At 43.7% G+C, this 72,089-nt stretch overlaps 1 protein-coding gene across 1 annotated transcript; it reads right to left on the reverse strand.

Moving 5' to 3' along the window:
• Positions 1-4,262: 4,262 nt before the first annotated feature.
• LOC308131193 (phospholipid-transporting ATPase IH-like) lies at positions 4,263-34,834 on the reverse strand. The gene is given in 31 exon segments (XM_080497821.1): positions 4,263-4,401; positions 7,505-7,619; positions 8,232-8,397; positions 8,507-8,610; positions 9,356-9,421; positions 10,891-11,026; positions 11,114-11,241; positions 12,532-12,591; positions 13,035-13,180; positions 14,392-14,494; positions 14,575-14,752; positions 15,038-15,271; positions 15,753-15,934; positions 17,792-17,895; positions 17,989-18,062; positions 19,355-19,426; positions 20,189-20,355; positions 20,991-21,164; positions 21,258-21,455; positions 21,551-21,701; positions 21,797-21,878; positions 21,973-22,037; positions 22,523-22,573; positions 22,681-22,784; positions 26,400-26,528; positions 29,694-29,792; positions 29,798-29,800; positions 30,549-30,629; positions 32,001-32,090; positions 32,343-32,465; positions 33,587-34,834. Coding segments are annotated over 30 exon segments (3,510 nt in total). The 5' UTR covers positions 33,749-34,834; the 3' UTR covers positions 4,263-4,401; positions 7,505-7,541.
• Positions 34,835-72,089: the final 37,255 nt, after the last annotated feature.

Genomic DNA, 72,089 nt, shown 5'->3' on the forward strand with positions numbered 1-72,089 from the left:
TCAGCTGGTTTCGCTCGCCTCAGAGCAAAGATGACACTTATCAAACAGAACCAGACAAAGTGAATGGCTGCAACTTCAAAAAAAATTGAGATCAGACCAACTGAACTTGATTGAATTTAATCCTTCGGCCGTTATTCTCAAGTGAAGAAAGGTTACTGAGAATCCACGAAGCTTGTTCTGAGTTTTAACTCAAGACTCCTCCATCTTTTGACGGTCACTCCTCAACTCAGAGAACAAGCCGGAATTCCCAGTAATTCCACAAGTTCCCAGAGAACAAGCGGAATACATCATTATTATTGGTCGGTCTTTGTATTCCACCTGCTTCTTTCCCCGTTTCCAATTCTCCTGTTGTAGCAGTGGTTTCGTTGTTTGTGCTGTCACTTCACAACAAACACGTTTGAACCTGATGGTCAGTCGGAGCCTTTCTCTACACCAACATTTTTTCCCCCATACCTTTCCTTTGGTCCCACACCTACATTACCAATACATGGGGGGTTTTTTTCTCTTGGGAAATCAGTGACTCAAAGATGGCATTTGCTGTGAGGATGTATGTTTCAGAGTTACATTTCCACAACCTGGTGAAATGACGGGTAGTTTTCTTGCAATAAGGCAAGAAAATGGTCAACTCCACCACTGAGTGGCCCTCCAGTCGGTTAAACTGTGACATTTTGCATGTAGGAAAATTAAGGCTCTGACTGCAGTTTGAAAAAATAAAAAAGTGCCTACATTTTTAGCTCTGAAAACTAGCAACCACTTGTGAAAATGCGGAATAAAGGAAAAAAAGCTCAGAGCAGTCTGTAATCTGTCTTTTTATTTCCCTCTTCTCCTCACCTCTTGTCCTTCTTTCCCCCAAACTTTCTATGCAATTTCGTTGTACCTGTTACAATGACAATAAAGTCAATTCTGAAACTCTAGTCTCTTTGAGCAAAGGTGCATTTGGATTAATTTGGCATCTGATATAAATAAAGATCCGTCTTATCAAATAAGTTGGTGGTTGGCGAGCTCACTGCTCCAGGTGTAGGCTGCATCAGCAGTTAATACAAGAACAAAAGCAATGAAATACATGTTGACTGTCAAGGTCTTACAAGACGAGTGTTTTCTCTCTTTCTTTATTACAAGCAGAATGACAATACAGTGCTTTGCCCTCGTTCGCTACAGACAGGCTGGCAGAAAAGTCAATATAGAGGTGAACTTTTAAAATCTTTATCCAAAAAAGAAACCAAAGAAATTTCTCAAAACCTGTTTAGTAATACAAACAGTGCCATACTAAAGGTATGAAGTGAAGCGTGCTGCCCAGAGCACAGAAGTCGAGGTTTCAGACCTTTGCCGGGCTCAGGAGTGACAGGATGAGCACCTGCAGTTGTGCTGATGGACTTAGAAAAAGCAATTTGACATTCGGATCAGCTTTAGAAGGCTGGTGTGATAAACCCATTAAACCCACAGAGGCCGATGCCCACAGACGGTTCATTCCTAGTCAAGTTATTTGGTCACTTCTTTTTATTTCCTCTCTCTCTCTCTCTCTCTCTCTCTCTCTCTCTCTCACCCTCCACAATCTTATTAGAAAAATAACTCGGGGGGGGAAGAGTAAACTAGAAACCTCCCCTCTCTCTTTCTCTCTCTGGGTAAAACTGATCTGTTGTAAAACAAAGTGCAGTGTGTGTAGAACTATACTGGTAAATCTCTAATGAATCATATAATGTAGATTTTGCTCTCATTTTGGTTACAAACTTGAACACATTCTAACAGTTAAAATATAGTTTTCTCTCTGATACAAAAGTAGCAAAAGAAATATTCACAATGGACAACACGGAAAGTAACAAAAAAAAAAAAAAAAGAAAAGTTGTGGGAAATGTGAGCTGTGGAGGACTCGGCTACTGAATAGGTGCGCTTGAGGAGTGAGCCATCACATAGTGAAGGTTAAATAGACCTTACAGCATCATTGTGGTGAGATCGGTACATGCCGTGTAAGGGAAAAAAAAAAAAGAAAGGAAGGAAGACGACAAATCCAGACACAATATGGTGACAGCACAGTGAGGTGGAGCACTGCGTTACGAGCACCGAGGTCTTTCCTTTAAAACAACTGAGGTCAGGATGTTGAGGGCCCACGTTCACTTGTGGTGGTTTTTGGGCTTTTGAGTGGTAAACTAAAAATAAAGAAGAGATCCAGACCTCCCACCAAACAGACAAAATCATCTGTGCCCCTGATTTAAAAAAAATAATAAAAAAAATAAAAAAAATCGAATACCTGGTATTTAATCTATACATGTTGGCAGATGATCGTGTTTTATGAAAATAAACTGTATCAACCTACAAAAATGTGTCAGAATCTCACATTCAAGACTCCCAGAGTCAGTCACTTGCTATGGAACCCGACAGATATGCTTTGGAAAAACGACTTCGGACGTCAGAGATGCAGAGGAGACGTTCATCCACTATGAGCTACAATCCCTCAGCTGGAGGACATGATGGACAAATCAGTTCAACATTCTCCTGGATTTGATTGTGACATCGCCGATTCAAGTCTCCCGCCTACTTACGACCAACGATAGCTATCCGACTACAACGCCCCCGTCTCAATACAATATATAGCTTTTGTTTTTGTTTTTTAAACCTTAAGTTACATCCATACATCAACAGTGACTGACATCAATAGTTTTCAGTACAAAACAGAAAGAAAAAAAACCTCATGGATTAATGCAATACAAAGACAAACCCCTTACAATGTGACAACATCAGCATTCTTACAGTAACGCTTGCATAACAGAGCATGGCAGCAAACACACCAACACAATGCCACATGGAGGAATGCAAGTCATAGAAAAAAAACTAAACAAAACATAAATAAAACAAAAAACAAAAAACCTCATCAGCTCCAAGCTGCGGCTGCTGTTACCCCGCACGCCCACACGGTGGCGACGGCAGTGGGTGCAGCTCTTTCAGGAGAAAGTAAAAGTGCCATGCTAGTTTTTTTTTTTTTCCCTTTCCTTTTTTGTGATGAATGACGTCCGGGACAAAGGAAGATAAGGAAGGAACAACTGAGGGAATAACAGAGCAGCATGCAGAAAGAGATCTGACATGCTACACCCAGAGATAAGACGGGAAACAAAGGACGACACGATCGTGAGGGTAAAAGAAAGTAGAAAGAGGAATAATAGACACGCTGTATCAGACATAGATGCCCTTAGAACCTCCTTGTACTCTCACAGATGTGTTTGGCCTGACCTACACGTGTAATCAACCGACGATGAGTTCGTATGAATTAAGGCAGGGCGGCTAAAAATACTGCACATCCCTCTTTAGATTTTCCCCTTCAACTGATAGGTGTGTGTGTGTGTAAGGCTTTGTAATACACCACTTCTGCTAGTTTTCTTTTGTTTTTTTTTTAAACACCTTTCTCCTTTGGCTGTTAGCCTGCTGCTGCTGCTGTGTGGTTACCTGTAAGGCAAAGGTGTGTCACATACAAACATACAGTAACAGGCAGATTCATGCATACTCTCGCCCACATGCACACGCACACGCACACGCCCACGCACACGCACACGCACACCTAAAGGGCTGAGCTGGACAGCTACCCCTTACTTGACCGGACCATGAACTGTACAGAAATGTTCTTTTTTTTGTGGGTTTTTTTTGGGACAAACATTTACAAATAAGCAAAAAAACAAAAAAAAACAAACAAACCCCAAAACAAAGGGATACAAGAGTGGAAGAACAGGCAAACGTGTGTGAGACTGAAAATGGCAAGGAGGAATAGAAAAGTGGACTGCAGACACGAGACGGTTCCACAGTGTGAGAAACATGTTCGCAGACTTTTTTCAAGTAAGAGTTTGAGCGGGACGACACAGAAACGAGGGCTACAAACTGAAACAAACCAAAGTCAAGGATGAGAATGAGACGTCGGGGGGAGGGGGGGGGGGAAGCTAAAGGGTTCTCAACTCAGGCGGTAGCCCTGAAAATGCACATGGTGACAACGCGGGCCGTCCAGCCGTGCTTCTCGCGTGTTCTGTGGTTCCTTCCAGGCTTCCTTCATCCTTCGCCAGCTCTTGGTTGCACATCCTGGGATCTTAGCGTTTCCGTTCCACAAGTTCCACATACACACGACTGCCGAGTCTGCTCGTGTTTGTGTGTTCACACGGAGGTCTCCGGCCCCGGGGCGTAGTAGGCGAATCCCGCTCCCGAGAGACGGAGCACGTAGGGACTGAGCGAGCACAAGTCCGTCCCTCCTCCTTCGGCCAGGTGGGCCAGGAGTTTGTGGGGAAGAGGATCAGACCTGTGCAGTGACAGCGTCTCGGCGCCGCCGAGATGGAGGTGAGACGAGTCAGCGCTCAGGCCTCTGCAGGACTGACAGAGGGACAGCGGGGACAACTCGGCCACGCCACCCGGCAGCAGCTTACCGTCGTCCTGCGGAGAAACGAGAGACTGTGAGGGATGACGGAGCAAAAGGAATTAGGCGGGCATGCAGGAAAAACACAGCAGCCGGCGAGGAAAAGATGTGAGAAGGTTTGGCACATTAAGGACAAGAGGGAAGGTTGTTTTCTGAGGGTTGGTTTACACATTAAAACAAAGAATACATCAAGATTTTTGGATCAGAGTATGAACAGGCTCAAAAAACAACAACTTTTAAAAAGGAAGAAACCCTCTGAAAATTCCCTTTTTCATTCACGGTCATGCTGTTAAGACAGAACATGCTCAAATAGACAAATCACACATGCAATTCCTACTTCCAACACTAGATGCCATCAGTGCACATGGAAACATTCAGACATGGGGCAGTTCATCGAACCACCTGGACAACCAGGATCAGCATTTATCCGGAGAAAGAACCAGTTTTGGATTCGGTCAGTTGCTGGTGACTTGGTCAGACGTGGACAACTGATGTCCCCAATTCACGTTTACACAAACCAACAGATTAAGGCTCATGGATGAGGGAGGAGGAAATGACCGTTTTGAACTCCCATGTCACTTTTACACACTGTCACTAAATCCCAGGACAAAGTAAAATAACGATTTCATCTAGAAACATTCAGTTGCTCCTCTTAATGAGATCAATAACCATAATAAGGAAGAAATGATTGCAGTCCTCACAATGATCACGTTGCCCACCACTGACCTAAAAATCATACATCAGTCTGTAATAGAGACATTTAGTATATTTTGCAACTGGTTTTCCAGACGAAAAACCCTGAAGACTGAAGCCGTCTGCCCAACTTTTAAATAACTGCATTAACTTTAAAGGACCCATATTACGGTATACTAAATCGACTTTTCTGTGCTTTAAGCATCATAAAAGTGCTATTTAGGGTTCATATACATCCCCAAAGTGGTTTTTCCATTGATTCCCTCAAGCTTGAGTTCACAACGATCTTTCTCTGTTCTAACTGGTGGGGGAGCTCAACACGTTGATTCAATTTGATGATGCGGCACCACCTTGCTGACTCAGCACAGAGCTGGAGAAGCCCCGCCTCCAGGAAGATTGACATGCGGAGAAACCAAAACAAGACACGCCCACGAATGTACCAAGGAGCGCTACCTCAGTCTCTGCTCGCTTCACATTGAACGCTGCTGTTCTTGTTACTGTCGATAACTGTTTTCACCATCATGTCCACTTGGAGAAAATGTGTTTTTAGGGTGCAAGTATGTGTCCACACTATTTGTCTTGCTGAAAGAAGAACAGCAGCGAATGTGGCTGAACTTTTTTTTCTTTTCTGCAAAGAATGTGTTTGTTTGCGAGCGACACTTCACCAAAGAAGCTTCCAGAACTACGGTACTTTGAAACTGGACTTACTCAGAAGCTCATATTGAAACCTGCTGCTATTCCCACAATAAAAGATGCTAACGAGGCGCCGAGATCTGCAAGTACGTTACTACAACTACGAGCGTGAGCTGCTGGCTACGTCACAGAGGGGGTGGGAGGAGGCAGAGGAGCTGAGAACCACCCGTTTCATGAGAGGTGACGTCAGCTCAATCCAAGAAATAGCTATAATTTGACAGGTTTTGAGTGTTGTATACTGTATCACCCAAATTATTATCCCACATGAGCATAGGATGGACTGTGAAACATGAAATATAGCGAAATATGGGTCCTTTAAGTCTCTTTAACCCAGAAAAAAAAGTCACAGCGAGCTTCTGCAACTTGTTGGAACCCACATGATGAGTGGCGATGGAGTCAACGTCGCCCGAGTCCCATAAAACCTGGATGACATTTTTCTTGTTTGGCTGCTCCCCAGATCAAGTTAATTCCCGCCCCACATGCGGTGAGAAGCACAGCACGCTTTGAAACCGGCACTGCAGAGTTAATTGGGGATTGTGATTCGTGAAAGTAGGTTTGACAGGGGAAATTTCTCGCCAAACACACTCCCATAACCCCCCCACTTCAACCGGCAGCACAGCGGGGGGGGGGCATGCAATTCAGAGCAGCAGAAAGCACGGTGGCAGCAGCGTTAACAACTCGACACCCCCACTGTCTACGCCCTCTGTGTGCCATTACCATGGCGACCGTGGGACTCTAGGGTTTGCCAAGCAGGGCGCTGTGGCCGCGAGGCGCCATGGAGTCATAGGTCTTAGCAGTGTCGCCTTCACAGGTCCTGTCAAGGTGCAGCAGGTCCCTCTCATTGCCCCCCACTCCACCAGTGGGGCCGGGGGCCACATGGCCCTCCAGGGTCCCCCCTGTCCTTACCTTCTGCGGAGGACATTAAAGGAGACGAGGTGATAATGGAAACTCAACAACCCCAGCCTGCGTCTTGCACATCATTTGTGTCAACACCTATTTAAAGCCTAACTGCTGCTCACTGCTGGCGCGGAACTCTTCACTCCTCCATTTCTTCTGGCTGTTGTTTAAACAAACGCATGTGTTGCTGCTTCGTCTACGCTTCCCTTCATCCATTCAGCAGCTCAGAGCAACTGTTCTCTCTATTTGATATTCTTAAGATGCTGCTAATTTTTTTTTTTTGGTCTCATTTGAAAGAAGGTATTCATTGTGAACCTCTTTGACTAAATGTACATCAACATGGTGCACGTAAGCTCACCACACTACGCCTATCTCTGCGCATCACAGCTGAGGCAGGAACGTAGTTACTTGATTGCTTTGTTTTTGTTTGTTAAGACATGTTTTGAAGCACATATGAACAGTGAACTTGTGAAATAAAACAGCTCATTTGTGCTACTTAATTTAATTTTGCGCAGTGTTTTGGATGCAACTGTTTGCTGATGACAACCAATTGTGGCTGGAGCCAACATACAAATATATACAACCAATTCTGAGCGGAAGGGGACATAACAACAACGTGACAGACATAAAGGCATGGTACCCTGCATGCACAATGGAATACGAATATACTGCACAACACAATGTAAGATCAAGGATACGACAAAACAAATAGAACCGGGTTCACAGACCAGAGCTTGTAATCGTTAGCTTGTGGTTAGCGTCACACCGGGTAAGATTGCCAGGCAGGGAAACATGCCGCCATGCTCAGAATAATGAGGGTTGGAACGAGAGGGTCACCTCCTCTTCCTGCTCCTCCCTTGTCTCTCTAGGCCAATCAGAAACTCATTCTGCTTGAGGACTGAGAAAGCATGAAGATGGTGGACGGCTCCACAGTAAGGCACGGGCGGGTGGACTGCAGATACCACCAGAATGTGTGTGAGTGCAGAGTAAGGGGGGGGAGAGGGAGAGGGAGAGAGAGAGAGAGAGAGAGAGAGAGAGAGGGAGAGAGGGAGAGAGGGAGAGAGAGAGAGAGAGAGAGAGAAAACGGGAGGTCGACAGAAGTGAGGATAAATTGGAACAGCGTGAATGAAGGGGGGGGGGATGATGCAGGATGGCGTGAATTTTCATTACGGTGATCCGTTTGTGTGCAGTGAGAAAGGAGAGAAGAGAAAAAAAAAGCACAGGTGGAAGAAATCTGTCAGACCTTTCTTTAAAAGTTTTTTTTTTTACCATTCATGGAGAAGCTTGCTGCACAGGAAGTCATAGTAAATCTTGCTGCTGCTCGGAGCTATTACGCCTCCATCGGCGATTAACAGAGTGAAATAGATTAGCAGCTTATGATATCAAAATATAAAGTATGTGCGAGGACTTCAGAGAATTCCTCTTATTAAATAAAGTCACTTTGGTTTGTGAGCTGCATTGTACTGTCATTTCAATTCACATCATTAGTCATTGGTTAATGAAGTTTAGCAGAGCACTCTGTTAACTATGTGGGACAGGAGACGTCTCCTGATAAAATGACTACCTGTGAACGTTCGGTGGCGGTGGGACAAACGGCCCTGCACAGGACCTTCTTGATGACATCTGGCAGCAGGCTGACTGTAATAAGGAGGATGATGCTGAGCCAGGCTGGACCGCTGGACAGCATCTGCATAAACACGTAGTACATCCTCTGGTAGTTGAGGAAGGGCCTGATGAGCAGAGAGAGAGAGAGAGAGAGAGGGAGAGAGAGAAAATGGATCGACTTCACCAAAATTTGACGCACAAGATGCTACAGCAGCTGGCTGGTGAAGAACATACCAAATGATGCCACCCCAGAGCAGAGAGAAAATAACATAGAATAGAAGCGACCCCCAGATGACAAAGTGATTGATCCAGGTCCAGTGGTGTGTGTCCAAGGCCAGCTGAAACAAAGCACACACACACACACACACACACACACACAAAGTAAACTCTAAACCAGTCCATGAAGTCGATGGCTTTGCCTTCAGGCTTTACGACTATGCAAACTGAGCAGGGCAGTGAAGTCAATCATTTATGCAACCCAATAGTTAACCTGTGCGTAGCCAGCTTGTTTACATATAAGACACACACACACACACACACACACACACACACACACACACACACACACACACACACACACACACACACACACACACACACACACACACACACACACACACACACACACACACACACACACACACACACACACACACACACACACACACACACACACACACACACACACACAGACAGATTATGCCACACAAAAGCCATGAGTGGGCTTTTTGTGTGCCTGACTTAATTTCTAAAGACATTTGCCCTGGCAGGGCGGCAGAGTAGCGCAGTGGTTAACACTCATAGTGAGAATTCACCTTCAATCGTGCCCTTTTTCTTAAATATCACCGTTAGTGCTACCTCTTCCGCCATGCTCGCTACACCAACTCTGCTCTTCTTCTTCTTATTTGGTCAGTAAGCAGGGATGGATTTATTGGTCGCTGGATGCTCATTGCAACCCAATGGACGCAAAGGCAGTGAAGTTTACATCGTATGGAGTGTATGTGTTTGTATCTGCATTTGTAGGGATCGTTTTGTTGTACCGAGGATGGATGGATGGATGGATGGATGGATGGGCGCACGCACCTTGAGTGTAACGGTGAACACCAACACAGTGAAGACGAGCGTCCCAAACGTCCAGTTCCCAAACATCTAAAAAAAAAGAAAAAAAAGAAGATAAGATAAGAAAGAAAAAGATCAGTGGCAACATCAATCAGACACACGCACACGCACCCACACACACACACACCCCGATTCCACTTCCTCCATAGATCAATCAACACCTTAAGGTTTGAAAGTGCGTCTGTGAGCACAGTAAAAGAGACCCGCCACCCACACCCTGCTGTCTGTTTAAGAGAAAAGCATTCTCATCTTTCACTCAGCCAATAAACTAGATGTTTTTATTTCTCCCAGTCTCGCGGCTGTCATATTATTCTACATGCTGGAATCCTAGAGAGTTAAGTAAACATCAGGAGTGAGCAGATGGGATGAGAGAATGGAAGAGGGAGGAGGTTAGGGGAATAGAGATCAAGGAAAAGAGCAAACTATGAAAGACTACAGCTGGTTTTTGATACACCTGTCGTTACTGAAATCCTCTCATCCGTTTCTCTTCTCTTTTTCAAACTTTCCTTCCCCAGCCTGCTGGAGCAGTGCAATTAACCCCTCCCCCCCCCCAAACCTCAAGCACAAATACATGGAGGAACACATATATACAAACACAAATGCACAAACACGGCAGACACAGAAAGAAACAGATGTTGGCTCTCAGTCTCTAGCACATATTAGTAATATTTTATTCACTAGCACAAGGAAACACGGGGATAATGTGGGGAAGCGTCGAGGAGTTCTACCATGTCAGTGGAGTTGTTAAAATCAGTGCAGGATTCAGGGCTTTACAGAGATTAGGGAAATAATGGAGCACTGGAAAACTACACATTCAAATGAAAGTGCATGGATGATGTGACGTGAGAGGGGGGTGAAACCGGATGAAACGGTCAAAACGAAAGCGTAAACGATACGACAGAAACTAAAAGAGTGTGAAAGACAGAGAGAGCTGACAGGGAGGGAGACAGGCTTACCATCTGCGTGTTGGTGGTCATAAGCTGAAGAAGAAGAGGTAGAATAAGAGGGAGGAGGAAGAGGAGGAGGAGGAGGAGAGGAAGGTGAAGAAGAAGAAGAGAGGAGCAAAATAAAGAAAGAGGAAGCAGAGAGAAGGAAGGGGAAGAAAAAGAGAAAAGAATCAGGACAAAGGGTAAAATGAATTTCAGGATGTTTCAACTTAAAAAACAGGACCAAAGGCAATCAAAAGCAGTTGACATGATACAACTTAACGATACAGAGAAAGATGCTATTGCGTTGTCGGTATGAATGGAGATCCAATGTTGCTGACCTATGAGGGGACCCAGGACGAAAAAAAAGATGTCACCGTCACATATCCAGAATAACAAAAGCATGACCAGCGAGTCAAGCCACTGCACTTAACTCCTTTCTAGTGAGAATCCAATGGAGATGAGTGAGCGTTCACACGGACGCCGCTGACTTCAGATCGCTCAAATCTAATAGGTAAACCCACAAAGCAGCAAAGCTTCGACTCATGAAACGATGCGCAGGCGGAGGCTCACCTGGCCGTTGCTGGTGAAGGTGGTGTTGTCAAACAGAAAGTAGGCACCAAAGAAGAAGATAACAGCATCAAACACACCCAGGCACGTCCAGTACAGGAAGACAGGCCATCGGAGGAGGGAGTTCTTTGCAATGTCCCTGGAAGAACATTTGGCCACAGCGGTCACAGACACACACTCTACAAATGTACCATTTGGGGCTCAGTCGATTTTGTTGCGGTCTCACCTGTACAAAGAGGGATCTCTCTTCAGCGTATCCATGGTGACGTGCTGCTCGACCAGGCTGTAGAGGAGGATGGGGAGCGATGTGAAGCTGATGTTGTACAGCGTCAAATACGCCGTGTCGTACAGCGGCTGCAAAGGACAAACGCAACAAGCTGAGGCCATATCAAAATGTACAGCTGACGTATTGGTGTCATGGACAGGTTGCTATTAAAACCACAAAGGAATTCTTCAATCAACCTGCTAAGGTGATTTATTTACTTTATTTGTCACACAATGGGGAAATTAGCATTGTTGCAGCAGCAAGTGGTCACGTCGGCTGGAGATTCTAGAAAATGTCTTCTTAAGATTTCCTTCAACTTGTGCATATCTAATCCTGATGTTGACCTGCTACAAACTAGGGCTGAACAAAAAAATTATTGAATCAATTTATTGAATTTTTTAGCTTAAAAAAGATTTTTATTTTGCAAATTCGAGCTCAGAGAGCTCATTTAGCTGCTTGTATCCGGGATCGCTCTCCGCCCGGCTTCACGCAAACTTCACGACTATGGGCGCGTGATGGGACTGAGACTAAACAAGTTAAACAAGTAAACAAAGCTCATGTTTAATTTTCAGCTGTTTCTTTATACCAGCAATCCGGTACGTCGGTAAATCCTTGAGAAAGCATGTCTGGTTAAACTCAATCCACTTCAGGCGGGCTGTCTCTCACTGCATGTAGAGAGCATTCCCTTATTTAAAAGGAATAAATACATAAAATGCAGAGCTGAGCAAATTGAAAATATAAATATAAAAATATAAAAAAAGGGTGTATCTGATTTGGTAAAATCTTCTCTTTGTATAAATGTGGGTTTCATTATTTTGAAAAAGAAGTAGGTAATTGGGAATTTCGTTCTGCAGTGCATCTCTGATGTAAATTGCCAGAATGACAATAAACGTTTTCTATTCTATTCTATTCTATTCTAAAAGTAAAACTGCTGGAAAATTAGAAAAATTATATATATAAAGTCACTGTTGAACACACTGTTTTAATATTTATTTTTACAGAACTAACAACGTTCAGGCTTGTCTGAAAGGTTTTAATTTCATCACATCACATATTTAAAGTTTGTGTCAAACAACATTAAATTGGCTGCACAATTAATATAAACATAACATAAATGTTTGAAGATATTTATCAATCTAAAATCAAGAACAATATATATTATCCATTTATCTTTTGTTGTATACTAGATAGTGGAAATGCATTACTCATAATCTTAATCCATTAATCCTAAATAACTCCCAAATCAACATAAACACATATGGGAAATTTCAAGAAATATATTAAATACGTAACAAAAAATTCCCTCATTTGTCACTGACCCACTTAAACAAAACCGTGTGCTTGATAAGTGCAGTTCGGACACAGTTAAATTTACTGACCTGCTGTGAAAACCCGCAGAAGAACTGATACAGGAACTGAGGAAAGATGAAGCATACATTCTGGAGGGATTCGAGATGAGAGAGAGAGAGAGAGAGAGAGAGAGAGAGAGAGAGAGAGAGAGGACAACAAGAATAAGAGAAAGTGATAAGCTTGTGACATTTACAAGCGAAGAGATTTGAGAAATCTAAAAATGTTACTATCTACACATTTCTGTTTTTGCAGAGATTGGGTGCTATAAGCTCAGTGAGTGGGCCGCAGCGAGTCGGCCTGCCAAAAGGAAAAAATGAATCAGTTGGCAGGGCACTGCTCGCTATGGAAGCCGCCCACACTGATCATCACGGCCATGAATCCTGGAGAATGTTGCACCAGGGAATCATGAATCCAGTAATCTGTCAGGAGGAGCTGAGAAATCGGGTGCTTTGTAACTCGGCTTCACTGGGAATTACGATAAAGTGATTAAAACGTGTGAGCTTCTGAAATATAGAAGGCATTGATCCAGTACCTTGTAGAAGAAGTACTGAACAAGCTCAGCAATTCGAATGTAGTAATAATGGCCGTGAACGAGAAGCATCTTCTTCAAGTGTTTAAACTTTGGGATGGCATAGTCACTGTTCCTTGCTGCCTGTCGGCCCTCTTTACCCATGATGCCTGAGTGACGAAAAGGTGACAAACAAACACAAGCATGTATTCAAACATGGTGATCATATTTGGCATTTTCAAATCAAGTTACAAGTCAGCATCAAATGTAAAACAGTATTTAAGATGTGGGTGGAACAAAATAACTTAACTGTTATTTACCCCACAGTATTTCTTTATAATGAAACCTTTGGTTCATCAGCAACTACAAAACAAACTACATACTACTTTAAATGAAAGCTTGGATTTCTGCCATAAAATGTGCTATTTAATGGCTTCATACGAAAGACAACTTTTATTGACGTCGATCAGCGTGTTTATCTCGGTTGCCATTGGAAATGGCAGTAGAGTTGTGATCTACCATTCTACACCTCCATTCCTCCTGATGTTGAAGCATTCGGTTGGACACGATTCAAAGATAAAGTGAAAGGAGCAGAAATTCCCAACGTAATTCCAAAATGTCGAGAAATGAGCCCCAAGCTCATTCCTTTACGATAAAAGACGGGGTATATGATTCAGCAGGGCAGCTTTTCAAGCCGCTGAGATTTACGTCCTCTCTTTTTGGACCTTTTTTCACATGTTTAGTGAGAAAACACCGCTATCTAAAGTGCTCCACATCATTTGGTCTCAAAACATCCATAAATGCAAATAAGTCAGGAATGGAGGCGACAATGGTGAGAAAAATATAACGTGAGGCAACAAGATAATCAGCAGTTCCCTCACGTTAATAACGTGAGGGAACATGTTGCTATCTTGTCAAATGAGCTCACTCCCTCGCGAGAGAGTTATTATGGTTTTTCCTCTCTGGCCACTCAGTGGCTCCATGTTAATCAGTCAAAAGGTCATAAAAAGTGTGGTTGTCTAATATCCAGGGCTCATTAGTTAATGTGGGATTTTGTTTGGACACCCGCAGCATGAGGATCTCAGAAACGGTCAAATATCAGGAGCTCACAGTGAAGGTGGTGGTCGTATGGTTGGTGCGAGAAGAAAGCCACCGGTGCTGGACTCGGCTGTTATCAAGCCATTCATCGTTCTGCACAATGCGTGGAGTTTTTGCGTGCTCTCCCTGTGCAGGTTTCCTGAAGGTCTGAATGAGCGTGACGGTCTGTTCCGCGGTGGCGTGGACAGGTTTAAACCTGACTTTTTGCCCACTGATAACTGGGAATGGCTGCAACGGCCCCAAGCTGGATACAATGGTTTAAGAAAATGGGGAAATAACTCACCAATGCCCACATGTGCTTCCAAGATCATGCTGACATCATTAGCGCCGTCGCCAATAGCGAGGGTTATGGGGTGCTCCTTGGAAGCTTTGATGAGCTTCACAATCTGTAGAGGCAACGCCCGATGTCAATCAATGTGGCAAGTGTCATTGAGGAAGCCGTCTACTACGGCTGCGGACGAGTTACCTGTGCCTTCTGCAGCGGCGCCATGCGGCAGCAGAGCACGGCGCTACAGTTGCGACAGATCTCCAGAAAGATCTCTCGGTAGTTGCCATGGCCGGAGCGCTCCTGATGGGACTTTAACACTGCAGAGAGAGTGGCACCGTCGATTATCAGGCCAAAGTCGAGGCAGTCCACTGACAACCTGGAAGAAGAGACCGCAGAACGAGCAGAGAGGAATCAATGCATCACGCAGAACCACTCCATGTTTAATTTCCCCTAAAATCACAATGGAGACGAATGAGGGTGGACACACAAAAGCAGTGGGCAGATTCACAGTTCACGTTTAGTCGGGAAAAGGCCAATCTAATTTGGAAAAACCTCCCGGCTAATAAGGAACCAATAGAATACATTACGTGCAACGTGGCTCCAGCCCATTTAACCACATTGCGCTGGGAACTATGGAGACATGTGAAGCAATAACTCATACCCTGAAATTGAGCGCTGTCTGAGGACCGTCCGGTTCAGCTCGAACAGCACGTCGTGCAGACTCTGCTCCTCTGTTCTCTTCTTGGTCAGCTCCAGGATCTGCGTGCTGCGCCGGAACAGCTTGCTGGCGTAGCAGGTGGCCGCCGCCGTCTCCATCTTGTCCCCAGTCAGGACCCAGACCTTCATGCCTGCCTTGTGCAGGGACTCGATGGTGTCCGCAGCTTTCTCCTGGAGCCTGCAACATCAATAAGTCCGTAAGTGTTTCAGCCTCCGCTGGGCTGGGCGAAGGCATTCATCAGGGCTTCAATCCATCCATTTCCAGCTGGTGATAACTTATCAATGCATGACCACCCCTGTCCCTGCCCATCAGCAGCTTATCTATTAGGAAATGAAACTGTCACAACGTTAATCAATTAGTTTGGCTCAATATTGAAGTCTTTCTTGTCAGAGTAGGAAATAAAAAGCCATTTGTGATGGCCCAGAGAAGGAAAGATTAGAAAGGAAACACTCCAGCATTGCAGTATTCGTAGTAAGTCACCTATGCAAGGTCTGACTGAATGTTTCTTGCCCTCCTGAGTCATGACAGTTCTCTTAAGACTGCTTAATGATTCATTAATCTTCCCTTCTCTCCCCCTGCTGCTGCATTGTTTTCACAGCGTTCCCTCTCTCCCTCTCCCTCTCCCCCTCTCTCTCTCTCTCTCTCTCCATCGACCGACCTGTCCTCCACTGCCGTAGCGCCCAAAAGGACAAACTCCCTCTCGATGATGTCATAGGCCTGTGCCAGCCGCTGCTCCCTGTCCTGCAGGGCCAGCTTAGCTTCAGTCAGGTAGTGACACGCCTCCACGTATTCACACTCCGACAGCCTCCGATAGGCGACGCACAGTGTCCGCAGCCCCTCCTGGAGACCGAGAACAGACGAGCAGGGATCATTAAATTTGCCACTGCACAACGCGATCTGATGTCACACGTGCCGAAGTGAAAGCGTGTGACTGCAAAGAGAGCTTGAAACCCTCGAATGGTTGGTTTGACGTTGAGGAATTGAACGTATTGATTTTGGAAGTCAAAATGTAATTGACAAACTCTGTGAAGATCAGTTGGTCATTATGAAAGAAACATTTACCTGGAGACAACAAACGGAATTTATAAGAACACTAAATGATCAAATTAGGTGCCATATTGCATTCATCGCAGCTTGTGTCTATTTCAACCAATGTACAGGGGAGCTTTAGCTCCCGGTGCGTCTCTTTAAAGAACTAAAATGGTTTCTATGGCCTTTTGTTGTCTCCGTTTCCACCGTGACCTGAAGTCGCGGGAGTATAATGCCAATCAGAACGATGACTTAACGACAAGCAATGAACTGTTTGTGATCTGGCTTTACCGCCTTATAAACAAGTTTATTGAGACAGCACTGGAAAGGAGAGGAGCATCTGTAGTAAGGTGAATTTGAAAAAAAAAGGTGATATGTTCAGCAATTTAAATGTGTTTGAATCTTTCAAGGCTCAAACCATCTTAGACCCACAAACGCTGAAGATAAGAGTTAAAGTCTCTTCTGGACCGTACACGAATTGTTGAAAGCGAAGAAAGAAATGCGGTTAAACTGTTTCAATGCTTAAACATTGATTGAAATTCATTATTTAAAAAAAACAAAAAAACAAATCACAATATAGATAATTCGCCTTTGCTTTCATTTTATTTTTAATTGTGTTTTACCTTTCTAAGTTGTACTTTTCAAGAAAATGTGGCTTTAGAAGAAGAAGTCGCGCACTTTAATACATTTCTGCTGGAAGGTGATGCAGAAAGTTTCTCACACTGATATATCATCGTGGCCACGGTGGGATTAACCAAAGATATTCACGCTGCTTCGGTCTCAGCGGAACAGTTTTGCCTCGTTAACTTCTCCATGCTCCAACTGGATTCACTAAACAGTTGCTAACTTTGACTGTTTCCTTTCTTGCCAACAGGCCTGGCAGAGCTGGTTCAGTGGAGTATAAACCAGTTAAATGGAGGGCAATGAAACTAAAACAAAGCGTTATAAAGCACCATAGAGCTGAGAGGAGTGGAAGCGTTGCAAGTTCATTTTCCGTTTTTCTTGTTATACACACACAACTATTTGGATTCCTATTTAAGAATTATTAGCGTAATAAATAAAGTTTTTTAATCGTGAAACCACTAATAAACTATTTATTTAGAATCTTGCACGTTAACATTCATAGAAATTGTACTTAAAAACATTAGAAAAGTGAAAAATAAAAGTCAACCCACCAGTATTAATTTTATTTTATTACATTAAGAGAAAATAATTATAATTCCAAAAGATAGGGTATCTTTGATTGCAGTAGTGTGAGAACTAATATCAATACAGTGATAACTTAAAATTGTGTACATCTCTGATGAATGAAATCAGAAATGATTAAGAAGAATAACACTTTTGTATAACTTCTGTTATGTTTTGTTTTTCAGTTTTAAAAAAAAGCCTTGGCTTCAGCTTACACCCATTCTGGCTACAGAGATTGAAAAAAACCAAAACAAACATTTGTGTTGAAAACATTTCAGGGCTATAAACTGACAAAATATTGAGTTTTACACTGTATCCTGTAACCAAAATAAACCATTCATGTATTCACTTGGCACTGAAACTTGTTTCACAAATTCATATTTAGCATTTAAAAAGAAAAGATTCCAAATTAAGATATTAATTAGATACTAAATTTACAGCCTAACATCCCCCATCCTGCTTTAGCTTCAGTTTACTTACCACTGCGTTCAGCTCCACCCGGGCTTTCACTTGTTCCACCTTCCCAGACACCACCCGTGGGAAGATGGACGAGTCGGCGCCCTTACAGAACAGCAGGTATTCTCCTGGAATCAACCGACGCGGACGACACCAAACACGGTTCAATGTGACGAAGGGGTTTTCAGCAGCATTAACTCCGAATAGGCGTTTTTTCTTACCTGAGCTTGACTTGACGATGACGCTCATTCTTCTCCTCACAGAGTCAAAGTTCAGTACGTGCAGCAGCTCAAACCTGAAAGAGATCCGTCTTTATCACTCATCTGCAGTCCAACAATGTTGAATGCTGCTTGATTCTTTGCTTCATTTCGTCCTACAATGATTACTTGTCATTATTCGCCTGCATTGTGTGATTCTTACAAGATAAGTTTCAACAACGTCTAACTGAATCTTTCTCTAAATACTTCTTATTTAGTTCGGGCAGGCACAGGTCACACTGGACCTTTTTCTAAGTTAATCTCCTGTAGGTTTAGACCACTAGGAGATCAAGAGTTTTCTAATCGATCCTCTAACACTAACTGGTACAAACAAACATCCGCCACCCGAGTATGGATCTGTGGGCGATTTCTCTCTAGAAAAAAGGAGCTTGATGTATTTTTGTCTTCGACATTTTCTTTGAATGACATGGCTATGGCTAATTGAAGCAATGTATAGAGAACTGAATTGAATGTGGCAATAAAGATAAACAAGTGACGTGTTAGAATAACCACGACAAAATGATTAATGATCAGAAGTGGCTTCACTATGATTTCCACGAGGTGGAAACTGCAAATTAAATTATGAAAACTATATGAATAAAAGTGGAATCAGGCAGAATTTCTGAATGCCGTGTTAACATTTCAATCCTTTTTTTTTTTTTTTACATTTCAGTATAAAACAAGAATGCTGCTGCAATGACCACAGCTGATCCAAAAAGTGCAGGTATGTTATCTTGTGACACATGATTTTGCAATTGGGGGAAAAAAATAAGTCAAAATCAGGCGCATTATTGAACGGTAGTTTAGGCGAAGGAACGTGAAATACAAATACATTACGAGGAGTAAAAACAGCACGCTACAAAATACTGGGAAACCTTTTACTTCCCCACTGCTTGCTAAGCCCCGGCTGCAGGGTGCCCCCCCTCTGCCCCCCCCCTCTGCGGCTCCCCCACCACCTTAAAATAGCTCACTATTGACAGGCCACTGCAGAGAGTAATGGAGAGGGATGGCGGTTACACAAACACTCCCCACAGATCAAAACATTAAACACTTTCCTCCGAAACCACTCTCTAATGGAATCTCACTGCCTTCGATTCTTATACATCCGTTGAAGCAGTTGGATCCCATCGAGCGGTTTCCAAAAACAACTCCCGGCTTGAGTTTTCTTTTTCTTTTTTTAAAAAAATGTAGATTCTACTGAACATGAAACACAAGCTGAGTGCCGTTGCCCCTTAAGTGAATGTGATGTACGACCCAACATCCATCAAGTAAATTCCTCCCATTGTGTGTGTGTGTGTGTGTAACCGCAACACACACTCCGTATACTAACCTTTCGATCTCATCATCCTTGTTGAGGATCTCCATGTAGTTGTCCTTCAGCCTCAGATAAGTGTAACCCAACCTGGCAACCAGAGTGACGGCGGAGTTATTTAATAAAGCTGGACAAAAAACACACAGTTACTCACATTTGCCACACTTGTTGGCTGAAAACTGTCCTGACGCATTTAGTGCAACCTGAACTCGCACGCGGACGACGAGTAAGCGATACAAGAGTGACGGTGCATGTTGGATGTTGAGCTTACAGTCAGATGGAAAATAGTACGGCTTAAAAAAAAATTGTGAGCTCAGTATCAAATGTGGGGAGGAGGTAGGAAGCAACAATAAATAAGATTGAACACAATCCCAAAAGGTCAGTTTGACAATTAGATCAGTCAATTTGCTAATTTATTGGACATTAAAATACTGCACAGGAGTTATACACCGAGGAAGGATTATGCAGCACTTAAATATCCCAGCAGCAGGTCATTTCCTGCTCTCTTGCCCCAACATTTATGCGTGAGTGTTCTTCCAGGAGTGTAAGTTAACCCGAGGAGCTCACAACTCACGCTGTCTAAATGGAGGAGAGAAAATGTTCAGCCAGGAGCAAATTTGTTGCTGAACGCCTCAGCAGTCTGAGCCAAAGGGAAGACCGCTGCATGGCATTCACCATACCACAGGAAGCTGTGTGAATAAATGAATAAACTGGAAAAACAAATGTAGAAAGAGTATTTCTTTTGTATTTGGTCAAACTATCTTATGATGCTTAAAGCAAAACATAAGGTGTGAACACGAGTGCGCGATTGCTTTCTTCTCCCTGCTGTGCAGCGATTGGCTCAAAACCCACCTTTTCATCCCCTCCACCAGAGCCACTTCATCCGGGGAGGAGGAGATGTAGAAGGAGGTGGGCTTGCCCTGGTGGATGCCCCTCTTGATGCCATCCACCGTCTCCTCCTCCTTCACCTGGACCGTGTGACACAGGCAGAGCGCTCGGAAAAATAGATCTTCGTGTTCCTGCAGACAGACAAATACACCCGTTTCACAACTCGCCAAATAAGTAGTCGGCAGGTTCCTGCAGTTCTCCGGACACAGCAGATTCACTTTTAATTATTGTTGTGATACTTTTGTTTGACATTTCTCAAAAAAAAAACAGACGTACAGCAGGATTTCTGTTCAGCAAATGGAAGCTCTGGCAAGGAGCACACCTCTCTCTCTCTCTCTCTCTCCCGCTCTCTTTCTCTCTCTCTCGCTCTCGTCATCTGTGGCAGCCACTGCCCTCCATGCTAACTATACAATTTCTATTCTATTAAATCTAAACTAATCTTTGTTCCTCTGTCATGAATGCAGAGCTCATCACTTTTACAAGTACCAGAGGACTTTTTCCCCCCCTTGTAAGACAAAAACATTTAGGCTTTACAAAGGAAATGTCGAAGTTTTCTGAAGTAGATACGGGCTTTATCTTAACCGTGTCCGGCATCAGCTGTAAAGGAGTAAAACAAACATCCAAGCATGCATGCTTATTGATGCCCATTTAAGATTGTTAGCTAATTTATTGCCAAAACATGCTGCACGTTTCTCGTCTTTGGACATGTGCAAGTCAAGTCCAGTTTCAAGTCACACGGGATTGTGGTGAAATGTGAAACACTCACTCTCCTGTATCCTCCGGGCGAGGAGTCAATCATGTCTATACTGGAGGCGGCGCTGAGGATCTGGCCGTTGCAGATTGCATGCGGGATGTAGACGTTGCCGTCCACACAGCACTCAATAAACTCCATGTTGTTCTCCGTCAGCGTGCCGGTCTTATCGGTAAACACATACTCCACCTGGGAGCGAGGAACAGGAAGGGTAGAGTGAGGGCACGGCCCCACGGTGCGCACGCCCAGATTATCCCTGGGGATGTGTGCGTGTCGGCGTACCTGTCCCAGTTCTTCATTCAGGTCCGACGTGTTCACCTGAGCGCCCTCTCCCAGCTCCTCGTCGAACATCTCCTCGTCCCAGGTGATGAAATAGGAGCCCAGAAATTTCTGCATCTCCACCGTCACGTACATCGACACGGGGATGATGTAATTGAATAAGACCATGAAGGCCAGGAAGTCTGTGAAGGCTCTGATTACCTGCAGTACGGAGGAAGACGAAACAACGGCTATGAAATCCCGTTAGAGGGTGGGTGTTGATAGTTTGGCTCTACTGCAGAGAAGGACGGACGAACCATGTGGCGCTGGCGCTCGTTCTCAGTGCGGTGGTTGTACCAGGGCTCATCTCGGTCTGGAGACCACTGCCAGGCGTACTTCAGCACCGTGTTGATCACTGCTTTGCTGATCAGGATGCACAAGTACACGATCAGAAAAGCGTTCATGGACCTGCAGAGAGAGTTCAGAGTGGTCAGCCCATCGGGATATAAAGCGCTCGACTGGGAATCGTGTGCAGCGGGAGGAGCAGGGGACAGGATTCCTACTTTTCCACAGCGGAGCGCTTCTGAGATTTAGACTGGTAGTTCAGCGCCATCTTGGTCTCCATGCCAGTATAGACCGCAACAGCTGAAGGGAGAGAAAACATTGTGTTGCAATTTTAAAAAAAATCTAAAAATGACATAAGCCTTTAATAAACACAACTACTTTTAAATTTGACTACCATAAATATGTTGCGTGTTCTTCAGTGTTGCTCCTCTAAGGAGCAGGTTCTCGGCACCAAGCGGTCTGCAAAACCAAAACACTGTGTTTAAAGACACATCATCAAATATGTTTCTTTATCTGAGGGAGGAAACTGGCTAAGACAACATGTGAAGGGAAAACTTAACAAAGGTTGTCGACTGTAGTTTGGCCTCTGATCTTAAACCAGGTTAACCCATCCAGTGATGCTCCTTTCCATTTTATCCACCTCCATCTTTTGTTTCATTTAGTCACGTTCCACCCACATCCATCTATATTTGTTCCATGCATTAACCGTCTTCCTCCAGCCAAACCAAATTCAATTCATTCATCCTCCTGCTACATCATTAATTTCATCCAATATCTCTTCTCTAATAATCCTTCATTCAGCCATTCATCGTCCCCATACATCTCTTTTGATACAGCCTATTTGATTCACAAAATCATCTCATTAAATGTATGAACCCATTTGTGGTCTTCGCTCCTCCACATGTATTTAAAGGAGGACCTGCGGGACATGAGAATATACACACCTGACTACAGGCTCCTCTTTATCCTTGTAAATATTGATGCGTCCTACGAATCTGGAAGAAGTCACAGCAAAATCAAATCAAGACGCACACGGAAACGAGATTAGAGGCCGAAAAGGTCTGGGTATGAGCATGCATCAGTGAGCGTGTGTCACACTCACTTGTAGAGGTCGGGCTGCGGTTGTTCACATTCAATAGTGGCGTGTAGCGAATCCACCTCCCGCTCTGTTCTAAAGGCCATGGTATCTGGTACAGCATAATAGGTCTGATATAAAGGTGGAGAAAGTGGGAAGAAAAAGAAGACGACAACAGTGGGAAATGTCATCCACAGCCACTAATGAGAGCAGGGTTCATTTGATGCTTTAGCCTCAGCAGGTGTCCTCAATGACCGGGAGACGTTAGGGGGGGGGGGGGGCTGCTGTGGAGCGCTACCCGGGCCAGCGCCGACAGCATGCTGTGACGGCGAGCACATCAGGGGGTCGACCTGAGAGCGTGTGCGGGGTGGGAGCGCTGAGTGGTCCGTGCCACACTAAAGGGCAATCAGTGTGTGTGTGTGTGTGTGTGTGTTGGTGGAGGTGCAGCCATGCGTGCCGCTGTGTGAATGACATCAGTGAACATCACACGAAAAGTGAAAATGCGAAAGGAAGGCGTGACGATGTGTCACCTTCACTATCATTTATCTGTGCGCACGTGTTCATTTACAGGCGCAGGGATGCAGCTCATGACTATTTCTGCCGGTGAATTTATCAACAGGCTGGTTTTCTTGATTATTTGATGTAAACCAGGGGTGTCAAACTCATTTGAGCTCAGGGGCCACATGGAGGAAAATCTATTCCCAAGCGGGCTGGACCAGTAAAATCATGGTATATAACTTAAAAACAACAACTTCAGATGGCTTTCTTTGTTTTAATGCTGTCCAAAATAGTGCAAACACATCATCACTATAAATCATAAAACACTGTTGACAAACTTCTGAGGACAAAGATCACACAATGCCTCAGTGATTCACAGAACCAGAACAGGATCACAGAACTACATCAGGGTGTCATTTCTCAGGCAGCAAGTAGATAAAAATAATAAAATCCTGTTGCCCAAACAAGTGCAAGAACCACAAATCAAGAATAGGTTAAATATACAAATAAAATAAAATTAATTAAATTAAAAACAATAGCACATCAACAGAAAAACATAAACACAAAGCTGGAGCCTGAGGACAGTGTGTCCAAAATAGTGCAAACAACAATACTATTAATCATAAATCCCTTCAAGTTTTTTTGAAAATTCTGACGACAAAGAACACACAAACAGTGATTCACAGAACTGTGTCATAGATCACAGAACTATATGAAGGTGTCTCATGCAGCACTTTGAGTGGGGTTGCATTGTTTATTTGACTCCCGTTACCTGGCATCTATTAGCTTTTACCAACGCATCAATATCAGGCGTCACATTCTGAGTGACAGCCAACTTCAGGACGTGATTCAAGTGGCTGTGCGTGAGCCTGGAGCGCAGCTTTGTTTCATTAACGCTCACTACAGAGAAAACCTGCTCACAAAGATACGTGGTTCCAAACATGGACCACAGCTTTGCAGCGAGGGCGGTCAAGTTGGGGGAACCTGGCAAGAGGGTCTGATAAAATGTGTCCAAGCTGCGGCAAATTTAACCTTCAAATCCGAATCACACTGCAAGTCAATTATTTCAAGTTGGATGTTGACGGGCGGATCAGAGGGATTCACGGTGAATGGCGAGCAAAACACTTTGAAGTCTTTCTCAAGTTCACCAAAAATCTGAAAAATGTTGCTCAAACTCCCGTAACAGTCCCGTTATTTTATCTTTGAAGCGCTTCAAGTCTGAGACACATTGGTGGCCGCATGTTTCAGACAGGAAGTGAGCTGCACCACCATCGGTGAGTTGCGTCTCCCACAATGACAGCTTCAACTTGAAAGCTCGTATGCTGTCATAATACTGTGTGACAACTTTGTTGCGCCCTTGCAGCTGTTTGTTCAAGGTATTCATGTGCTCGGTCACATCCACCAGAAATGCAAGGTCCTGCATCCGTTCTCCGGAATGAAATTCTAACACCAGTTTGCTCTTTTCTTCCATGAACTCTTCAATTTCTTCTCGTAAGTCATAGAAACGCCTCAGCACAGCACCTCGGCTTAACCACCTTACCTCTGTGTGGTATGGCGAGCCGTAGATGTGGTCTTTCTCTCTGAGAGGGCTGTCAAACTGACGGTGATTCAGGCTTCTGGATCGGATGAAATTCACCGTTTGGAAGACCTCCTTCATGACGTTTAATGACTTACAACACAAAGCCTCCTGGTGCAAAATACAGTGAAAAGTCCAAAAATCACTTCCTCCATTTGCAGATTGTACTTTCTCTCTGAACTTTGTCACAACACCTGATTATTTCCCGATCATTGATGGTGCACCATCCGTAGGCAGGCTGACGGCGCGGGACCAGTCCACTCCGACCCGGTCCAGGGCGCCGACGAGTGCGCTGAAAATACCAGCGGCTGTCGTTGTATCTGACATTGGCACCATCTCCACAGACTCTTCGGTGAGGATCAATGTATCATCAACTCCGCGCATGAAAATGGCCAGTTGTGCAACATCTGTAATGTCCGTGCTTTCATCGATTGCAACTGAAAAGGCAATAAAGGCGTTTACTTTGTTCTTTAACTGGCTGTCCAAATCCACGGAAAGATCGGAAATCCTGTCTGCAATGGTGTTTCTTGTCAGGCTGATATTTGCAAAAGTCTGTCGCTTTTCAGGGCACACGCTCTCCGCTGCCTTCACCGTGCACGTTTTAATGAATTCACCCTCACTCAATGGTTTTGAAGCAACTGCAATTTCGTTAGCAATGATGTAGCTAGCTTCCACCACTGACGTCTCGGCTGTGTGTAAAAACACACTGCTGCTTCTTCAGACCCGACAACAGTTCATCCACCTTCTCTTTTCTCCGCCGTCCTTGGAAGTTGTCATATTTGTCGTCATAGTGGTGACGAAGGTTATATTCTTTCATGCAGTGAACACACCAAACATACTGCTTTCCCATTCACTGCTGTGAAAAAAATAGGAGGATGAATTCTTGGAACGCTGCACTCTGTGTCCACTTTTCTCTTTTTTGACAGTGACATATTGGGACAAGGAGGGTGACGAAGCATATAATGCTAAAAGTAGAAGCCGTAATAATTAGGGCGGGCCAAACACAAAGTAGCTCATCCTGATTGGGTTAGGGCTAGGTTTAATAAACCGGGGTTTGTTTGCTGAACGCAATTGCTAATGCGCCACCTAGTCGACGCAATTAGAACAGCAGTTTATTGAAAAATTGCAGCTCATTTTTATACTTTACATAAACAGCCAGATCCGGCCCGCGGGCCGTACGTTTGACACCCCTGATGTAAACATCACAGTTTCCAAAATGTTTTGCCTGACTAAAGAAAAAAAAGGTCTCTTTGCATTTATATTTGAAGACACTCTATGTCCTTAATGTTGAGAGTCTAACCTGTTCTAGGCGCAGCTATAATCACATACGTGATAAAAATGCTTTCTAAAAGACCGAATTGTTTACCAGTGTTTGAAAATGTTGCCCTGATTCATTGTTTCCAACATGAATTGATTTCTTTAATAATAGGAATGCACGGGAAAACAAATCTCCTCAGTAATACTATTACACTATTGCATCACGGCAGCTCTTTGTGAGTAAATATGTATTGTCTGACTTCCCAAATGTTTTATATGTATGTATTATCTTATTAGCCTAAAGGGAATAAAATCTAGATGGATCCATGTTCCAGACTTTTGAAGACCCGGGTTCTTTTCTTATCTTGAAAGGTAATAAGAGCCGTGTGAAATTACTTTTTCCCCCTGTGATTACCTTATGACTAGACTCCCCGTCGAGGCTGGCGGTGGTGACATAGCAGGTCCCATCATGGCGGCTGGAGGAGAGCAGGATGAGGTCGCAGGGGAAAGTCTCGTCCTCCCGCACTACAACCACGTCCCCGACCTGCCGGGAGGTGACAGACACAATCCCACCGTGAGCTTTCACAGCAACAACAAATTCCTTGCATTTATTTATCTTTCACTCACATAAACACACGTAAAAGACAGGCAGACAGACCTGTGGGTAATTGTCTGCTCACACTTTACTATTCTTTTTTTCTCTTTTTGAAGGATTGAGAAGTTGCATAACGGATTATACGAGCAGAGCAGCTTAAACTCTGATAAATCCCATCTCCACGGTGACCATACAGATGACACACGCGCTCTGATTTTGCATGATTAATGTATTCATCATTATTCCTGCTCCCAATTCACACTCTAATCCTCGTGCGTTTGATCTATGGTCGGGAGAAACCCTGGTGCAGGAAACACTGGTAGACACAGTGAGAGGGAGAGCGGAGGAAGAGGAGAGGAAGAGGAGAGGAAGAGAGACCTTCACTGACAAAATCAAACAGAACAGGACAGACTGAGACGCCTTTAAGTGTGTGAAAGTCAAACGATCTCAACCGATGAAACACAAACCGAAGTGCTCTGTAACCTTTAAGACTCGGCAGCTGTATTGAACGTATATTGCGAGCGGACCCTCGACATCCCACACAGCCACAGCAGCCGACACAGCAGAAATTTAGCATACGAACACCTGCCGACGCCCCGCAGTAATACACTGTACTGTATCTACACATCTCCAGCGGATGTGATGAGCCAGACGCTCACATTATGCTGCGTGACACTGTTTTCGTTCACACTCTACTGATGCAGGAGCCATTTCTGCAGAGCGGATAGTCAGCAAAGTAATGCTGGTTCGTGTTTTATCTCAGAAATCTTGACATCCACCCCTGCAGCTGTTGCCAGGGCTGGTACTAGTGTAAATAAGAGCCAGGTAAACAGCGAATAAAAGAGGAGCAAGCTCAAACAAAGCGAAAGGAAAGTGGAAAATGGAGCTTTTGTTTCAAATACAAACATCTTTTTGACATCACCTTAATTTGAAAACATCCTCATTTTATCATGGCGTTTTAATTTATTTTATTTTATCTGACCTCATTTTAATCTATTCATTTGTCTTTTCAGATTTTTAAAGGATCTATTATCTTGTTTTTACACCACATTTCAATATTTTATTTTGTTTAGCCGCTGTCCTCGGTCTAATCTCTTTCTGTCATTTAAATGATCAATCTCAGTTTATCTTCAGCGTCACTTTTCTTTTAATGGCGTGTGAATGTGCGTGTGAAAGGGTGAATGTGATGAATCACGTAAAGCGCTTGGCGAAATGGCGCTATACAAGTGAAGTCCATTTACTATTTAAACCCCCTTTTCTTGTATCTTTCATTCAAACCTTCATACAAGGATTAACAATGACAATAAACCAGGTGAGCTCCTGGTTTATTATCAGTCAATTCTTGTATGAATCCCTTTTAAATTGCTAAAATATTTTCTCTTGTCGTATTGATGCAAACAGTGTTTGCCCCCTGTTTTTTAAACTGAATAATCATTTAGAAAGTTTAGATTCACGGCACATTCTTAATTTCAGGTTTTTAGACAGTTCTGAAAATCAGCAAGGACCAGAAGTTTAAAAGTTGACAAGCTAAACCACTCAAATGATTAAAAAAGATCTTAATTCAACTTGGCATTTACTTTTGAAAGCAACAAAGGCCATAAACAGATCAAAACCAGTAATATTACTCTCTTGCGAACAAGCAACAGTCGGAGCTCGATTTAGATCTCCCACTTTAGCCAGATTTACTCTGCTGAGTGCGTTTTGAAAATGAAGGTCCCCGGAATCAGTCCAGTCATAAACAGCACGTGAGCAGAACACAAGGCGGCACGCACGCGTCCGGCTCATCTGTCAAAAAGGAAGAAGTGTATTCGATTTCAGCGCAGGATTCCTCTGGTTTCAACACAGACGGTTAAAGGGAAAGCTGCAGTTTCACCTCAGATACTAAGGAGACGAAAGGTTTTAAAAGACGATTCTTGATAAAAAAAACAAAAAACATCAATGCTTAATATACTATTACACCCACCTAAATTTGGAAAAATTAGGAATCTTTTATTCTTGCGTCTATTGGGTCATTTTCACTTCCAAATTTTTTTTAATAAAAAGCACCCAGAAGTATGTGCACATCAACTCCTCCTGCACTCTGATCCCTTCAGAGTAATCACTGATTCTATAGTGAATAAAATGCACATGAACCTTCACGTTGTCTCGGCTGCACTCATAAAAGCATGGGCTTCATTTCTCAGGCTCTGTACTATTCAAAACATCTTAAAATCACGATCAAATCTGGAACACACCTCTTTTCCCCTCACGATTTGTTCTGTGCCATTTTGTAACCTTTGTAATGTTGAGAGTACATATCATTGTTCTTCCATTGTAATTCATTTTAAATTGTGGCTGAAAGGAAATGTAATGAGTCTAAAGTGCAACAACGACAATTTAGAGAAACTATTTCAAATCAAATATATGCTTTTGGAATGTGGGAGGGAACCAGGAAACACACAATCGCAATCTGTGTATTTACTTCAGTATTCATCTGTAAATAAACCTATTTTCACCTATTTATGTTTAATGAAAAATTCTGAATATCCTTTGGGATCAATAAAGATTTTTTTTTAATACAGAAATCTATCTCGAGTTTGACCCCCATTAGAAATACATAAATGTTATATTATCAGATATTTTCAGTTTTCAGGTCAACTGTGTGGAATGTCTTCACCTCTGATCAAAAGCAGCACTTGATTCACTTTGAACTGGACATCAAAACAAGAAATAGATCAGAAATGAATGGCAGCCACCGGGAGGATCAGCTCTTGAAGGGTTGACTTGTAAGAAAAAAAAAAAAAAAAGACAAAGAGAAGCAAACCGAGCCTCGCTGACAAACAGTGATCTGCTGTTGCATCAGGGTGACATAAGAGAGCATCAGGCGATGATGACAGAATATCCTAACTTGTGAAATACATCAATCCCGTTCAGCCCGCGGGGATTCTCGTGTGCTGCAGCAAGGGACCATCTACTACACATTCAGTGCAATTAAGTAGTGGGGAAAAACAAGAGTGGGAGAGACGGGAAGCTGCAGAGCGGGAGGGGAGAGGGGGAAAAGTGAGCTATGCAGCAGTACGGCAGCGGTGCTTTGTGGCCTCAGGTGCTTTTGCTGTGATAATGAGCCATTCTCACCCGTAGCTTGTGACTCTGCGTCCTCACCACCTTCCCCTGCTGCACCACGTCCACCGGACACTCGTTTATGGAGCAGTCAGCTTTGTGTCTGAGCCAGTCTCATAGCCCTGAGAGAGAAATAGACAACAAGGCAGTGAGGGAGAAACGAGAGAAATCGAATGTGTTTATTAGTATGAGCAGAGGAAGAGGGGGGGAAATAGATTTTTTTGTGCAGAGAGAATTGGGGCCATGAGATGAAAAGAGAGAAGAGAGAGAGAGAGAGAGAGAGAGAGAGAGAGAGAGAGAGAAGAGAGAGAGAGAGAGAGAGAGAGAGAGAGAGAGAGAGAGAGACACCGAGAGAGAGAGAGAGACAGAGAGGTGAAGTCATCCACTGTAATTAATTAGCATTGTGCTCTCTGAGCTTAGTGACCTGTTTCCTGGATTTCTCGCCAATCTGTCATGTTTTAGATTTATGTCCCAGTAAAGGCTCGGGCCTCCTGAGCCCGAACGGCTCTATCTATCACCGATAGCACCCCATCCCTCAGCGGCGGGACACAGGAGAGAGGATGCATCTCCCAGGGGCATGGGATCCTCAGCTCCAGTGATTAACAGAGGAGACCATTCATTATCATATTTCTCACATCACCAGACATATTCAATGGCAGTCCTTTCACTTGGGAGGAATGTGTATATACAAATAATAGGGCAGCCGATTGGTGGGGAGTGTGTGTGTGTTTGTTTGCGTGTGTATTCGAGGCTGGGAGCCACGGTGTTTATGTGTGTGTGTGTGTGTGTGTGTGTTGTGTGTGTGTGTGTGAGGAGGATAGTTGTGGGTATTATTTCCCGGGAATGCAAGCAAGTTTGTGTGTGTCCTACCTGTTTTATTGCGGTGACAGTGATAACGAAGAAGAGGGGTAGGCCGCTGGTGACTGGGCTGGTGGGGGTGTCAATGATAAGCTGCAGGGGAGAGAAACAGTGAGAGGAAGATGTAGAAATACGGGGGGGGGGGGGGGGGAGAGGAGAAAGGAAAGGATGCCATTGGCAAATACTGCGACGCTGAGCGTGGAAGTGCAACAGGAAAACAGTTTTAAATAGAAGTGTCAGCATCACTGCAGAAGCATGTTGATTCCCAATTTTTTTTTCGATTATTGCAAAAAGCTTTACACGCACAGAGAAATGACGGCAAGAAAAGCAACACAGCAAAGTTATAGTTTAGAGAGAGAAATGACAGTAGAGCTGGTTGTTCTGTCCTGGTGGGCGGATGCAGTATTTCACACACTGCTGTTAAAAAAAAAAAAAAAAAAAAACAACACACCCAGACTGGAGCAGTTACTTTCTGCTCTATTGAAACTTTAACTGATCTTCAGAAAGTCCCACTTTCACACAATTTGTGAAGACCTAATTTCAGCTTGGAAGCTATAAAAATGTGTGTGGTACTCGCACTGTGGGAAGATATAACCGCCAGCTGTAAGCAGTGGGTCCGTGACACGGGTGAGCGCCAGCAGATTACCGATAATAAATTAGTTTTGCCACAGCGAGCTGCGTCGCTGCACATAGGAAGCAGCTGGCCATTTCAGTTAGACCTCAATACAACAACATGAACAAATATTTACATCTGATAGATGGAAATGACTACAGCAAGAAACTTTGAATCTTTACTGAAATGTTCAAAACATATTGTTTTAAAGTGCCAATTTGAATGTGTTTCTATGTTCTTGTATCACAAATAGAATCCTGTAATCGTTCTGACCCGTGGAAGGGTTCAAGCATATTTAGACAATTCTGTTTTCTATGAGGATTTTCAACAAGTACGACGTGGACGATAAGCTCATGACACAACTACCAGGATACTTTGCCCTTGATGAATCAGTATTCGCTGCTCAATTTCATGCTTTTTCATTCGTGTAATGTTACTTCCACCAAGATATCATCAAGAATTCCATTGTTCATTTATATCAACAACTTTTATTTTAAGCGCAAAAAAAACAAACATAAACAGAAATCAAGCCAATACGATTTTTCTAAAAAGTCACACCTACTAAAGTTACTTATTATAAACGTATGTAGCAGAAAATATTTACATTCAAATGGATGAGCCACATTATCTTACACACTTCTGAAATGTCTACAAACAATGTCACTCACCACATTTGTTTTTTGATTTTAAATCAGTTCAGATTATCTTCATTATTTTAAATGTCTGATAAATAGATGTTTACACTTTTGATTTATGAAACAATCTTACCAATGCTTCACTTAAATCATCAAACCATAGACAGACAGGAGGAAAAACAACAACAGATTTTAATTGGGGAAAAAAAATCTCACCTGAACCAAAAATATGACCAAAAAGTAGAAGTTAGCGATCCTTCTGAACTGCTCGAACAGGTTCTTGGGAACAAAGTTCCAGAAGGTGTACTGTGGGGCAAAGTGACAGCAAATTACTATGAAGACATATAAACACAGGAAGGGGGAGGGAGAAAAACAAAACAATGGCACATGGTAACAGTCTGTGATAAACAGCTGGACAAATAGAAGAAAAGTGAAAGGTGTCATCCTTAAAAACGTTACGTCGAGAGAGATGACATGGTTGTCTGAGTGTGGAACCAAAGCAGCAGTGCGATGACAAACAGTGGCGCGGCGCCGGCTCACGGGCTGCAGCTCGCTCACCTTGGAAGAGACAATGCGGTTGTCGGGATAACGCTGAGGGATGTAGGCCTCAGCTCCCGGCGGGGGTTCTTTATGCCCGATATACACCGTCCGACTGTCCACCCAGTTCTCCTCCCCCACACACTGACGAAGAAAGAGATGATATACAGAGATATAAATAGCAATACAGGAACAGAGGGAGAGAGAGAGAGAAAGAAAATGAGCCCGAATCACAGTTTGGCTGCGTTCGCTTAAATCCTGACCTGCTTCTATGTACTGTGTTGGTTTTATCCGCGCCACACTGATTAGAACCAGTAAAGACGAAACTTTTAGCCTCTTGAATTGAATTAAACTGACTGAAGAATGCTCACCGTTACTCCACCCTGAAGCTGACGTAGGAAACACCAGGCGCAGTTTACATGACAGTGTTTTTGAAAACGGCTGAGACAAAGTGGAAATTATTGAAGAACGCTCCGACTCCCGTCTCCATGTAAACGGGGGGAAAACGCAACTTTTTGAAAACACTGCTGTTGGTCATGCGCACCACGGCTGGGCAATCCCCCCCCCCCCAAAAAAAAAAGTATGATATTTTTCATTAAAAAATTGTAGTTTCAACTCGATTTACAATTTTTTTTCTCAATGCACTTAAAATGACTGCAGTCATCAGATATATTTTCAAAAGTGTAACTTTATTGCTGTGATTGTCATCAGAGTTAAAATGCATATAAACAATCCCATAATAAAATGTAAATGTTATTCAACCAAATCAAGCTTTAAGTCAGGTCGAATCAAAAGTGCAACAGCAACTAGAGAAACCCACAAGGAAGGGTAGAACGGAATGCAAAAATCTTTTTTAAGCTACAAATTCGATGACTCGATTATAAATAGGTTTTTTTTTGCCCAGCCCTAACCACGGCTGTAGTAAACAGTTCTTCTGCACATGCTCGCGGTAGAGGGACAACAACAACAATGGCGGTCACCCATATTAGCAGTCCAACTTACAAATGCACTCCCATTTACACACACGTTTTATTCTCTGTGTGTGGATTCATTACAAAAAAAACACACAAACTCTGAAACAATGCGTTTTCCTTTGAGATGTCGCGTAAGCGAGGCCCTCATCGCCAAAATAGCAAACGGTTTTCCCCATTTATCCGACTCAAACGCAGAATATGGATTCAAGCTTTCCAACATTCAACCTTTTCTTTGGAGTTTTCAATACAGTTCTGAACAATTACATGCACATTTACAAAAACATTCCTCACGAGTGCAGTAAAACTCCTCTGGATTGCGGTTTGACGCATTGATTCTGGTCGGGATCGAGAAAAGCTGTCAAGAAACACACAAGACGGCGTCACATGACGAGTGATCCCTCTGAACAAACAAGTTTGCAGATGAGACGGCGCCCGGCTGAAGGATGAGTGCATGTTTGCTGATGTGTGTAGGAGAGATCTGCTCTGAGTCACACTGGCGCGAATTTGTCATTTGTCTTTTCACTCCTTCCTCTCTGCAGCTCAGCTCCGTCCGTCCATCACTTCAAAGTCTAAAACAACAGTTCACCTGCCGGTCTCAACGAACCGACCATCGATTCCCGTGTTTTGCCTCTAAATATTAAACACTGGTTCTCGTGCACGCAAATCCCGACTGTCTTTCAAAGTGAGAGGTTTAACGCGGCACATGTTTTCCCAAGGCGTTCCTCCGTTGGACACTGTAGCGGCAAAGAGAGCAGAAAACAAGAGTCAAGAGGCCGTGGCATTCAGCTGTTGGTTTCCGTCTGGCTTCCTGCATGGCTCCTCATGCTTCGGCCTGACTGGCCAGCGTGAGCGCAGCCTTTGGCAAAGCTGCCGGCCTGACGCAGGTCAAAGCAAGAAGCGTTGACCAGCAGCAGAAAAGTTTTGGGACGAGCACTCCAGTGGAAGCAGCGCTTTCACCGCTTTATACGTCCTCGACGTGTTTTTTTTGGCAGCAATGCAGCTCATTATTGCCAATGACAAAAAAAAGTTTGAATATGTTTTGCGTTCGGTCGGCGGGGGCAGGATTATCCCGCTATATCTCGCTTCAATATTTGTTTGTCGTGACCTCCATCTGCAACTCCGGGGGGGGAAGTTTGGGCTTGGGATCACAGGGAGACGTCAGTGTCGACCGGCAATGGTGGAAAAAGCTCCAAGTCACGGCTCGAAACTTGTCCCCCGCTGATCAACAGGCGCTTGGCACCGAGCTAAAAATAGCCGGAGAGCCAAGAGTGTCGACCGACTTGAGACCCCTCCAAAACATTGTGGGGGCAAAATGACCCAGAGAGATACGGGCGAAATGGAAAAAGAGGGAGCGATGGATGAAATAAACTCATTATGATGGACAAATACATGGAAAATAATGTACTTTTCAAGAAAACAAAGTTTGTTAGGGTCGATAGCAAAGATATAAATCCTCATTGCTGACATGAAGAAAAAGCCCAAGTCACCAAACGAAAGGGTGAAAACACCTGCAGTGTCGCACAGGGAGGCACGGCGTCATGTTCACTCATCTCAAAGCAGAACTGCCAGTGGAAGGTCAACAAATGCCTCCTCAGGACCCATCCCATCCTTCAAACGTGACTTAAATGATCCTGGCTAACATTACAGAAAGCTAAAAATACCCCAGTTACATCCCACCAGTCAGTTCAGGACCTTTAAGAGTTATCTGTACCAGTAGCAGTGACAATACAATTCTTGTTGTCATCATTTCTGATAGTGACTCTGATGAATTGAGCCATTTCACATATTAAAATGACCAAGAAGAGCTTTTGGTTGATGGGTTTTTCACTAGTGTCACTTTAATTTTACACATGTATATACATTTTATATTGTTGTTTTTACCTTTTCTCCTGTACAGCACTTTGTGATTTTATCTGTGAAAAGCGCTTTATAAATACAGTTTACTTACTTACTTACTTTACTAATGTCTCAATGTTAATGAAGACAACTGGACATACAAAGGCTCGACACCCAGGACTGTTTTATAGCAGAAAAGACTGGTGTGTTAACCTTAAATATCTAAGCTTACAATCAAACTGGACTACAGGAGTAAAAACACACACAATGACAAACAATAATATCAACTCAGATAGACACAAATCCCAACAAAGAAGAGGAAATATTTCCATTCAGAACGACGACACATTCATCCATTTTCACTGCTGGAGCCTCCGTATCGTCCATTTTTAAAGTACATTAATAAGTACATCATCCTATACAATTAAAAATAGCAGCTCAGAGCTATATTTTACAGTGTTCAATGGAGTGTTTAACTGAATCCTTGATCTCAATGGACCAGTAATGTCATTGTATAATAACCTATTAATATCGAAATCTCCAGATTTTATGTTTGTAGTGAGAAAGAAATTACAGAAAAAAACAACTGGAAATTTCACATTCAATACTTTTTTTTAACCAAATCTATAATAAAGAATTATTTTCTTTCTCTTTTTTTTTTTTACCCTTTTGACGTGGAGCTGTAGTGCGTTCACAAAACGACACGTCTTTCCAGTCCCACCGCTCCGTGTACGTCCACTTTCAAACCCAATAACTGGGAATATAGTCTGACTTTGGTAATGTTAACTTCACAGAAATCAGAGTTTTCAAACGTCCTTTTCTATAAAAGAAAACCTGCTATAGTTATATAGGAAATATATTCCAAGGACCATGTTTAAAACAATCAACTAAAAATTGTACAGTTTAGGACTGTTTGCTAATTGTTTACATTTTGTTTTAGACTAATCTGAAGTCCGATAATAATTTAGTTGACAGAGAAATCACTCGCCAAGAATATTCCGAGCTCATGTCATATCTACTACTTTCCACTTGTCTGAGGTTTTCCCCCCTTAAATAAACGGTTCTTTGGTTCCATTATTCATCTGGCTGTACTTCTATGCTGTTGTCTCCTTTTGTTCCCGCCGTCTCCTGGCAGCGAGCGTCACACGATGACAGTGCGGCAGTGAGAGAGGGATGGAGGAAGATGCAGGGAGATTGCATTGTGGTTTCGCGGTTATCTCATCATTAATCCTCACTGATCCGTATCAACCCTCGGCGAGCAGTTCGCTCGTCGCTCTCACTGCTCCATCGGACAAAGTGGCTCTCTGGTTGGTTGTGGGACACGGAGGCTTTGTCTTTATTAACAGTGATAGAGTCCCCCGCACATAGAGGGCTGCTCTTACATCACCATCAATCACGGACAACGAAGAGATGGATTTGATAACAGCAGAACATCCTGCCACAGCAACTTCTCCGTCCACGTTCCTGGCCCCGGGGTGGATGACTCGGAACTCTGGACCCAAACCAAGGCCCCGTTTACACCACCACGTGAAGTGAAAACGCTCCACTTTTGCTGGGTTATGGGCATCCCGTTTACACAACGGAGCTCTGAGCCACTGAAAATGCAACTTTTTAAGGCACTTTTTACAGGGAAAGCCCAAAAAAATTCAACAGAAGCACAAGCGAAAGAAAAACTCCCCTTTTAATAAGAAGAAATCTTTACTGAACCAGGTTCCGGGTGGCAACTTTCTGCTAATCCAGTCGGGGTTAGAAAAGGACAGGACGGACGGACAAGACAGAACAATAACGACGTTTGCCTCCAGAGCGTCATGACTCCATATTCCGCTGGAACTTGGTCGTTTTATCGTTGAGTCACCAGCGATAACAATACAACTTGCTCTGTGTTAACGTTTATGGCGTATTGTTCGCTGCACGCGTGTGGTTTCATTGTAAAAACGAACAAAAGCACCCACTAGTGACTCAGTATGAGAGCAATATCGTTTTCAGCATTTCTGCTGTTTCCGGGTAAACTGACATCGCTTTCAAAACATTGCCTGATCTGAAACGAATAAATGCAAAATCGGTGCTCTGTCGCATAAATGGGGCCTGAAGCATTTATTTCCCATTTGTATCATTTAAAGTGTATTTTCAAAGTTGCCTACTTTGCAAGATACGATTCCATAACCTATAAAGGGTTAAAAGGCCATTGGAAACAGTTGCAATACTGGCATTGTGTGTTAATGCGCCCCGTCGTCTGCAGAGGCTTTGCTCCACCGGGCTTAATAGCATTATGGATGTGTCCATTCTCATTGTGGGAAAGCGACCAGAGCCATGATCCATCCATGCCACTGCCATGATGGAGTTTGTGCTTGCCAGAGGTGTAATAGGACATACACCATTAACTGGCCTGATTAAACGGCCGTGTCGTCTACTTCCCCCCCCCACTGTCCTGCCGCGCTGCCGAGGCCCCGTGCATGTCGAGCAGGGATCGCTCATTAACCCGCAGATCAAATTCTTCTGACTGAGCTGCACCTTAATGAAGTCCTCATGTTACGGCAGGATGTATAAACATGCAAACACAATTACACAACAGCCCTATGCGGCATTTCAAAGAGTTGGCCAAACCCAGAGCTGTTGAAGGCAAGAGTGCAGGAGAAGCTGCAGACGGTGTTTACCCTCTTATGACTAAATAGACCGGCTTTATTTACACTTCATGTTTGCAGAATTGTCGCGTTAAATGCATGTTGTGAGTGCTTGTGCCTCTTTTTCCCCAAGATAGCTCCAACTTTCAATATCCAGCAGTCATTCGATATTAGTGTGTGTTGAGTGTATGTCACACACGTGTGATGCTCTTGAATCTGGTCTGTAATTGAATGATGTCTGGCAGAGGTCCATCGGCACAACGAGAACATGTTTTCTGTACTCTTGAAAATATAAATGCTCGTCCTGTCAGCAGTAAAATGACTGTGACAGCAGTAAAAGGCTTAAAGTCAGTAAAGCGAAAAACTTTTGTTACAGCACAGACTTCAAGTAGTAAATGTTTATGGTTTCATATCCAACTGAACAATTTCAATAAGTTAATAGCTCTCGAATTTTCTCGACGTGCATCTAATTATAATGAATACTTTGGCCACACAAATGTTGCAAGAGCATCACATAAAATAACGGTGATATTTGTGTCGTGCTGCACAACATTTGCTCAATAAAGTTGTAAACTTCTAATGCTTGTGACGGTCTGATTCTTGACCAAATAAACACAGATTCTCTCAAGGTTTGCCATCAGACATTATAGCTGCTGGATCATTTTGCAGAAGAAGGTTGTTGTTCAAGTTTAAAGTTGGAGCGACTAGTTTGCAGGCCCCCGTGGCTCATTACAAGTCTCAGCAAATGTTTCAAGTTATTTTGGGAAGTCCTTCGTAAAATGATTTGTCACGGCTCGCTGATGAGTAAGGGCGTACACTTTATGTAACACAGGTTGTCATGGAAGTATTTATAAAACCAATACAACAGCACTGAAGCCTCAATGAAGCAAAATGGAAGAACTTTGCAAATTTCTTCAAACATTTGTCGGATTTAAAACGAAATGACTTTGTTTGCAGTTCAATATTTTTGTTACTAAATGTATGTCGCGTCATTTTTCAGGCCATACCAACATTGCTTATCCACAATATTCAAATCAAAGCAGCTCAGCTGCTGAGCACAAACGTCAGCGTGAACTCAAGGTGCTCAAAGCAATCCAATCACTTCCAATCTGCCAATTTTGACGTGGGGTTGATCGCAGGTAAAAGGAGCCGTGACACCTTGATCCGCTAAAATGGAAGGAGCTCATTGGACGAAATACCTCATAGCAACAGGGCAAGAAGCAACTAACAATAGGTCTGCAAGTTCAATATGTAAAAGTAGCAGGAACACGTGCAGGCTTGGTTCGTATGCACAGTGCAGATCGAACGTGTTGGATTTTCTCCTCAACGTGATGCTGTGAAACTGGATTTGACGAGAGATTACGAGGCTTTGAGGACATTTTTAAATGTTGCAGTTTGCAGTCTTTATCCTCTTGATCGTATTGATGCCATTATCTCTTTCAAACAGGGCTTCCAAGACTGCTCTCTGTGGGAAATCCTTTTTTTTGGAACAAAGTAAAAGGAGAGAACAAACATCAAAAGCCACGGTGGATGCAAAACTGATGAAATAAGGAAAAGAAAGATAGCTGGTAGAGAGGGCGAGAGCCATTAGCTGCTGTAATTAATTAGTTGAGGATAATACGGGAGGCAAAAGGCCTGACATGCAAACAGAAAACAGATTCAAAAGTGCTTCCATGTGATATTTTTTAAAACAAATAGTGATTATAAACCTGTAAAGTCTGTCTGAGGCGCTTCGTGACATCAGCCACCAGGCGCCTGGTGACGTAAATATCTCCACACATCCGACAAAATCAAAGGATGGATAAGAGAAGATTACTTTAAAATGACAACATTTGTATTTCGTTGTTGTCCCGGCTTCTTCTCCCACTTGATTCGCCGTGATCCAACAGTTACATAACTCCTTAATCCAGCTGTGCTACTTCTCTCTCCTCCCTCTCATCTCTCCTTTTCCCCCCTCCTGCCACTGTAATCTGCACCCCCCCCCAAAATATGAAATAATAAAAAAAATAAAAAAATAAAAAAAAATTTTTTTTGTCTATTGTTCGCATTGACATGCTTGAAACAGGGTTGAAAGTGTGTCTTATAACGAGCGCTCTTGTCCTTGTGCGGCGCTGTGAGGATCGTAGCCCCGCGCTGTTCTCAGCTCAGCCCAAAACACAAATCCTGTGTTTTTCTCACCTACCGCCGCCACCGTCTCTCCGCCAGGGCCACATCTCCGAGGGGGCCAGCGCGACAGGAATAGACTGCCCTTAACCGTTTGTAGCCGTCTGGACTAATGTGGCAAATAGCAATCTAGCAGGCCGTGTTCTGCCTTTTAACACCGGCCAGGGAATTCCAAGAGCTGTAAAGTTGCTGCGAGCCTGACCGAAGCCACCCGGCGCGACTGGCATCCTCGTGATCGAGGGGAGACGCCAGCAGTGTTTCTCTTCTATCAGACGACTTTGCTAGAATAACAGTCAGACGCACAGGAATAAGACGGACGGTCAGATATGGGCGCAGTGTTTGGTTTGTTTTAGGAACGTTTTGCGGCAACGTGCGTCTGTTTATTTGCCCTGATCGTGATGCCGGGCAGAATCGTGGTTTCTTCAGCCGTCATGAGGCAGTTTATGTGATGGAAATGAGGCCTTTTAACCGCCAACTGCTCAGGTTGCGTCGGGCAGAACATGAAGAGTAAAAACCTCAAACATGCGAGTCACGCGATCCACTGATGCGACCTCCCTGATGTTCTTCCAGTCACAGTAGCTGGACGCTGGCTGTGTCCGGCCTCCTGTTTTTTTTTTTATTTAAGCCCTTTTTGCCTGTTGGATGTCTTTTTTTTTTTTTTTTTTTAATGTGTAGCTCGTGCTTGTTAGCGTAGCTTCCCTCATACTCTTTCTGGTAACCAAGAAAGAAAAAACTGAAGGAGAATGTGACGTTTTTAACCTACGTGGACATTCAGCTTTTAATTACTCAACTCAAAAGGTGAAAAAACACTTAACATGATGCTTTTTAATTAGGATATACATACTATATCGAGCATCATTGGGTCCAATTTAAAACTCAGCAGTCCTAATTTTATTAGTCCCCTCAGAAAAATGTAATTAGTCACCAGTGGGTAAGTAACAGTAAATACTGGGAAAGCATTCACCATATAGATGTCATTTAAGAGGTCGTTATGAAAGATGAACAAGGAAGCTTTGCAAATCTGAGAGACATATTTACGTCCTTACATGGAATCAGGTATTTTTAAGACTGCCACAGTGACACATGGCAGCATCCATCTAGTCCGAACCATGACCTCATGCCAGTCTCAGGCATCACGCCGTCACTATTATTACCCCCAGATAGTGAAAAGGCAGTGAGGGACGTGGAGACAGTATGTGCCTGTAACAAACACACACATATACACACACCCCAGATCCATTGGCAGCACAGCAGATCCTTTTACAAATAAATCTAATACAAATAAATCAATTCTCATCCTGCCATGGCCTGGCCCAGGGCCTCTCCAGCCTATCTCTTTATTATGTGACGTATCGCAGCGTTTGAGAGCTGGGTTGTTATTTTAAACCGGCAGGATGAAAAAAATTAATAAAAGTCAGACTCGGTTTCGCATTCAACAAATTGTCCCATTTAAACTTCATGCACTGAAAAACACTGTGAATTCTCATTGGGGGAAAAAACTACTTATAAGCAGGAAAGAAAATGTAGATTTTATTTTAATTATGTGGAGCTGTGGATACTCGTTGAACATATAAAGGTCCACGAAACATCTGCCTTTTCTCTCAGAAAAAAATACTGTAGAAAGATGAAAACAAAATATATAAAGTGCCTGATTTTAATTGAATCCCTCAGAGAATCTGACATGAACTAAATTAAAAGCACACAAGGCAGAGCTGGTCGGGCCTCATCTCTTGATCTGCCCAGCTGATCACATGCTAATGCCTCCTGTGATGTGATGTTTGTTTTGCAACGCGGCCTCATTACGGGAGTGGCTGTTCAGAATATGGCAGGGTTAATAGAAGGTGATACACAAGTAATAGAGGGCCTGGCATACATCATCCACCCCCCCCCAAATTCCAAACTACTATGTGGATAATTGAATTATTGATTAATCTCTGGTCTGCTTCATAAGGCTGCGGAGCGAGGGTGCAAAAGGAGCGGGGTGAGAAATGACGGGCATGTTCAGTGACCCCGGCCTTCCCATCCACCCCGTCCCCCGCCTCACCGGTGGATCTGATTTCCCCTGATATTAGCCCCTTCTGGAGCATCCATCAAACCCCCTCCACCCTGTCATCCGCCCGCCGCACGCACAAATACACACACACACACACAGACGCACGGATCTGCAGAGAAAAATACAGACTTCAAACGCTCACATTGCCCATTATATTCACAACACCTGAGCTGGTCCCCGGGGGCCAGGTGAAAGGGCCACAGATCGTATATGGCAGATCTGTCAGGACTCCAGAGGTGGCCCCCATCTGATGGACTTCAGTGTTGCTGTCAGAGCGGGCTCCTCTCAAGACGTGTTTTCTCTCGAAATGATCCGCCCACCAGCCAGCTGCTTCCTGTCCTGCTGGATAATCACAGGCTGCTTGACGGCACCAGCCCATTCAAACCAGGCCAACCAGTAATGTGATTACAGCTCAGTCTCACTGTTATTATGTGGACATTTCCTGCTAACAGACAGACCCGATCACTAATTACCGACGGTAAAGGATGCTCACTGACCAGCCCATCGAAGTGCGTTGAGTGTCTAATGAGAAAGACGCCATGCCTCTGCTCTTATAAACCCCTCGACTGACAACCTGCTCACAGGTGGAAATTAAGGGTTTTAGCCCATCCCTCAAAGAAAAAAAAACAGTCACTATCGTGCTGAATTTAAGGCAGAAGTCTCAAAAGTATCCAAGGTTTTCTTTGTAACATGATGAAAATGCAACAATCAAACAATTACTACTAGAAATTACTTAAATCTCAACATAAAACCAATTCTAATGATACTGTAAAGTACAGTGAAATGTAAAAAAAAACCCAAACTTCTCCTATAGCTGTTGCATTATTCACATTTGATCAAACTCGCCCTGACAGCACGACCCTGCTAGTTTTCTCTCTTTCATGGTAGCATCATGATATCTCATTAAGGAATCAGTATAAATTTCCGCTGTGCGATATTAAGTGAACATGCAGTTTGTGATCATGTTGGTTGGTGCAATAAAGCTTTGCAAAGCATTGAGATTTCTAATTTCGCAATACACTGAGCAGCCCTTGTGTAAATGACTGCAAGTGCGACGAGAAAGTCAGTAACAGCAAACAGCAGTTTTACTTTGACAATCAACAGGATACAAGTTAACTTTAAACCATCTCATAACAAAAGACTCTTGTTCCAGAAACATAAACAAAACAGCCTTCAAACACATCCGTCAGCGGCTGTTCATCACCATGGGCAGATATCATGAGAGGACCAGGGGCTCTGTGAAAAGTGACAATGTCCCACCAACTATATCAACTGAACAAACTGCATATAGAAACATTTAAAAAGAGAGTTAACAAAAATAGAGAAAAAAATCTAATCTAATAGTTTGAGTTATTGTACTTTCGATTTTCATGACTTATCAACCAGGAATTAAAACAAACTAAAATATTTCAGTTTATGGGTAGTAAAGTTTCAGAGTCAAAACTTGTTTCGGGTGGAAAATAAATAACTTTTATCATTGTCTTGTTAAGTTTTTGAGAAAGCACCTGGGATAATTAAGAAGAACTAGAAGGTATGCCAATAATGTACATAAAACCATGCAGATTCCAGCACCGTGATCTATTAGAGGACACTCAGGCAGAAGGATATTAGTTAAAGGACCCATATTTCGCCATATTTCATGTTTCACAGTCCATCCTATGCTCATGTGGGATAATAATTTGGGTGATACAGTATATAACACTCAAAACTTGTGAAATTATAGCTATTTCTTGGATTGAGCTGACGTCACCTCTCATGAAACGGGTGGTTCTCAGCTCCTCTGCCTCCCCCGCCCGCACGGAGACTGCGGCCCAGCCCACAGCCCGCCTCCACCCACCCCCTCGGTGACGTAGCCAGCAGCTCACGGGCGTAGTTGTAGTAATGTACTTACAGGTGTCGGCGCCTTGTTAGCGTCTTTTATTGTGGGAATAGCAGCAGGTTTCAATATGAGCTTCTGAGTAAGTCCAGTTTCAAAGTACCGTAGTTCTGGAAGCAGTCTTTGGTGAAGTGTCGCTCGCAAACAAACAGTCCAGCCACATTCGCCGCTGTGCTTCTTCTTTCGGCAAGACAAATAGTGTGGACACATACTTGCACCCGAAAACACATTTTCTCCAAGTGGACATGATGGTGAAAACTGTTATCGACAGCAACAAGAACAGCAGCGTTCAATGTGAAGCGAAGATAGCGCGCAGAGAAGAGGCTGCGTGCGCTCCTTAGCACATTCGTGGGCGTGTCTTGTTTTGGTTTCTCCACATGTCAATCTTCCTGGAGGCGGGGCTTCTCCAGCTCTGTGTCGAGTCAGCAAGGTGGTGCCACGTCATCAAATTGAATCAACGTGTTGAGCTCCCCCACCAGTTAGAACAGAGAAAGATCGCTGTGAACTCAAGCTTGAGGGAATCAATGAAAAAAACACTTTGGGGAAGTATATGAACCCCAAATAGCACTTTTATGATGTTTAAAGCACAGAAAAGTCGATTTAGGATAATATGGGACCTTTAAACATGAAATACCTTTCTTGAGTATTGTGATCGCTGTATATCTGTGATAAGTTCAGGAGCTGATGAGTTGTTGACTTTGCAGTTTTGAGACATTTTTTTCCTTAAGGTTTGATGTAATTTTGAAACATGATTTGTGCATAACCTAGAGCAGAGGGCCTAAATATATGGACATGCAGAGGAAGGCAATATATCCCAATATATTGTGGATCCACAATAACATGGACAGAATGATGCATTTTAAAAGTGTTGTTAGTTATCTGGAACAAGTCTGGCAGCCTCTTGTACCTATGGCCGCACAATGTCAACATAATGCATCACAAAAGACGTATCAGGATAATGTCTCCATGCAGTGTGCATTCATCTTAGTTTCACAAAAAGAATGCATTTAACAAATAACATTTTAAAATGAATTGTCAACCGGTGTTATTTCAAATGTGGTGGCCTCATGGTAGAGGTAAGACGCACATATATCTACTATAAATGTCTAAAAAAACAGGTGCTGGAGGGAACTGCAGGTGGACAAGTGACGGGAAAACAAAACTAATATCAAAACACGAGGCAAGAGAAAGAGCACTGTTATTTGGAAGCACAAATCTCAAAGCACAGACACTAATATCATTGAATAAAGTGTTTGCATTAATCCCCAATTATATCTTAAAATATCTCAAATGGCATGTATAAAGTGTAGCCATTTTTGTTTTACCTTAAGAAAAAAAAAAAACCTTGATTATGCAAAACTGTTATCAGGCTGGGGACAAGAAGTACTACCAAGAGTTTCTGGAACTAAAAAAAGAAGAAATACAAAAACACTACTGCTGCTGCAAAGTGTGATAAGTGCCAGCAAGGCCTCTTGCTTGTGTGAGCCTTAATTTGGATTTATTTCCTCTGCAGACCAAAGCCAATGGACGCCGACAGATAGTTTAGTATGCATGCATGTTGTGTCTCTCTCTCCCTGAAATAGGCCGGCCAAGTTCATTTCTATTCTACACATTCACCAGCCATCACTGCATCTGTAGCCACTGCCACATTCTCCATTCAGCGCCACAAAAACCTTACACAGCCCCCCCGACTGCCCCCGGCCTGCAAAAGAGCAGCTCCAGTGGAGTGCTTATCGCTGCACATGAGCAAAGTATTCATCCTCCTGGCCCTCAACAAAAAAAACACAACCAGTCCTGCAACACGGGGTCAGGAGCAGTGTGTGTGTGTGTGTGTGTGTGTGTGTGTGTGTGTGTGTGTGTGTGTGTGTGTGTGTGTGTGTGTGTGTGTGTGTGTGTGTGTGTGTGTGTGTGTAGTTGTGACAGTGTTGACAGACGTTGGGGGGCCTCACGTATCTGCGGATGATATTCCGGAGGCGGCTGAAATCCATCCTTCCCGTCAGCTCCGGCGGCTCCGAGGCGGACCGAGACGTTCAGCTCTCCCTGAAATCCTCTTCGACGCTACCTGATGCGGATCTGACCGCCGGGATCCATCGCACCTCCGCCGTGTCTGTGAGAGCGAGGGGAGGGCAGGCGGGAGGGCGGGGGATGAAGCAGCGGGCTCCCAGTCACTCGGCTGCTCTGATTTTCACGGCATCCCCGGGAAGAGCCATGCAGCCACCGAGCCGACACAACGAGCCACAAGCTCGGGCTACATCTCAGGGCGAGCCGCGCCGCGCCGCGCCGCCTCGCACCGAGCACAGCTCCCGAGCTCCGCTGGGGGCTCGAGTCCACAACCGGTCCGTGTATTCCTGCAGGAGACGGCGGTCCCCTCGCGCAGGCTGCCCGTGTTCCGCTCTGTGGAAGCCGCGGTGGTCCTCCGTGTGGCCGCGAGACGTCGTCAGATGACCGCGCTGCGCACGCGCACTGGCTGCTCCAAGCATCTCCCGGAGTGGAGCGCCCAGATAAGTTCTCGTGTCTCCTCAGAGCCGCGCATTAATCACCGCTGTCTGCACGTCACCGGACAGCCGCTGGAGCCACTCCACAACCCAATTCTTTTCTTTTTGGAAATCTGGATGACAAGTTGCTTGTTTGCTTCATGACTGGTGGAAGGAAAACCGCCTCCTACATCAGGGGTCTGCAACCTCTACTACGACCAAAAGAGAATTTTGTTTTTGATTTCCCACCAAAACAAATCGAACTGGACGTGCAAAACACGTTTAACCTTCAAAATTAGGCTAATGCAGCTTAAGCACACACAACAACTGTATGTCGTTGCATTGATGAAGTTTGAATTACAATTCAGGATGGTCATCATTTCATTTGCAACTGTTTTTGGACTTGGCTTTAATGGTTGCACCTTTCTCCCCAGCATTTGTAAGATCATGTTGACATTTTAGCTGTTTTAATCAATTTGGTTCCCTCTTAAGCAGTGTTGTATGTGTTACATACCACAGTTTATGTGTGTCACAACAGTATAACTCGTTGCTGTTTGTAGGGAAAAAGCCCGCGCTCCCATGGAATGCTGGGTAATGTGTTCTGTTAATAAAGCCGATGTTCTAAGGTAGTGTTTTTCAACCTTTTTTGAGCCAAGGCACACTTTTTTCTTTGGAAAAATCTCGAGGCACACCACCATCCGACAATGTTAAAATGTGAACCTCTGTAGCCTATATTAACAATATAAAGTCATTCTCATCAATGCGTTATCCACACGAATCAAATAAATACAGAAAAAGTATTTCCCAATTTCTTTTTTTTTTATTTTTACTCACTCAGTGTGAAACCTGGACCTGATGGATGAACACAGAGCTGAGATCTTGGTTAACATTCTTCCTTTTCAAAAACTTCTCCATCACTGTCACTGACACAGTACTTTGACACAAGATGGGAGCAGCCGCAGGAGGTGGAGATTAACGAGACTGACGTCTGTTAAGTTTCATTTCACCAGAAACGTTCTGTGCTGCCATCTCTTGGCGAAGAGTATTGTAGCATCACGGATTGGTAGCTACAGGGCATGGTGGGAGTTCAAGGTTATGTGTTTCCGGAGGTTATCGAGGGTTATTGTTGGGGTTGTTGTGTGTTGATTTGTGCTTGTGTTGTGTTTTTGTTCCTCGGTTCAGATAGTTAATTATTTCGTCGAGTTTGGTTTGGTTTGTTGGATGTTGGTGTGCAACCATGAGTGAGAAATGTGTTGTGTGGAGTGTCATCCTGTTATGAAGTTCCAGTTGTGTTTGAATCTGTTATAATAAAAGCCTCTGTTGTTCAGCTGGCAGAATAGAATTTTGACTCAGATCAATTATTCTGCTAGCCTCAGTATTTATACTAGATTACTCTGCACACTGCTCTCACAGCTGACTTTGAGAGTAAATGTTTGGTTTTTTTTAAATGTGAATTTGGACCTGACTGTATCTCGTGGAGTGGCACAGTGGTTGAAAAACACTGCTTTAATGTATTTCATTCACTGTGATTGGTGTCACCAAATGTCAGGTGTTGAACGGAGGTCGCTGGATTTTTTTAATGTAAATTTGACAGGGGAGAAAAATAAATTTTTTAAATGCAGGAAAGATGGTTAATAGAAATGTCTGAGATGTGAAAACTTGACTGAGTTGAGTGTGGGTTGAGGAATGAGATCTCCCGTGTTATATAATTGTTTGGTGTCACCAATATGAAAGATTCATTTATAGAAGGTTGCGTTGTATCGTGGTAACCTTTATCTAGTCTTTATCAAGTTTTGGTAAAGTTTAAAGGCAGCGTTTTTTAGCTGCACGGATCGCTTAACTCATGTTTATTGAAGCCGCGTTGACTCAGTTTAACTACAGAGCTTCGAAACATTCAGAGCCATGTACGAAAATCGAACAGACGTGCTATGTTGCGCTAGCAATGGAAGGTTTCATCAAAAACCTGACTTCTTCTGGACTAGTTTGAGTAAAAATGTGGGTTTTACACCTTCGTCATTACGCAAGAATGTGGTACGAAAGTATGTTAAAAAAAAGAACTGAATTTCTCTATTGGGGGCAAAAAACTATGTGGCCTGTTCGGGGCTCGAACCTGCAACCTTGGCCTTATTAGCACAACAGGCATTGTTGGGTTGTTTATATTACAAGTTATAGTTAATTATTTCGTCTAGTTTGGTTTGATTTGTTGGATGTTGGTGTGCAACCATGAGTGAGAAATGGGTTGTGTGAAGTGTCATCCTGTTATGAAGTTACGGTTGTGTTCACGTCAAAATAAAAGCCTCCGGTGTTCAGCTGGCAGAATAGCATCTTGACTCAGAGCAATTTTTCTGAGGCACTCGCCACAGTATTTATGATTACTCTGCACACTGCTCTCACAGCTGCCGTGGCACAGTGGTTGATAAACACTGTTCTCAGGCACACAGTCGCGGTCCTCCTGATTCAAACACAATAGTATGCTACCCTCATCTTGTGATTTTAAGATGTTTTTGCATTTTTTCCCATTTTAGTTGTGCCTATTTTCAAACCCGCTTTTAGCAAAGAGATATGAGACTTTTTGAAAAGGACTCTGGTGTGTATATATAATCATAATAAGATACAATGTTTATTTACATATCATTTTGTGAAAGTTTCAGGCAGCCAAGTGGCTCCAAATTCACCACCCTCCCCTCTCCACAACATACAATTCTAAAATAATTTGAAAAAACCTCATAACACACGATATGTGAAATACTGCCTCTTTGTTATTTTCTGTAATCATGAGTTATTTTTCTCGGAGGATAAGCGCATCTTGCACAGTTTCAAACTTTCATTCACTACATTTTCAATGTAAAATAGACATTCAACTCTAATTTTGTCCTTTGCTTTCATGAAGCAATATTCTGTGAAACTCTCCAAGTCCAGTGTTTGTCAAACCTTCCCATTTTCTTACTTAAAATTTTTTTTTTTTTACATCTGTTTCTGTGTGCGGTGACTGAAGCTGTTGCCTTATTTTCTTGGCAGTTTCCGCTTCGTAGTGTTTTTACATAATGCTGACTAATCTATATTTGGGCTGAATCTTTGGATTCACAATAAAGTGCAATTTAGAGTCACCAGTTCACCTAACATGCACGTAAGAAACATGTGTGCAGGGAAAACATACAAACTGTGGCCTGGAACCACTCTGAGGTATTTTTTGTTTGCTGAGAGGCAGCAGTACTCATCACTACACATCAATGCAACCTACAGTAAAAGTATACGCAGAATTGTAATTGAAGTGTAGGTTTTAAATATACAACAGCAATGCAACGTTCTTCAAGCAGATTTTACACTTTTACAAAATTCTTATCTCCAAAATGACCTGCTGTTGGGCCATTATAGAGAAGTAAATACAATAAGAAGCATCTCAGTATGGTATTTAAGTAGCGTGCTTAAATAAATGATTACCCAAGCTACATTTCACCTCTGTGGCCATTGTATTCTTGGCCTGTATCTCTGACGTAATCATTTTTGCACACAGTATATTTAGCCACTCAGTGTATGTGTGTGTGTATATATATATATATGTGAGCAGAGATATATCCCATTTTACAAATGCTAGCAGCTATTTTCCGCATCATGGAAAATAGCAGCACATCATAGGCACGCACACAGACATTCTCCCCTCTTATCACTGCAGTCTTAGAGAAGTTACCGTAACATTTATATAAATCCTAAAACACTTGTAAAACGAATTGTTTTGCTATGCCAGTTCATACCACAATATATTCATGCATGTCTCAGTAAAAACAAGTGAGTGATGGCTTAAAAAAAAAAAAAAATCATGAAATATTGAAGTGATATTCAGAAGCTATGTTTTTTTACTATCTGGTAATAACATTAATATATCAATTGATAATTTAAAAAAATCAATGCAATAGCTGAAAGGAGATTAGGAGCTCAGATGACAACAATCTTCCACAAATGTTTGACTTAATCTATTTAATATTCCAATAAAGAATGAATAATATATGAGGTGGTTTTATGGGGGTGGCACACTTAACTCTCTCTTTGTTCCCAGAATGGAGCTCCACCCTCCTCATATCCCATTGTGTTCATGCTAAGTTTATACAGTCATCTATCTTATATGATTTCTTTGTGGCATAGAGATTTATTCTTAGGGTTAGGGTTATACACTTATATAAATTATCTTTATCTTATCATCTGTGTCTGCCTGTGTTTGTCCTGTGACAGACCAACAATTTGTTCAGTGTCTGCTGGGATCACCCTGCAGCCCTGAGCCGAATCCTGCAATAGAAAATCGATGAACTTAGCTAATATATTATTGTTAATATTGATCGTAATTAAAGACAGTAGTGACAGTGCATTCAATTTTATAAAGTGGAAGCTCTTTTTTCAATCGGCCTTACCTGTCCAAGCTGCTGCACATCAGATATTTTGGTTTGTTGTGACAGTATGACAAGAAAGTCATGAGACAAAAACAGACAATACCAAGTACGATACAATGAACTCCAAAGGCTATTCCACTTTATTTCATGTTGTCTGTAATGTGACTCTCAGCTGTAGGAGATGTAGAAGGACTCATGAGCTTGTAATATTACAACACGCAAAGCAAAAAATAAAGTATCACATAAAAAAAAAAAAAAAGACAAATATAGATACAAATTCACAAATTGGGAGATCAAGAACTGAAGGCAAAGCTCCCTGCCTGCTGTGTAGCAAGTTTTCATTGTTTCATTGTAGCTACATGCCACTGTTAGACCTTTTATCATTAAAAAAAATAGATTAAAATTGAGTACTTTTGTGAATGAGGGAAGCTCTAATATTAACAGCATCTCCATTCAGCCTCTGTCAACAGGGGGGGGGGGGGGTCCTCTGGCAGCAGGGCAGCAGGGCATGATGCCTGCCCCAGACATTTCATTTGTGGAGTTATGGCTTTCAATTAGCACAGACACTATTAATAATGCATAGGGATCCAGCACTTTCCGCTCTGACCTGCTAATGCTTAATGTGGCTGTTTACCTCCCTCAAGACCTCAAGGCATTTACAGTCGAATGATGAGTTTGCCTCAGTGGACAGATTACATGTTCTTTGTTTATGGGCTAAAACAATTATATGCATGTTTTAATGTAATTGTAATGTTGTGGAGAAAGTCCCGGTTGCCCTTTTACAGAGCTTTTCCCAGCATAACAGCATAATAGTCTGTCAGGAGTCAGGATAGCATGAACAGCAGATATATTATCATTATCAGGTCATGTTAACGTACGCTTAAGAGGAGGGAATACATTCTTAACTGATAAAACGATACGTTTATGGGTACAGATTATTTCCTGTATACTCAAAACCAATGATCCCCAGTGCAATGGTATTGTTATCTTTTACCCTCTATCCATTTGCTATCTTTTTTTCCCTTTTTTTTGGAATGTGAAAATCTGCTTTTTCATCTGATTTCCCTCCACTATGAGCACCTGGCCTGGTTTTCCAAATGAACTGGCCCAGAATTTGCTGTTCAATTTGCAACAAACCGTGTCACTACCACTGCTGTTGCTGGGATTATCACATAGTCAACTGACTTCGCCTTGAGAGGAGGAACTGGGTCATTGTTCACTCCTTCCTTCTGTCTTCTGTGTGGGCGAGAGAGAGAGAGAGAGAGAGAGAGAGAGAGAGAGAGAGAGAGAGAGAGAGAGAGAGAGAGAGAGAGAGAGAGAGAGAGAGAGAGAGAGAGAACGCTACAGATGGGACAGTGGGTCACTTTCCTCAGGCTGACATCAGGTCAGCGTGAGCAGAATCTCTCTACTGTACTACATGTAGTCACTGTGTTTACAGACTCCACAAGACACTGTGTCTCAAACATTAGAAAGACATGACACTTTGAACAGAGAAACACTCATGGCTGCAAATAATGTAAGAAAAACAACAACAAAAAACAACCAAAGATACATGTCACATTTGTCTCTCACAGTAAACCTCCATATTTTACTGTTTTTCATGTGTCTTGACCACTCCTGCTGATGCTGCAGGAAAGCACAAGCTTTGCACACATTTTAATGGACATATGGACATATTCCCAATGGCTTCCAGATGAACCAGATTCACTGCATGTCAGCTGTTTTAGTAAGTTAACAAACAAGCAGGTTTGCTGTTAAAATTGCATCACTAAAGTAAATCAACATGGTTAAAAAAATAAATAATTGTTTTTTATTTTATTTTATTTGTAACATATTTAATCTCAGAGCAATCCTTTTTTTTTTTTTTTTATAGAAAAAATAGAAAAGCCCAACATATCCACATGAGCAAGCAGGTGTATTTGCGACTGTGGAAAGGAAAAACTCCCCCAACAGGGAGAAACCTTTGCAGAAACCAGACTCAGAGGTGGCGGCATTCTGCTGACCGGTTGGGGTGAAAGGATAGAGGAGAGGAGAGGAAAGACAGAGAAAGACTGGTGGAAAAAATAAAAAAAAATAAAATAAAAAATACATACAATACCCTTGTTAGTGCTACATACATTTTTCTTTTCTTTTTGATAATACATTAACCACAGTGATCTAAATATTTTCCAACTGCCATGAGATTAAGACCAGCCTGAGCAACAACAGAGCAAAAGACCTAAATAATGATAACAATTCTAACAAAAGCAAAAACAAAAGGACATAAAACAAAAATAAATAAATAAATAAAACAAACAAACAAACACAACAACAACAAACAACAACTTGGTTTTGATAATTAACAGAACAATCTCGTCAGTGAGGAGTGAAAGTGTGTGTGTGTGTGTGTGTGTGTGTGTGTGTGTGTGTGTGTGTGTGTGTGTGTGTGTGTGTGTGTGTGTGTGTGTGTGTGTGTGTGTGTGTGTGTGTGTGTGTGTGTGTGTGTGTGGTTTGTCCTCTGGATGTGAATGGAACTGTTGTGGGGGGGCCCGCAGCAATTGTTTTTTTTTTAAATAAAAAAGCTGCAGCATAGGCTAGTCCAGGGGTGGGCAATCCTGGTCCTTGAGGGCCGTAGCCCTGCACGTTTTAGATGTCTCCTCGCATCAATACAGCTGTCAGCAATTAGTGGCTCCTTGTCAAGCTTTCTGCAGAGCCTCATCATGATAACAGGTGTGTTTGAGCAGGGAAACATCTAAAACGTGCCAGACTGCGGCCCTCGAGGACCAGGATTGCCCACCCCTGGGCTAGTCTCAAGAGATATTAAAATATATTTTTGTAGTTTAGTGCCCACATGGTGTTTATTCGTACATCACACAGTTATCACACACTGTCAACAATCATCATTTTTTAAGGTATATTTTACCTAAACATGGGGTTACAGGCAGCTGCAGTCAATCCCAGCTGAGTCTGTGCGAAAAGTCTATTCATACAGACAGACAAAATACGAAAGCAGAAGAATAAAGTGCAAAGACCACATAGAGAGATCCTTGTCTAAAATTCAAGTATAGCTATTGAGTTTACCGCTGCACCACAGTACAGCAGTCACAAACTGTGTGATCCCACAAAGCTTTGGTCTGTTGTTGCAGCGAGACTCAATCATATGTTGAAGCTGTGATTCTGGAAGCATGCAATAGTACTGTACACTGGTAATACTTGTTGGGCCATCCATGCTCTCCTTCAAGCAGTTCTTCCCCGAGAGAACCGGCTGCAAGGACAATGGGAAGGTAATAAAACAGCATGGGGGGAGGACAACGACCTGAGGGTCGCAAGCCCCAGGTTGGAAAAGCCCTATCATTGGTCGAACCTGACCCGGACACAGCAGGTGTCCGAAATGCAAACCTGGTCAAACCCAGCTCCCAACCAACCAAGCATGAGTGAGGTGGTGGAGGTGTGTGAGACTCTCCAAACTTTTTTCGGTGTGGATTTATTTACTTTTTTCTACTGATCTTCACTGGTTTTTGACTGCCTGATCAGGTAAGTCAGTTTTCTTCACTGAGTGTTGCTGGGAGCTCTGGGAGTGTCTCCTCTGGGAGACATGGCGTCCCCCGAGACGCCGGCTCCGTCCATCCGTCAGGGGGTTCGTATTGTCCCGCCTGATGGAGCTGTCACTGTGGAGGAAGTTGTGCTAGCGGTAGCAGAGAAAACAGGGTTTGAAAAATCCTGTATGCGTCCAGGATGAATAAAGCTGTGTTGGTGTTTCTGGAGGATGAGCTGCTGCTGGTGTTCCAGCTGATAGAGAGCGGAGTGGTGATCAGGGACTCATTCATACAGGTCTCCCCGCTGTCGGTTCCGTCCACACAGATCACCGTGTCGGGAGTTCCTCCATTCATCAGGAACGAACAGCTGGAAAATGAGCTGCGCAGGTTTGGAAAAATGGTGAGTGGTTTCAAAACTGTGAATCTGGGGTGCAGAGACCCCAAACTGAAGCATGTGCAGTCTCTGAGGAGACAGGTGTTTTTGTTCCTGGAGTCTCCGACCCAGACTCTGGAGGTCTCCTTCAGGGTGAAGCACGGTGATGGGTCCTACATGGTCTACACCAGTTCTGGATAGCCCAAATGTTTTGAATGTGGCGATGTGGGACATAAACGTGTGGCGTGTCCACATAAACAGCGGGGGGAGACCGGCGTGGGGGCGGGGCCCGCCGTGGGGTCTGCCGGGGGTGTCACGGTCCCTCCCACAGCTGTCGCGGTCTCTCCTACTGGTGTCGCTCCTGCCGCCGCTGCAGCGGCTGCTGCTGTGCCGGTTCCTCAGACGGTGACTGGGGAGTCTGTGGCTCCCGAGGGAGAGCTCTCAGCTCTGGGAGCTGCTGCAATGGGCAGTGATGATGCTCAGAGCTGGAACAAGGTTTCAGCAAAGGGGAAAAGAAATAAAAGAGTTTCCCAGAATAAAGACACTGTTAACAGCTCAGCCATGATGACAGGGGAGGAGGAGGAGGACGATGAAGCAGCCTCCTGCAGCCACTCCTGTAAAGTGGTGAGAGTCAGCAAAGGACAGGAGCTGAGGATCAGCCAAGCCTCAGTCCAAGAGGACATGGCGGAAGAGGAGGAGGAGCATGACTCTGATAATGCTTCAACCACTGAGTCTGTCAGTCAGCTGACCGACCTCTACACTCTGGAGGAAGTCAAAGCCTTCTTGGACCAGGCCTTCAATAAGTCAGTAAAGGTTACATACTATTTTAGTGACGCCAATAAGTTCATCAGAACTGTGAAGGTGCTGCAGAAACAGGTCGGTTTCGATTTGCTGGATGAGAAAAAACGCTTCAGATTGAAGAAACACATCACAACTTTGAGGAGAAACAGTGGAAAGATTGTGAAGCGATTGAAGAGAAAGTTAATGATCATGTTTCACAGGGTGCATCTCTTTAACTGTTTTCTGATCTTTTCTGTCCTCCTGTCTCTCTCCTTTTCTTTTCCCATGAGGAGCCTTAACATAGCATCTCTGAATGGAGGGTGGGACAGGCAGAAGAAGGCTCTTATCTCAGAGACATCTAAACAAAAAAACATTGATGTGCTGTTTCTCCAAGAAACACACACAGTGACGTCAGACGAAACAGACTGGGGTTTATGGTGGGGAGGGTCTTACTACCTCAGTTATGGGACCAACTTTAGTGCAGGGGTAGCTGTACCTTTCAAAACTACCACCACAGCTACGGTTCTGACTGTTACTGAGGTGGTTCAGGGTCGTCTGCTCGTCGTTCAGGCCAGGATAGAGGACTCTGTCTTCTGTTTTGTCAACATCTATGCTCCAAATTCTGGAGCAGACAGAGTAGTTTTATTTAATCCACTAAAGGACAAGCTGGCAGACCCCCACTAGGACCACATTGTTCTTGGGGGGGACTTTAACTGCACCCTATGTTGGAGCCAAAGTCCAGTGGTCACTCAACCTCATGGAAGGGGGGAGAGGGACCACGTTGTAAGAACAAAGAGACCACATGCTCAGGACTGGAAAAATTCGTCTTTGGTCATGTGACCCTCCCCCCGGGTCTTCCCCCCCCCAGCATGGTGCAACACTGCAGGTCAACGGCAGGGGACCCAAAACTTCCCTCACCGGCCGGAAGCTCTGGGACGAGCCCGTCAGGATTGGTCCACGTTGCCCTGAGCACAGCGGTAACCCGGAACACAACAAAGAGGTATAAAGTGCAGCCATGAACGCAAAAACACGTCTTTCCAAGCTGAACGTGCGTCTGGACACGAAGCACCTCTTCACACGGAGACAAAGGACCACGTGTTAACACACGCCGATCGGGCCTGGAGTTTTCTTCACCTCGCTGGACGAGAAGAGAACAAACTGTGGAATTACTTGTTTTTTTTCTTTCTTTTCCTAAACCCCGCTTCTTCTCCCCCCCTCCTCGCAAGAAGCGCCTGATCCCCCCTGGGATCCTCCTGTGGACTTTCCCCGTGTTCAAATCAATGGATTTTAACCAGCCCCGGAAGCACGTTCACCCTCATCCAGCCAAGTAAAGCTTAGGCCCAATCCCAATTCAATTTTGTACCCCTACCCCTACCCCTTAGCCCTCCCCTCCAACACAAGGTCAAAGGCAAGTTTCAGCCCTTAGATTTGGGACAGCCCTCTCCCTCTGCTCACCCCCACCCCGTCTCATAGTTGTGACATCATAATACGGCGCCCTTATATCAGCAGCGCTGAGCCACGGATGTTTGTTGATTTTCCAGTAGGAGCATCGTCATGCTCTCCAAAATTCAACATGTTGCAGTAGCTTGGCTGCTTTGTTTCGTTTTCCGCCGTTCCACATCAAGGCGAAGAAATAGACAGACATGGATTACTTCAGTTTTTGCACTGTATTTGGACTTCAGAAATATTTCCTCATTCATCATGCGAAAGTGGATGAGCTTCCTTGTTTGCTTGGGGGTCCCCGTTTTCAAAACACCCATAGAAGACTTTGGAACTACAGTGTAATAATGAAATGTGATAAACACGGTCTCCACGAAACAAATACACACGGAAGCTACATACGGCAGCACTACTGCCATTCTTACTAGTATAAAACACAACAGATTTATATAACTTTAGAAGCGTATATATGTGAAATGCGAGTCCTTCGGCGCCTACACAGACTAGACTGTCACAGTTCACACTCAGAGACTCAGTTGCAGACAGAAACACGGCAACCAGGGATACTCTCAGAGCACTTTAATAAATGACGTGGCAATAAACACAAAACAAAAACACAAGCAAGCAGAACTCCAAGAGCCAGAAGTATAGACGTACAGACTTAACCTAGAAAGAACAAACTTAAACCCATCAAAACAGAACTCCAGAATAAACAATACAGAAACACTACACAGACAAAGGAACCACCCCAAACAAACTATCAGGACCCAGCGGGAGACTGAGGGAGCACACATCCTGGTACGAAGCGGAGCGGGATGAATGGTGTGGTCGACACTGAGACCAACGGAGGTGGCGTGTGCTGCAGCCAGAAGGATAGTTGTCAGGGAGTCCTGTGCTGAAGCTGTAGGAACGGGCCAACGAGCAGAGTCTCATGCAGGAGCTTGGTGCAGCAGGGAGGGTCAAGAGCTGCAGCAGAGGAGAGACAGACTTAACGCAGGACAATACAGACTGAGGCGAGACAAGGCAGAAGCGAGTACAACTAACAGTAGGTAGTTTTACGGTCCAACGCTGAGTCTTCATCTGATGCCAGCATTATAGAGAGAGAGGTGCATTGTTGAGAGAAGCCACACCCTGCCGCAGGTGAGTCCACTCAGGAAATCAGCACTGCACTCCTCCACACCTCACACAGCATGCAGCACATGCCCACCTAGGAAAAAGGAAAGGAGGGAGGGGGAAGGGAAAAATGCTGCCACTAGGCAGAGCCAGAGGTGGAGGTCATGTCATAGACAGGTTGTACCTCTCTGGCTCTCACAAACCCAGAATCCTCAGCTGCAGCATCAGTACAGTTGGTTTTACTGACCATCACTTAGTCATAGTCCACTTAATAACTTCTCCAGGGCAGAGGGTCAAGTCCTGCTGGCATTTTAATAATAAACTACTTCAAGACGTTTTCTTCTGTCAGGCCTTTGAACATTTCTGGCTTAGCTGGAAAAAGAAAAAAATCAGACTACAGCTCCTTGAAGTTGTGGTGGGAGGTTAGAAAGGCACAGACCAGGGTCTTCTGTCAGCAGTACACCTTCTCTTCGGCTGGGGTAAAGACAGAAATAATGAAATTAGAGCAGAACATGAGAAGATTGAGAAGGGTCTAAACAGTGACACATATACCACCACTTGCCCCCTGCTGAGGGAGAAACAGATAGAGCTGAGGTCACTCCTGCAGGAGAGGGTTAAAGAAGCTCTGGTTCAATCCCATTTCCAGCAGCTCAAAGACATGGACGCCCCCAGCTCCTTCTTCTTCAACCTGGAGAGATTGGTAGCAGAGAGGAAGCTGATGACCAGTCTGAAGCTCCCAGGGGGGAGAGTCACCACCGAACCAGATGAGATGAGGACCCACGCAGTGGCTTTTTACACTGAGCTCTTTGCGGCTGAGTCCTGCAACATGGAGAGCCAGGCAGAGCTCCTGGAGGGTCTTCCTCAGCTCAGTCCAGGAGAACAAACTGCTCTGGAAGAAGGACTGTCAGTGGAGTAGCTGACGGCGGTGGTCAACGGGTCGAGCTCAAGGGATCGACGGACTAACCACGGACTCTTCAAGAGGTTCTGGAGCATTCTGGGCCATGATCTACATGGAGTCCTCCTGGTGTGCAATAGAACTGGCTCCCTTCCAGTGTCGTGCCAGAAAGCAGTACTTTACCTGCTGCCAAAGAAGGACGACCTGGCTTTGATAAAGAACTGGAGGCCAGTAGCTCTGCTTTGTACAGACTATAAGATCCTGTCCAGAGCTCTGTCCAACAGACTGAAGGAAGTGCTGTGTAACATCATCCAATCTGACCAGAGCTACTATATCCTGGACAGGACAATCATGGACAACATATTCTTAATTACAGACATGGTCGATTTGTGTGATTGTTTTAATGTAAACACTGGTATCATTTCCTTGGATCAGGAAAAAGCATTTGACAGGGTGGATCACTCTTATTTGTTTTCAACACTTAGAGGTTTTGGTTTTGATGACGGGTTCATGTCCTGGGTGAAGCTTTTGTATTTTAATGCTCAGTGTTTGGTAAAGGTTGGGGTGGGGGTGTCTTTGACAGTGCTACGGTTGGGCAGTTTCCAGGAAGCATCAAGAAGGACCTCTACCAGATCTGTATCAAAGTCTCCAACTTCTGGTTACTAGCAGAGGTCAGAGAGTCAAGGTGGGCTGAGTTCTTTGGCCCGGACTCTTCTCCCAGACGAAGTTGGCATTCGCTGTACAAGCGTCCCATTGAAAAATGGACAGCAGAGCTCCAGTGGAGGATCATACACGGCGCAATAGCCACGAACAGATACAGACCACGCATTGATCCAGGGGTGAGTGAGGACTGCCTGTTCTGTTCCCAGACCGAAACCCTGGTTCACTTATTTGTGGAGTGTCGCAGGATAATGCTAATTTTTGACACACTAAGAAGGTTTTTTCAAGGATTTGGTGTTGGTTTTTCTTTTGAATTGTTCATTTTCGGGCCAAAGTACACAGCCAACAACAAAGCTGTAAGTACTTTGCTCAATTTCTTGTCGGGGTCTGCAAAGTTAGCCATGTGGCTGACCCAAAGAAACGAGACTCATAACTGTGGGAGTGCGGAGCTGGTGCCGGTTTTCGAGGGACTGGTAAAGGCTCAGGGTGGAACATGCCTACTATAAAATAATGGACAACCTGCAGGACTTTGTCCAGTTGTGGGCAGTGGAGCAGGTGCTGTGCTCTGTGGGAGGAGATGGAGAGCTGACTGTCCTCATATAATGACTTCTATGTTCATGGCGTGTGTTTCTTGTTATTTATTCATTTAATAATGAAAAAAAAAAAACACAAACTTAAACATATATGTATATAATATGTATATATATATATATATATATATATATATATATATATATATATATATATGTATATAATATGTGTGTATATATATATACAGTACAGACCAAAAGTTTGGACACACCTTCTCATTCAATGAGTTTCCTTTCTTTTCATGACTATTGACATTGTAGATTGACACTGAAGGCATCAAAACTATGAATTAACACATGTGGAAATATGTACTTAACAAAAAAGTGTAAAACAACTGAAAATACGCCTTATATTCTAGTTTCTTCAAAGTAGCCACCTTTTGCTCTGATTACTGCTTTGCACACTCTTGGCATTCTCTTGATGAGCTTCAAGAGGTCGTCACCTGAAATGGTTTTCACTTCACAGGTGTGCCCTGTCAGGTTTAATAAGTGGGATTTCTTGCCTTATTAATGGGGTTGGGACCATTAGTTGTGTTGTGCAGAAGTCAGGTGGACACACAGCTGATAGTCCCACTGAATAGACTGTTAGAATTTGTATTATGGCAAGAAAAAAGCAGCTAACTAAAGAAAAACGAGTGGCCATCATTACTTTAAGAAATGAAGGTCAGTCAGTCTGAAAAATTGGGAAAACTGTGAAAGTGTCCCCAAGTGCAGTCGCAAAAACCATCAAGCGCTACAAAGAAAGTGGCTCACATGAGGACCGGCCCAGGAAAGGAAGACCAAGAGTCACCTCTGCTGTGGAGGGTCAGTTCATCCGAGTCACCAGCCTCAGAAATCACAGGTTAACAGCAGCTCAGATTAGAGAGCAGGTCAAAGCCACACAGAGTTCTAGCAGCAGACACGTCTCTAGAACAACTGTTAAGAGGAGACTGTGTGAATCAGGCTTCCATGGTAGAATAGTTGCGAGGAAACCACTGCTAAGGACAGGCAACAAGCAGAAGAGACTTGTTTGGGCTAAAGAACACAAGGAATGGACATTAGACCAGTGGAAATCTGTGCTTTGGTCTGATGAGTCCAAATCTGAGATCTTTGGTTCCAACCACCGTGTCTTTGTGCGACGCAGAAAAGGTGAACGATGGACTCTACATGCCTGGTTCCCACCGTGAAGCATGGAGGACGAGGTGTGATGGTGTGGGGGTGCTTTGCTGGTCACACTGTTGGGGATTTATTCAAAATTGAAGGCCTACTGAACCAGCATGGCGACCACAGCATCTTGCAGCGGCATGCTATTCCATCCGGTTTGCGTTTAGTTGGACCATCATTTATTTTTCAACAGGACAATGACCTCAAACACCTCCAGGCTGTGTCAGGGCTATTTGACCAAGAAGGAGAGTGATGGGGTGCTGCGCCAGATGACCTGACCTCCACAGTCACCGGACCTGAACCCAATCCAGATGTTTGGGCTGAGCTGGACCGCAGAGTGAAGGCAAAAGGGCCAACAAGTGCTAAGAATCTCTGGGAACTCATTCAAGACTGTTGGAAGACCATTTCAGGTGACTAAATCTTGAAGCTCATCAAGAGAATGCAGAGTGTGCGAAGCAGTAATCAAAGCAAAAGGTGGCTACTTTGAAGAACCTAGAATATAAGACATATTTTCAGTTGTTTCACACTTTTTTGTTAAGTATATAATTCCACATGTGTTAATTCATAGTTGTGATGCCTTCAGTGTGAATCTACAATTTTCATAGTCATGAAAATAAAGAAAACTCTTTGAATGAGAAGGTGTGTCCAAACTTTTGGTCTGTACTGTATGTATATAATATGTATATATATATATATGTATATAATGTATGTATATATATATGTATATAATATGTGTATGTACATATATATACATATATAATTTTTATGTCTTGAAATGAAAATAATGTAATGCTTTTTGATTTTTTTTCCCTTGCAAAGTTTAATAAAGGTTTTTTTCAAACCTCAAACCTCTCTCTCTCTCTCTGTCTCTGTCTCTGTCTCTCTCTCTCTCTCTCTCTCTCTCTCTCCTTCATTAACCCCTCATGTTCATATACATCCCCAAAGTGTTATTTTTCATCGATTCCCTCAAGCTTGAGTTCGAAGGCGATCTTTCTCTGTTCTCACTGGTGGGGGAGCTCAACGCGTTGATTCAATTTGATGACGCGGCACAGAGCTGGAGAAGCCCCGCCTCCAGGAAGATTGACATGCGGAGAAACCAAAAAGAATCTGTTTGTTTGTGAGCGACACTTCACCAAAGACTGCTTCCAAAACTACAGGTACTTTGAAACTGGACTTGCTCAGAAGCTCATCTTGAAACCTGCTGCTATTCCCACAATAAAAGGCGCTAACGAGGCGCTGAGATCTGTAAGTACATTACGACAACTACGACCGTGAGCTGCTGGCTACGTCACCGAGGGGGTGGGAGGAGGCGGCTGTGGGCTGGGCTGCAGTCTCCGTTCTGACGGGGGAGGCAGAGGAGCTGAGAACCACCCGTTTCATGAGAGGTGACGTCAGCTCAATCCAAGAAATAGCTATAATTTCACAAGCTTTGAGTGTTGTATACTGTATCACCCAAATTATTATCCCACATGAGCATAGGATGGACTGTGAAACATGAAATATAGTGAAATATGGGTCCTTTAAACTCCGGCGTTACAGTAATGATTTTGCCCCGGTGAGACCGCTTGCTCCGAGCGGACGTCTTGTTTATCTGGTCGCCGCCATGTCCCCAGAAAGAGCGAGTCGAGCGCCTCTTTTGGCTGCGTGGGTCATCGCAATCTTTCTTTCTGCCCACCTGGTGGTCACGACGAGTCATTGCGCTCTCACTGCGCACCCCTAGTGGTCGTCACGGTCACTGCCCTGAACCATACGCCTTCCTCTGGCGTCTGTTCGAGATCGTTACACCCACTCACACTGACCCTCTAAGGTCCGCTGCCACCTGGTGGACACTCATGGTCAATACATCTCCACTCAGAGACCCCCCCCACACACACGCACTCTTTCTTTGCACATAGTGTTTGCTGTTTAGTAGATTAGATCTCCATGTTAGATGACGTTGTTATTTGATTACGTTGATTTTCTGAGATTTCCGAATTATTTATGAATTAATAATTTTTTTTATTAATAAACGCCTGTTAGCTGAATTGATCTATTCCTGGTAATTATTGTGTATTTAGTGTTGAAAACTCACCGGTTTGTAACAGTCTGCGCTCGAATCTCATACCTTCCCTGTTATTTAAGATTTTGCACAGGAATATTAACTAACTTAAATAACCCTTTTTACAAAACGAGACTGATATTTTGGTATTAGCTATTTCCAGTTTAGCTGGTGGTTCCCCAATTTCATTATTATTTTATAAATGACCAATTTATTCAAATTAATAATTTTCATTAATACATTTTTTGATAATTTATTAACTTTTAAGTAATTACTCAATGACTCTAGGAGTTATTAATGAGTAAATGACAGTTTACTGCCATTAATAATTCAAATTTTTCATAAATTACTTACAGTAATTTTAATGCTAATAACCAACTGTAAATTCCAACATACTGTATGTGGAAACTAAGTATATAGAAAAATACAGAAAAGGTGGCATCAGTAAAGTCAGTTTTGGCCTTTGTTGCAACATGCAAAGGGTTCATCTGTGAGGATCCACACCTCGCTCCAGCACCGGATCCGCCCTCACTGACACTCCTGCAGGTAATCAGCTAATTGATTGCTCCCACCTCTTAAGCCCTGCAGTGAGGCGGGTCCAGTGCCAGAAGATTGTGTCTATGTTCCGAGTCACCAGCTCCTCTCATGCACTCCACGACTCCCTGCTTCAAGCGTCCTTGGCCACCCCGCCTCCCTGCTGCGCTCCTCGTATGCTCTCGGCTCCTCACTCCGTGCGTCCTCAGCGCACCTCCTCCTGGTGCAGCGTGCCTCCTTGCTGCAGTCTCCTCGCCTGCACACTCTGCATCCCAGAGTCTATGTTCCCTCATCTCCCAGGTCTTGCAATATAAATAAATTATTGCTAATTGCACCTGCTCTGCCTCCTGGTCTGCTTTTGGGTATCAGAAACTCCACGCACCAGCTCTCAGCCGTAACACCATCCTTTCTTCTATCTTTTACACAGCTTTATTATCCATCCATGCAAAGACTACATGCTGCCGCCATTCCCAACTACAAAGGGCAAAGGCAGGGTGAACTACAGTGCAAACACAGAGACAGACAAACACGCCTACTGGTGATTTAGAAGAACCTCAAACATGTTTCTGGACTGAGTGAAGAAACTGGAGCTCCTGGAGGAAACCCACATGGGGAGAACATGCAAACTCCACACAAAGAATACAAAGCTGGGACTTAAAGCAGGAACTGGAGACAGACATAATCAAATCTAACAAAGGTGAAATAGTTTTTTGTTTTTTTTTACCAAAAAGAATTAATCTTGGTTGTGGTAATATGGTTGTATGCTGACATGTTTAATTTCCAGTGAACTGTTGAAGTATTTATAAAATGTATCATTTTTTTTACATTTTCTGAGAGTTGTTTATCATTGCAGATTTCTTTGCACTGTGAGCTGCTGACATTGCAATGCTGTAAGCAGAAATGGTGGATCCTATTATACTGCAGATGGAAAATATCTACGTATCAACACACTGACTCTGGCATAAAAAAAAAGGAATATTGGGAGAAAAATGGCTGAATTTTCTTTGCTGTAATCTCTAAAAGTATTGAGATCTAAAGATATATGGAAGACATTGAAACTATTCTAATTGACATGGGTATTTAGTTTTGCATCACAAAATATTAAGAGTTTTAGGGGAAACTTGATGACTGTGAGAGCTGATTTGTTACATTGAAATGTGAACTTTTTTTTATACTTACTTAAAAATAGCTTATATACTGTACTGAATAAAACATCCTGAATTTACCTTGAGGGATCGGTTGAGAACGTCTCCTAAAATAAAAAGGATATTTTCTGCTTCATGCTGTTTTGGTCCTGGTTTAACTCAGCAGCATAAATCTGCATAACTATGAGCGAAATCACGAGATATGACTTTCAGGCATCTTGGGCTTTAATTGAGATTAAAAAGATTAAAATGTTTATTACCAGAAAAGCTGGAGGAAGTTTGAGGGTGCAGGGATGCCTGGGCTTCTCTGCTCTCTATATCACCACTGCAATGCCAAATGGACTAAGCAAGAAAGATGATGGATGGATGGCTGTTTATTACAGATGTTTACTTGCTTGAATAATTTTCTGGGGTTATTAAACATCTAATATCTGGGCTGCTTGGTGCCACTCGGTAGTAGTATCCCAGTTTGAGTGTGCACTTGGAGTGGAAGGTCTTTTCTGTGAAGTTTGCATGTTCTCCCTGTGCATGCATGAGTTTATTCTGGATAAAATGCGACTCTTTGAGGTGTTGCACAGCTGGGATCAGATACATAAGACCTTGAGTTGCTTAAAGATCAATGGACGGAGACATTAACAGCACAGGTGTCCCCCCCATGGTCCTGGAGGGTCCCTGTCCGGCGCCCTCAAGGACAAGCACCTGGAAGGGACAGCATTGCTTCACTCTATTGGTTTAAAAGAGACTCACGGGCGCAATGCAGTAAACTCAGGTATGTGGTGCCATCTAGTGGCCGCTGTGCAAAAGCACAGCAGCGGCCTCGTTGACGCATCCTCCTCGTGTGGATTCAGGCGATTTGGGAGTTAATCAATAGCTTTGATTAGTTGTAATTGGAGGACCATCAAAGGATGACTTTAACCTGCATCACAGCAGAACAAACGAGCAGAAGGTGACAAGTAGGTCTATTGTCCCTTTTCCTGCTGTTTATTAATTCATGAAGCTTCGGCACTGTCAGCCACCACATTAGACTGATTTGTTGTTACTTGACTGAACAAGTTTTGGAGTGTGTTTGGTGATTGAGTGAATCGGGTGTTTTTAACGTGTGGCCTCCTCTGACTCCCGTCTGGGGGTTAAAACAGCTTCTGAGACTTCAGATTGTGTGAGTAAGCATTGTGTAAGCCGCAGGACCGCCGGTCCCTCTCTGAGCAAAGATAATAGGTGTGTTTTGTGTCTCTGGCGATGCTGCCGTGCGTCACATGCCATCTCTCTGTGCCCAGTCCGGGTGCCAAGAGAGGGGCTTAAACCTGTGTCTGGAGATGGGAGCTGTGAGATCCCAGGGAGCGGATGCTTGGCACCGTGAAATAGGATTTGGGAAGGACCGAAGCAATGAAGCGAGAGGGAGGAAAAGTAACTGCCAAGTCCTCTCTACGGATTTGATGCACCCCCCCCCTCCTCACCCTGTCAATGGATTCAGGTTCTGTGCGTGCGCACGGGTGTGTGTGTGTGTGTGGGGGGGGGGGGGGGGGGGGGGGGGGGTGAGAGTGGAGAGGAAGAGAGTATAATAAGAGGAACAGTGTTTGGAGCAATAACATAGTAACAGTCAGAGAGACGGTGACCTGAACATGTGTTCCTCACCGTAACCAACTCTACAACTCCCTAATCCTGCCAGAGCCCTACCAGGTGCTCCTGCATGCATATGCATGTGTGTGTGTGTGTGTGTGTGTGTGTGTGTGTGTGTGTGTGTGTGTGTGTGTGTGTGTGTGTGTGTGTGTGTGTGTGTGTGTGTTGAATAGGGTCCTCGTGGCTGCTGTCCTCGATAACAGGGGGGCGGAAAATCAATCACCTACTTTGACAGGCATGTGAGAGGCCTCGCCTTCTTTACCTTGCCACCCCCCCCACACCCCCACCCCTCCGCCCCTGTGTCTCCTCGGCCTCTGTCCTGTCACCTATTGACAAAATGCATGCAGGGAAACAGAGCTCAGACACGCAACTCCTATGCAGGCACGCACGCACGCACACACACACACACACGCAGGCCTATCAAGTATCTCCATCATCTTTCTCTTTTCCTCTCACGTGGTCTCGACAAATAGCTAATCAGCAGTAATAGCTTTGGGTGTGAAAGTGTTAAAGAAAGGGAAAATATACATTCCCTGGCCACTTTATTAGCCACACCTGATCACTCTCGGACAGGGGTGTCCTCCAGAGCCCCTGTCCTGTAGGGTTTAGCTCCTCACAGTTGCAACACGGCTGATTGCAATGAGGGACTCCTTATTGGGTTTTTTCACAACCTTGGTGATGACATCATCATTAGATTCAGGTGTGCTGAAGCAGGGAGAGACTAAAATATGCAGGACAGGGGCTCTCCACGACTGAGTTTGAACACCCCTGCTTGAGTGGCTCATGAGCCAATGACGTGGCAGCAATCCAGTGTATTTAGGCTTGTAGACATGGTCAATATGACCGGGTGAAGTTCATGTCGAAGAAAGATGAAGAGAGAAAAGTTTGATCATGACATTGTCATGTGTGCCAGACAGGCTGGTCTGAGTATTTCAGAAACTGCTGATTCACTGGGATTTCCATGCACAATCATCTTTAGGGTTTCCAGAAGAAAAGATGACAAATTGTCCGGTGAGCGACAGTTCTCTGGACCAGACGAAGTCAGGATGATAGAAATGCAACAGTCACCACCCAGAAGACTGTCAGGTGTAACTCCTGTCTGGTAGGAACAAGAACCTGAGGCTACAGTTCGCACAAGCTCATCCATATCGGACAGTTAAAGATTTAAAAATGTTGTCTGTTCTGATGAGTCTCAATTTCTGCCGCTTCATTGAGGCAGTCTCAGAATTTGTAGTAAACGACATGAACGTGTGAATTCATCCTGACTTGTAGCAGCAGTTCATGCTGGTGACTCTTATGCTGGTGGTAATCACGTGGGGTATAATTTCCTGGAACACCTTGAGAGCCTTTTTTATCAATTGAACATTGTGGAGATGTCACAGCCCTCCTGAGTATTGTTCCTGACCATGCCTAATCTTTTATCATCACAGTGTGCCTCCGCTTTCTGATAGCTACTTCCAGGAGAAAAACACGCCATGCCACAAAGCTGAAATCATCTCAAACTGGTTCCTTGAACATAACAATGAGTTCATGGAACTCCAACGGCTTCCACAGTGGCCAGACGTGAATGCCTGAGGGATATGGAGGAACGGGGTGTCGAGGATGTGGCCAACACATCTGCAGCAGCGGTGTGAAGCTCTCATGTCATCATGGACCAGAACCGCTGAGTCTGTTGTTTCACATCAATTTTGATGTATGATTTTTATTCTGCAACATCAAACACAGGACCACACTTGCAATGCACATGCTCTCACCTCAATAATATACATGAATTTTCCACTAACATCCAACATTTCTAAACATCATTTTACTCTTTCACACTCTTACACCCACGGTTAAAGGTCCCATATTATACTAAATCGACTTTTCTGTGCTTTAAACATCATAAAAGTGCTATTTAGGGTTCATATACATCCCCAAAGTGTTTTTTCCATTGATTCCCTCAAGCTTGAGTTCACAGTGCTCTTTCTCTGTTCTAACTGGTGGGGGAGCTCAACACCTTGATTCAATTTGATGACGTGGCACCACCTTGCTGACTCGACACAGAGCTGGAGAAGCCCCGCCTCCAGGAAGATTGACATGTGGAGAAACCAAAACAAGACACGCCCACGAATGTGCCAGGGAGCGCATTGAATGCTGCTGTTCTTGTTACTGTCGATAACGCGAACGAGGCGCCGAGATCTGTCAGAACATTACTACAACTACGGGCGTGAGCTGCTGGCTACGTCACCCAGGGGGTGGGAGGAGGCGGCTGTGGTCTGGGCCGCAGTCTCCTTGCGGGCGGGGGAGGCAGAGGAGCTGAGAACCCCCCGTTTCATGAGAGGTGACGTCAGCTCAATCCAAGAAATAGCTATAATTTCACAAGTTTTGAGTGTTGTATACTGTATCACCCAAATTATTATCCCACATGAGCATAGTATGGACTGTGAAACATGAAATATAGTGAAATATGGGTCCTTTAAACGACGCATCAGTGCTCATGTTGGCTGCTTACACCGGGAATCAGCACGTGCTGCACAATCACCGTCGCTATTTCACATTTATACAGGTTGGAATTACACTGACTGGCTCCCTTACTCACAGATACACAAGAGACAATCTTCCTTGTGCACTGTCACTTTAACATTTTCACCACTCAGCTGCAACATAGGACCCTGCCAGACCACTTGCAGGTGCCCCCAGTGCCTGTACATAAAGTGTTGACCAGGGTGCATATAGTGAACCCTTACAATTGAGTAAACACTTATAGTATTGACTAAGTTAAATCAAATAATTGAATTGAAATTAAAGTATGGGGGGTATCTAATGTTCCCCATAGACATTTCTGACGCTGGCTTCACTGTGCCAAGAAGACTCAAGGCAGTTCTGATGTCAGCGGTGGTCCAGCAAGGTGTAACGAATAAAGTGGCCAGTGAGAGTTTTTACTTCCCAGTTCGACTAATTTAGGCCCCGTTTACACAGCATTTTCAGTGAAAAGGGCAAACATTTGTTACATTTTGGGGGGTCTATTTATATGACGACGGTGTTTGGAATAACTGAAAAGGAAACTTTTCCAAAACGGGTCCCAGGGTTGAACTTTTCAAAAAGTGCTCCATGTAAATGGGGGAAAACGCAATAGCCCACAACCTGAAGAAATAGTTCTTCTGCACATATGCGAGTAGATGGACAATAACTACAATGTTTGTCTCCATTTCACATATATACGCTTCTAAAGTTATATAAACCTGTTGTGTTTTATACTAGTAAGAAGGGCAGTAGCGCTGCCGTATGTAGCTTCCGTGTGTATTTGTTTCGTACAGACCGTGTTTATAACATTTTATTATTACACTGTATAGTTCCAAAGTCTTCTAATATGGGTGTTTTGAAAACAGGGACCCCCGAGCAAACCAGGAGGCTCCTCCGCTTTCACATGGTGAATGAGGAAATATTTCTGAAGTCCAACTACAGCGCAAAAACTGAAGTAATCCATGTCTCCGTCTATTTCTTCACCTTGATGTGGAAACAAAGCAGCCAAGCTACTGCAACACGTTGAATTTGGGACGGCATGACGACACTCCTGCTGGAAAATCAACAAACATCCGTGGCTCAGCTCTGCTGATATAATGGTGCCGTATTATGACGTCAAAACTGTGAGACGGAGTGAGAGGGGTGGGGGTGAGCAGAGGGAAAGGGGTGTCCCAAATCTAAGGGCTGAAACTTTTATCCCTTTTCCCTCGTTTTGGAGGGGAAGGCGGAGGCGGAGGGCTAAGGGGTAGGCGGAGGGGTACAAAATAGAATTGGAATTGGGCATTAATGTTTATAGTTGATTGTTGTCGTGTGTGTGTGGTTTCGCTACAAAAGCTAACAGCGCCAACTCGTGGCCAGGCATGTCAATTACATTGTTTTCAGTGTTTCTGCCTATTCCATGTAAATGGACATTCTTGTTTAAAGTGTAAACCCAAATAATTTCTGAAACAAAACTGCTAAAATGAGGCATTTTCACTTGAAACGTTGACGTGTAAATGGGGCCGGAGTTTCGACCCTGACTTCCGACTACTGATGGAGGCATTTTAAAGGAACATTTTTAAGTGAGGCTCCTTCCGTATGGTACACGTTTGTTTACACCACACAGCGATTGGCTCTGACCAGAGGAAAGCTGACATCGCTGCTGTAGATGAAAGCAGGAAATCTATGACATTTCAGGAAGAAAAAAGAAAAGAACTGTTAATCTTTTCTGTTTTTCTAACACTTTTCCCCATGTCTACTTCACCTGTCACCTCTTTTCCTACCTCTTGTTTCTTGCCCCCTTCTGAATGATTTCTCTCTGTCTTTTTTTTTTTCTACTTCCCAATTTCTACAAAAGAACTTGTGCAATTGTGCCATTACTCATATTATTACTGGTGGCTGCAAACCGAGTCTTGGCTCCATTCCTCAGGGGTAATTGGAAACTGCAGGTGTGAGAGGGCACATTAGCATACACAAGCGTTGCACAGCATACTGCTTCAGCCCTAATGGCAGCATGAAAAATACATCTATCACGCTAATGCCGACGAGATGGATGTGTGCTGTACTTACACCACTGAGACCAGTCATAAAAATGTGACATCCTGTGGTGTTAGTGAGCCGGTGCACTTTTTTGCCAAGGTTTATCCACATACAGTAAGTTGGCGTGTGCACCTGAGACACAGAAAGAGAAAGGAGATGGAAGAAAGCCACGAAAACTGTCTTTTAAGAGACAGACAGTGACTTGCAGTGGATTTTTCTAATGCATGGTTGTGTTTGTAAAACATTCTGACAGAATCCAGGTTGAAAAACAATGCTTCTCACAGTAAATTTACAATGCTAAAATGTTTAAATCCCACTCAGCAAGGTAACGTCGAAACCTCTCAAGTCGATTATATAGAATTATTTCACTGGATGATCAGCATGTTGCATTTGTGACTAAATTTAAACTGCAAAGTGTTTTCCATTGTATTTCAAGTTCTATAAGAGTCATTTTGTGGAAACTATGGAATGTGAGAATCACCCTCTGTGCAGCTCCAACTTTTAACCTCTCCACTTCTGCAAGGCCACCTTAGTAAAAACCAGAAGAAGACATTTTTATTTTCAGCATTTTAAAGAAAATATGATGACAAAAGAACAAGGAAATTCATAACATGCGCAGTTAACCATTTTTTTAAAAACGAAAATAAAAGGATAAAGATTCATCAATACAGTCCAGGCAAAACACTGTGAAACGCTTTCTTGGTATTTAAAAAAGTCAATATCCTACAGTAAGGAAGATTCTGGATGTCCCTGTTGCATCTCTGCAGAGATAGTAGTGGCCTGAATACAAACATGCAAAACAAAATAACTCAAAAAATTGTTCTCCTCAGTGAGTCCTTTAGAGTGTAACTGGGCCTCAATCTGCTAATCTAGAAATGCAAGGACTGCTTATTAACCACATTTGAAGCTAATTTAAAGAACACCTAATCCCTAACTATTGTAAAACTGAATGTATTTTAAGGTGGAAATATGCTTGCATAAAAGGAATCTAAATACTCTGGTATTCAGTTAATTCTTTACAT

This window comes from Blennius ocellaris (genome assembly GCF_963422515.1).
Source record: "Blennius ocellaris genome assembly, chromosome: 6".
Lineage (NCBI taxonomy): Eukaryota > Metazoa > Chordata > Actinopteri > Blenniiformes > Blenniidae > Blennius > Blennius ocellaris.